The sequence below is a fragment of the Papaver somniferum genome, chromosome 7 (assembly GCF_003573695.1).
Source record: "Papaver somniferum cultivar HN1 chromosome 7, ASM357369v1, whole genome shotgun sequence".
Classification (NCBI taxonomy): Eukaryota; Viridiplantae; Streptophyta; class Magnoliopsida; order Ranunculales; family Papaveraceae; genus Papaver; species Papaver somniferum.
In genome coordinates, this window is record NC_039364.1 from 2689195 (window position 1) to 2761283 (window position 72089).

The window sequence follows — 72089 nt, forward strand, 5'->3', positions numbered from 1 at the left end:
ATAAGATCATTTTAACAAGATTGACACCAAGACTATTTGATAGTGACAACATCAAGTTACTGAAACTAGACTTGGCAAAAAAAAATCGTTTTTTTTTTTTTTACCTTTAAGACACCTTGCTGCTCTAAGACATTTTGATTGTTCTAAGACACTAAGACACTTGCTAGATTCTATCATAGATTCCATGACACTTATGTTACAATAGACCCAACCATTTACCTGTCCGTTGATTCTTTCTTGATATCTCTCTTTATCCTTTAGGATTCTAGTTGATATTGCATCAATTGATTAAAATCTTTCACATAATTTATCCTTTTGATTGTTGTTTGTCTCGGCTGACTCTGCTGCTGTCATTTCAGGTGCTAAATAGCATCTCCCAAAATGCCTGCTCGGATATCGCCTTGTACTGTGGATGTGGATGTGCATCCTCTTCTAAATCAGTCTGATTTCTTATATTTCCTGTAATTGAGCGTCTCCCCTTTGGAACTAGCTGGTGCGTAATATCATCTCCATAAGCTTAGTAACTTCTGCGAAGATCACTGTTCTTTGGATCATTCTGGCCACCTTAGCTGGAGCTGGATGTGGAAAACCTTGACGTTGGAATTTGAGAAGTGGTCGAATATAGAAGAAGAATTCTTGAAGGAAAAATCTAGGGACAATAATATTGCTTTAGGGGATAAAAACACCTCTTATTTCCACAAGAATTCTGTGAATAGGTTTAGGAGAAATAAGATAAGTAAACTCAAAGATGGTAACAGCGACTGGAATTTTTTTTGCTGGTATAGCCACTACCACGGGGTTTGTGGGTCATGGTATGCTGGAAGAAGAGGTTTGGAACCTGATCCCTCCTTGGGTTTCAGATGAAATTAACTCTTCTCTAGTTGATACTCCCTCAGGGGATGAAATTAAACAGGTTTTGAACTCCATGCACCCTTCTAAATCCCCTGGCCCAGATGGGTTTCCAGCTTGATTTTTTCAAAAAAGATGGAATATAGTCGGGACAGAAGTGATCTCTCTTGTCCAAAACTTTTTTTCTACTAGATTTCTTCTGAAAGAGTTAAACCAAACGTTTCTGACTCTCATTCCTAAGATAGATAACTCACTGGAATCTGGGGACTTTAGACCCATTAGCTTGTGTAATACAGTGTACAAAATAATTTCGAAAATCTTAGCTAATCTCGTAAAACCTCACCTAAATAAATTTAGAGCTAGGTTGAAGGGATGGAAAAAAAAAATCCCTAAATCAAACTGGCAGATTTGTTCTTATCTCCTCTACTCTTGACTCTATCCCTATTCATCAAATGACGTGTTTCCATATTCCTGATAAAATCTTAGGCAGATTAACTAATATTCAGAGGTATTTTTGGTGGGGTAAAACTGATAATAAAAAAGGGTTGTACATTAAAGCTTGGCCAGTTATTCGCAAACCAAAATGTGTAGGGGGTTGGGGTTTAAAAATCTTAAATTGGTTAATGAAGCTTTGCAAAAACCTGATGCCTTGTGGTCTAGGGTTTATCATTCAATATATTTCCCACATTCTTGTCCTATGAAAGGGAGGACAAAAAAAAACTGGTTCTGTTGTGTGGGGTGGTACTAAGAAAGGTCTTGGTAATGTTTGTAAACATGGTATTTGGGATATTTGTGCTAACTCTGATTTGAATATTTGGAATCACCTTTGAGTTCCCGGGTTGAATGACTTTTTGACGTCCAGCTCTAATCTGGTGCATGAATTAGATATAGTTTTCGTGAGTCAGTTGCTAGATGAAAACTATCAAGGATGGAATCTGGGGTTGTTGGATGCTTTATTTGATAGAAATACAGTTAAACTGATTAGATGTATTAGGGTGAGTACTGAGTCACAAGACTCTAATGCGTCTGGTTCTTTCTCTACCAAATCTATGTATAAAGATCTTAGTGATCCTATGGGAAACCAACCCCAGAATGTAGTGCTAAACAAAATTTGGACCCTTCAGGTAGCACCTAGGATTAAACATTTCCTTTGGAAGTGTATTACCCCGTGCCTCCCTGTCAGAGCTATTATAGCTACTAGTGCCTCCCTGTCAGAGCTATTATAGCTACTAGAATCCATATAGATTCCAACTTGTGTCCATTGTGAAACTATCCAGCACCTGTTGATGGAATGTTCTTGTACTAGGGAAGTTTGGTTTGGTCTATCGTATTCTTCTCGTATAATACAAGATCACAATTTATATAGTTGGATAAAAGAATGGTTCGAAAATCCGGTGGGTTGGGATGATTCTACGAATGAATAGGTTTCTATTTTTGGTATTGTAACATATAATATTTGGAACTCCAGGTGTGACTTAGAGCAACTGCAATGGACGAGTAAACCCAAATTTTCAGTCGAGTGGGCTGGCGTAGTGGGACGGACCATCGATCAAAATTTGATCAAAGAGTAAAATCCAGACCAAATTTGGTCTGGGATCAGGACCAAATCCAAATATAGTCGGGTGTTGATATAATCTCCGCTACACATCGGGCGTTGATATAATCTCCGCCATTCATCGAGCGTTGATATAATGTACGCATGAAACGGGGCGTTGATATAATGTACGCCTGAAACGGGGCGTTGATATAATGTACGCCCGATGGGGCGTTGATATAATGTACGCATGAAACGGGCGTTGATATACTTAACGCCCCACTTTCACAAATTTTCAAAACTTACATGGGGCGTTGATATACTTAACGCCCCATTTTTTTCTTTTTTCAAAACTTACATGGGGCGTTGATATACTTAACGCCCCATTTCTTTTTTTTTTTGTTTGTGAAGCGTAGAACAATACCAACGCCCCACTCGCGCGTTATCTTTACCAACGCCCCATTCGGGCGTTATCTTTACCAACGCCTGATACCAGGCGTAATGTTTATCAACGCACGACCAAATATACTCTTTTCCCACTACGCCACATGACGGACTAAACCCAAATTTGGTCTTTTTTTTTTAGTCTTTGGTCTTTGGTTATACTCGCACCACTGTGGACGCTCTTAGTATTTAGGGACCAAAAAAAATTGCCACCAGAAACAATCAAATTAATCGAAAGCGAAATAGTGGTGTTCACCAATGTTTGTAATAGAACAAAACTCACACAAACAAAGACCAAGGAAACAATCAGGAAAGATGTATGGATTCCACCGCCAAGGAAAACAGTTAAGGTTAACTTTGATGCTTCATTTATTAAAAATTATAATGATGCACGTTTGGGATATCTGTATCGTAACTGTTCAGGTACGGTGCAGGGAGCAGGTTGCAACTCAACAGTAGCAAACTCAGTAGTGATGGCAGCATTAGAGGCCACCAAATGGGCAAGACAACAAGGTCTCCAAAACATCATCCTTGAAGGGGACAATAGCAAAGTTATGGACTACATCAAAGGAACTAATTTAGATATAGATTGTCAATGCGTTCCTATTCTAAAAAAACTCTTACACATGTCAAAGAGTTTTTTCTCCTTGGAAGGAGTTCACACCCGAAAGAGAGGGACCGATCCTGCTGACGGTCCGGCAAAGCTTGGGAGAGGAGTTTCAATCCTTCGAATCTCCCACGAGATATTTTTAATGCAATTTGTAATGACAGTAACTTTAATTTCATTCAAGGGGCAAGCCATGACAATCCTACTACAGGTCATGACAGCACTTTTTTTACTTTCACCGAGCATAGTTTTACCCGTATATCAAAAAACCCGATACAATGCCAATATCACCCAATACCACGAAGAAAAATCATTTGATGTGTAGATAAGAGAACCGAAACCGCAAAGACCATACGTACAAGCCTACGTTTAGCACTTGTATATTTAAAGGCAGCGATTGCCGAAACGTGTACCACATGAATCAAGTGCAAGAAAAGCGCGTGCCGGAACGTGGAAGGATGCGTACAAGGAATGCTCCCCGCCACATCGGATTTCTCAGTCAAAATCCGAATCCTCCTAGAAAAAGAGAACAGAAATGAAGATGACGACGAATTCCGAAGAAGAAGATTTATTTCAATTCCTTTACCTCCTTAGGAATTCTTCTTCTTCAGAATTCAGAAGTTGATTTTCGGAAAGGAGAGATTTCATCAAATCAAAATCAAGGGATTGGAAATTGAAATTGGGTTTTTTTTGATTGATTGATTTCTAGAAGACAAAAAACAATCGAATCAAATGGCTTCTTCTTCTTTAGGAATCAGATGTGGAGGTTCGATTCTGAAATCATCTATTGAATCCTCATCTTCATCTTGTACTTGCCTTCATTTTCAGAATCATCATCTCAAATTCAATCAGCAGAAGCAGAAGAGACTCAGTATACAAAGATGTTCGGTTTTGAATAATCATCACAGGGGATCAGTAGTGACTAATTGCTCTGCATCTACAACAACAGCTTACTTGGATACTGTTTTTGGAACAGAAATGAAGAAGAAGGAGAATCAACAGATACAGAATAATGAAGCAGCAGAAGTTGTCAGAGAAATCAAGGTTGGAGTGTATGCAGATGAGGACGAGGATGAAGAGAAGGTACCTTCTGCTCCAATCTCTGCTGACAAGCTTGATGAGTGGATGACATTTTCAGTTCCTGAGGTATAAATTCTTTAAAGCTTCTTAATCTTGTTCTTCAGTTGATTGATGAATTTCAGTGGTTGGATTTGGATTTGTGATTTGATTGATTTGTTGTATTGAACAGATTGTGAAGAACATAGGAGAGGCTCCGCTACTGGTTCATATTTACTCATCAATAAGTAAAGGAGTTGGGGGAATTTCATCAATTGGATCTAATTCTGCGTCTACTGCTGCTGCGGAACCAGTGCTTGAGAAAACAAAAGCTGACGCGGAGAGTTGGAATGGTGTTACAAAGAGATGGGAAGAAGGGAGTCCTGTACCTGATGGTATTATCTTGGTTGAACAGCTAAAGGTTGAGGAGAATGACGGTGGCGAGGAGGATGAAAGTGACGTAATTGCCGCTTCTGATATGAGTGGCGGTGGCAGCAGTAGCACGAAGACATGGGGGGTGGTTATCCAAGGGAGAGGAGTTGAATCTGCATCATCTTGTTATATTCTGAAAACATGTAGAGTTGGGTCATCACTTGGGTTCTGCACTCACTTCTGCTTGGCTAGAGCCAAGTGTTTTGGCGAAAGCGCGGATTTGCAGCTCAAGTACTCATGGTTACTTGGTCAATGAATTCGCAATTAGAACAAGGCCGTGACGGTGGTGCTGCGCGGATTTGGGAGAAAGAAGCAGTGGGGGAATGTACATAGATATGAACAGTTTTAAAGGAGAGTAGTTGATATGATTTAATACCCTCAAATTGGGTTTGTAATTGTCTGGATGATTTCATACAGCAATACAAGATTGATGTAACAAATGCTTCATTCGAATACAAATAAAGTAGAACTTCTTAGGCAGCGTGCAATCTCGCTGTGCATCTGAGTGGAATAGATTACAGGCAGCATCATGTTATTTCCGGCAAGATTGTCCAGCAATTTTTGAGGTAAATCTAAATTGGCATTCATGTTTAACTTGGCCAGATAAAGTGCCTCTTTGTCAGACTTTCTAGGAAGCAGGTACATGGTTTAACATAGACTCCATGAACAAACCATTTCATTTTTCTGTCAGGGTCAAGTTTAAACAAAGATATAAGAAGAAACCTAATAAACTGTTTTGTTACTGCAATACGAGTTGAGAAAAGAGAACCTATGATCTGGATAGCAATTATTACAAGTAATAATCAATTTAAGAACATAAAGCATGCTAAAATATAGAATTCAGAAAACAAAAGGTCTGGTACAAATGAAATCAGAGCCTACAACTTGTATATTCATCTTGATAAAATCCATGTAGAAGTTGAATTAGATTCTACTTCTTCACCCTTGAAATACCGGCCATTATAGTCTTGACCTGTTTTAAAACGCCAACATAATCCAAGAATAAGATCACCGTCCAGGCCAACTTTGCTTTTCCTATTATTGCCACTTAAATTGTTGCAAGGGCTTCCACCTGATAATAAGATCAAACCCACACAAATCATTTATCAAAGTTTCTAGCTTGCTATTGTTTAGTTCTCGCACATCATGAATTTGAATTAAGTTTCCTCTTTGATATGTCGATTCCCACCAATTGCGGAGTATTTTTCAACATGATTCTAGAATTTCAACTGAGACAACATTTTTTTAATCTAATTCCTAAGCAATCTAAAGCAACTTCAGCACCCCCAATCCCAGAGAAAAGAGAGAGCACATTCATACCATTCAAATACATCTTTTTTAGAACTGAAGGTGATAACCAACGGTATGGACTTGAAACGAGTTACCTAGCCTCTCAAATCTTGCTGCGGCAGAGAAGAACTTGGAATCAACAAACTCAGGTTGAATATCAAATAAAAAGCTTAAAATTATGGGCCAGACATCTTTGAGAGCACTTGAGACATTCTCATAATAACAATAAGGAGGCCCAATCGATCGCAACCTGACACAAGGTCGGCGAGGAACCCCGAACCGATCATTAGGTTTGGGATGATAACTTATGTTGAGATATATGTTTTAAAAACATTAATTAATTTTCAAATGTTATTCTCACAATTAAATGGTTATAATGTGACCATTATTCTTTTCCTTAAAAGAATGAATTTATTTTGTTTTAATGCTAAAAACCGTTTTCAAATTGAGTGGGTTAATGAAGCTAATTAACATCTTAATAATGTCCTTCATTTACTCATATTTATTTCCTTGGCTATTAAAATAAAATCAATTTTTTTTTATGAAAAGTGTTAGAGGAGTTGTAGAACATTTTCTTATGAGAGATTTTTTTTTATTTATGTTTCGGTGCTAAAAAGAACTTGAAGAGTTGTTGAAACATTTTTTAGTGAGAGAGTTTATTTTATGTCTCTTGGGTTTTCAAAGAAAAAATGAATGGTTTGTGAGAAAGAAAAAAAAAGTGTGTGATCATCCTTGGTTTTTCTAAAGAGTTTCTGAGCAAAAACGAAGTGTAGAAGTTTCACATACTCTCACCGTGCAACAGTGATTGTGAAAGAGATACTGATCTCGGTTGAACTGCTTGCACAATCTTGGGCAGAGCCGCAAAACGTCTTAAAGAAAGTGACCTAGTCCGCGACTCAGCCATAATAATGTTTTGTTTGTTTTTTGTTTGATTATTTTGCAGGCATACTTCAGCAATTGTTCCAACAATTTTAAGACGTTTATTCTGTAATGGAAATCAAAAGAAAAACTATTGCTAAACGATAAGTATCATTGTTTGTTTTGTTTTGTTTTATTTTATAGAATTATAACCGGTGTAATTTTAATTTAGCGATTGAACATGATGCTTGAGATTTTAGGTAACCCGGTACCTAAAGTTAATTTTATATCTAATTTTGATGGACTAGGATTATATTATGGATGATATTTTTCATCATGAAAACCTAACATAGAAAAATGTTATTGATGATAAACAAATATTTTTGAACATGTTTTTGAGCTTTATTCTTTATCTCCTACATGAAAATGAATTCGGTCTAGAAATTTTTACTTGATATACTAAACATCATTAGGATAATCCACGCCGAAATTCAGAATTTTTGAAGCACTAAAAGTATTTTAGAATACTAAACAACGTATATGAAAAATTCTGTCGGGCAGAAATTTATTGCTAAATGAATTCGTTTTTGCTAATCTTTGTGTAGATATTTTGAAATAGCATAACATGAAGCTCATAGATCAGGAATTAATCTTCAAAATCCAATTTGAAGTTTTAAATTGAGAGATGTGGTAATTTCAAAATCGTTGTATATGTCTATCTAAAATAGGGGACATGATACTTGAGATTGGAGAAATGTAATAAATTATATTAAAAATATGTTTGGATTTTTATTTCTTTATGTTATCGTTTTCGTAATGAAAAGGAAGATTATTGATAGAAATCAAACTAATGCACCATATGTGTTTGATAATATGCTAGTAGAAAGTTATAATTATATGTACGATTTTATAACTAGATAACATTGAATTTTTGTTTGAAATTTAAGAGAAAATTGAAGTGATATGTTTCATTTGAATTTTAAGTAATTATATGAGTGCATACCTTGCATATTTTTTGGTTTCAAATGCTCACATGTACATGATTGTGACAGGTGAAAGTTCACTTATTTAATCAAGTATTTATTTCCCAATGAAATAAAAATTGTGGGAGATTAATCGATGTAAGGAGCAATGAGGCTGCTGATTTCTTTGTTGGTGCACAGAGAATGGAAAATGATTTATAACCAATTGAGCTTTAAATGAAATTGAGGTATGTTTGATGAACTATTTGTAGTAATTGTAGTGATCAAATAATCGCATTCTAAATTGATTGTTCAATCTTAGAATAAATTTTAGGGAAACAAGATATTGAGAATTATTGTGTATGACAATAAACATGTGACTCATATAAGTTTGGAACTTATGAGATGGAATTCTATACGAGCCCAAAACCGAAATATTTTGAAACCTAGTCAAAACCAATGTGAATATCAACTCTCACCAAGAAATGAACTTAATATTGATTATGAATTTATTTAGTATTGTTGCACGGTATTGCAAGGATATCAAATATTATTAACAACGCTTTTCAAGCTACGTTAATGTGAATTGTGGATACGGTGAGAGGTTGGTATATATTGGTGTTTTACACCATGTTTGTTTTGATAGGTTATGGTTCGAAATTTGAACCAACTTGTTTGAAAGAAAGTGGTGTTGAGATATACTCACATCACTAGGATTTTCGGTATTGGCATGGTTTCAAAGTTTACTTCGGGAAGAACAATTTTATTAAAATGTTCATACTTCCGAAATGAGAAACAATCTTGTTTCCTCCTATATTGAGATTATAAATTTGTTGAATTTGATCATTGCAATACTACAAATGATATGGTGTAGATAAAATGTTTGAGCATAATAGTGCAATTTTATCATAACATAAATTGAATTTTCAATATTCGAAATATGAGATGTTTTCATGCTTTTTAATAAATCAATGAGTTAGTGATGAATATGAGCATGTTATATTTTCTTATAAACTTGATGAATTCTTTGAGTAACATGTATGTAATGTTACCTAACTCATAAAAGCATGTACACTTTAAAATCTTACGCAACTTGCAATTGGATGAAATAAAATATTCGAGAATTTTATAAAACATGTTTGCTGCTTCGAATAGCTTGTGTTGATATCAAATATGATTTTTTGAGTAGTGAATTAGGAAATGTTCTCTTCAAGAAAATTGTTTGAATTTTTATCCTTTATATTGTGTAAAACGTTTTGGATTTAGATCATAAGTTCATTAGCTTTCATAATTTTTTGAACTTTGGATATTGTTTTGAAACTCTTGTTTGAGTCAAAAAATAGTGGGGATTCTATACCTTGTGTTTTACCAACTTTGGTTTAAATTAGAGAATCTAGAAAAATGAAGGTGACAAGGAATTCATTAAGAATGAACCTAGAAAATCATATTTATAGTGAGACTAAAATTTAGTCATGAATATTTTGTTGCTTATAATTTGAAAGATAACTTCTCATAGAAAGTAACTTTGATCTTTAAAAATTTAATCTTTGAAAAAATAAACTCGTGAACCTATTATCTTTAGACAAGCAAACAGAAAATTGTTGACACTTGCATTCTTGTCTCTAAATTAACTTACATGCTTGTTTTGTTGATCTTGTTTCTACGATATATGATTTTTTATAGTCATAAGCAGAAATAGATACTTTTGTGTAAGTCAAAGATGAGAATATATGTAAACCAAGCATGGAAAACGGTGTAGCTTCTACCATAAAAGAATGCATATAAGTTATATAATTTATCGTTTATATTATGAAAACAACTTTAAAACAATTTAAAATAAATAAACTGTTTACTTGATTCATTCGGATGATTTCAGAATTGATGAAAGTGAAATGCACAATACTCTTATTTTTGTATGCATAGGTGATTTGTTGAATTTTTTTTCTAACTTATAGGATGAAAATGAAATTGAGAACATGCTTAGTTTACTATTTGACATGAAAGACTTGAATGAAGATGGTGTATGTTGTTAAATATAAATTTTTTCTTTGGATATATTTCATTTCAATGAAAATAGAATTTTAAAAGAGATAAAAATATATATAGTCTGACCGTAAAATAGTTTTCACTCATTTGGTTTAGTGTTTATGCTTTTGAGATTGTGTGTGATTGCACTAGACATGAGTATGGTAGCTCAGTATGTTTCTTTGCTACGTGATTGACTATATATAAGTATTTTTCATAGCGAGGGTTTATTATATTACCTCCGTAGTGGGAGTTTTATATTCATATTTACCAATCCTAGTATGGAAAATTGGTAGAATTTTGAGAAGGTTATGAGGTGTTTCAAACACACCTTACACCTAGAAATACACTATCTAAATGTTTACTGCAATCCTTTAAGGATATTGCGAAGCTGATTGGACATCCTTTCAGTTGAATCCTTTAAGGGATGAAGTGATTCGATCGTCTATAGTGGGTAGAGGAAAAGACATATTAATCCAATGTGATAGTACCGCGGTTATTGCAAGAATTGAGAATGACAAATACAAGAGTTGATGTTATGAGAATGGATTATATAGTGTCTGGAAAGAGCTTTCATTAGCCCTTTGACGAAAGGATTGATAAGAAGATGTGAATACATCTTAGGGATGAGGTTGATTCCCATTGAGATTGAGTCATCTATGATGGATACCCAACCTAGAAATAGGTTCAAAAGGACTAGACGAAATGATAAATGATATAGAGATTTGAGAATCATGCTTTTGAAGAATTCATCCCACGGCATGACATCCTGAAGCAAGAAAAAGGTTGAGTTTAATTTTAATTTTAAAATTATAAACTCTTAATGATGTTTATATATCTTTTCAGAGTGGGGTACTTTCAGGAGTACTCTTGATAAACTCACATATATAAGTGGGGGATTGTTGAGATATATGTTTTAAAAACATTAATTAATTTCCAAATGTTATTCTCACAATTAAATGGTGTTAATGTGACCATTATTCATTTCCTAAAAGAATGAATTTATTTTGTTTTAATGCCAAAAACCATTTTCAAATTGAGTGGGATAATGAAGCTAATTAACATCTTAATAATGTCCTTCATTTACTCATATTTATTTCCTTGGATATTAAAATAAAATCAATTTTTTTTTATGAAAAGTGTTAGAGGAGTTGTAGAACATTTTCTTATGAGAGAGTTTTTCATTTATGTTTCGGTGCTAAAAAGAACTTGAATAGTTGTTGAAACTTTTTTTAGTAAGAGAGTTTCTTTTATGTCTCTTGGGTTTTCAAATAAAAATGAATGGTTTGTGAGAAAGAAAAAACAAGTGTGTGATCATCCTTGTTTTTTTTTAAAGAGTTTCTGAGCAAGAATGAAGTGTAGAAGTTTCACATCCTCTCACCGTGCAAGAGTGATTGTGAAAGAGATACTGATTTCAGCTGTTTTATCCTGGGGACGACGCGCCATTGAAGAACTGCTTGCACCATCTTGGAAAGAGCCGCGAAACGTCTTAAAGAAAGCGACCTAGTCCGTGACTCAGCCATAATAATTGTTTGTTTGTTTTTTGTTTGATTATGTTGCAGGCATACTTCAATAATTGTTCCAACAGCTTGTCTACTGTCATCAACACAAGGTCTCTTATTCTTCTTAAGCTTTTGACAATGGATGTCACTTTTTTGTTGCTACAAATAAACGGAGAGTGCTAAGGTAATAATAATACAATACTAAATTGAAGACCCTCACATAAGAAAGAAAGGTAAGGAGGGTACCTCATATGACAGAATATCTACCATACTAAATTGAAGATCCTCACATAAAAAAGTAAGGTAAGGAGGGTACCTCATATGAAAGAATATCGGCTGTGTTTTCTTTTTGAGCAGCACAAATTAAGTCCGTTATGACCCCAATGGAGGCCCCGCAACCTGTATGTAAACCATACCTCGTGAAGTTTAGTTTTTTATGAGAAAGTTATTCAACAATCAGAACGGTGTTTAACAATGACCTTGTGAAAAGGAATTTTATACAAAGAAAAAATGGATATAGAGTATGCGGTTGAAAGAGGAGAAACAAAAGGATGAATATATGCAGTAGTTATTTTCGAGCAAATATAAGATGAAAAATACATAGCATCTCAAAATGATGGTGATTCGTGGTATGTATGATCTCTCTACCTTGGTGATTATTTTTAGAATAATAATAGACGAATAACTATAAAACAAAAAACACCATAAACCAAATTCGAAGAAATTATCTTCCTTAGATTATGAACAAGAAAATTATTACAATTTTCTCTTTGTTACACTTACAATCTCTCTAAATAGTGGATAACCTTAAAGTGTTTGTTAACTGTTTGCTAAGCTTGTTTCGACAATAACATATGTGTTTTAGCTATAAGCGAATCCTCCCTATATATAGCTTTCCATCGTACTTAGCCGACAAGGAAAACCAAACCTCTTAGGAATTTATTTCCTAAACTAAGAATACTACCCAATTCATACTTATCCCTAAATTAGAATTTCTTCCTACATAGAGACTCCTTCCTAATATATGATTCTACCCTCAACTTAGATTGAGGTTTACTAAGTTCCCTAAAGGAGTAGGGATGCACCTGTATCATGGGACCTCCCTTTAAGAACTTGAACTCCTGTGAAAGTTGAAAATGAAGGTTAGAGAACTCGAGACTTCCTTTTTCCTTGTTGAACCACTTGGCCTTGCTGGGACTTTGGCCTATACATTCGATTAGAAAAAGCTTCTTTCTCCCCTTGTCGTGTTTTGGTCACTCTTCGCTCTAATACGCAGTATTTCTTAAGTGTTTTATCCTTATAAAATTATAAGTCCTCCACACGTGGTAAGATGATAGAGTCCTCTCCATCATCATCTAGTAATGGTGGCTCAAACAACTTCAAGTATTCTACATTAATAACCAAGTACATTCCTAGATAAGGTGGGAAATCCAGAAGAAAGGCGTTGTCACCAATCAGATCGAGAATACGAAACGATACATATATCAATGGATTCAATTTCTTACCCTCCCCCTTCAATCGTTCTTTACATAATTTAACCTTACCAAGTCACCAACACCGAAATTACAAGGCACTAGATGTTTGTCATGTTAATTTTGCTTTGTATTTGGAACGTGACTTATTTAATTGTGCTTCAACAATCGCGTGAATCTGAAATAAGTTTTCCAAGAAATACGGTGCCTACCCCCCCCCCCCCCCCCCACACACACACACACACATATACACACACACTATCCCAACCTCAATGAGGTGTCGCTAGAAAATACTAGGTCGAAAGGGCCAGGTGGTAAGTAACCATAACACGTATGGAAGGAAAATTTCCCCAAATATCTGTGAACTAATATATTGAAAGAAAATTGAAGATATGTCAGACTCTCATCCCAAGTTTTTGGATGCTTGGAATATATCCCATTAACATGTGAACCATAGTACGGTTTGACCATTTCAGTCTATCTCTTTGTTTGAGTATGAAAAGTTGTACTCTTCTTCAACCTAGTGCCCATCATCTTCCATAAAGAATCCCAAAAATGACTAAGGAACTGACTATCCTTATCAGAAATAATTGAAGTAGGTAAACCAAAATGCTTCCACACATGCTCAAAGAAGAACTGTTACACGAAGTAGGTAAGCTGTTTCATTACTACTTCCTTGAATCTTTTCCACGACAGTGATCCCTTACCTAGGTTTTGTCTTTGATAAGCTTTTCACCATATTAGAGCATGCTTTTGTAGCTTCAATACCGCGAAGGCAACCTTTTCCTTTGATCCATCCTCAAAGAAAGAAAAATAAGCCTCCATACTTTCTACCCAATGATCCAATTTTTCAACATCGACACTCCCATCGTAAAGTGGAATATCAACACGCAAATCAATTTTTCATATTTTTAATATGAAGTTTGATTGATATAGAATTTTTAACACTACAAGAAAACATGGCTTTGATAGTTTTTGCGACAAAGAAAATTTCATTGCTGAAGCTTAGTTATTGTGACCAAGATAAATTTTGTCGCTGTTGTTAGATTTTCTGCGACGAGACTTGGGTTTCGTCACTCATAAGCTTTTAGTGACCTCGTTTAGAGACAAAATAATGTCTAGTCACTAATAAATTTTTTGTGATTATATATTTTTGTCACCATTTAATTCTATTGTGATGATGATGAAAAATTGACATAAAATCTTTTACGTGATAATCTATAAATTTCGTTACAAAAGAAAAATTTATATTGACAAAATTAATTTGTCACTAACTAATTTTATAGTGACGAAACTAACAGCTTGACACTATATTTATTTTTAGTGACCATCAGCTTGTTTGGTTGCAAATATTTTTTATAGTAACAACTTATAAACATCACAAGAAATAACATTTGTAACGAACTAAATTTTGTCGCTTTAGTCATTTCGTTGACACTATAACTTCACCGCAGTTCATGATTTCAGTGATTACTGAAATATTGACGCAAAAAATTCTTTATGGTGACAAAAAAAATACACAACGCGTAATTTAGAATGTATTTTTGGTAACAATACTTTTTATCATGTAAAATATAATATTATAACAAACTCCCGAACCCGTTGGACTGTCTGGTTGAACTATGTGAACCAGACGGTTCGACTAGCTAACCTGTATAGAGTGAGTATATTCATTCATGGTAACTATTTATAAATTTAGATAAAATTATGCAAAACTGAATACAACTGGATAGGATTTATTGATAACCAGTCATGACCAATACATAGATAAATCAATTATGGTGATTATATTCAGTCATCATGACTATGATTTAGCGACTTTGATGAAATTATGTGAAGTTAAATTCAATTAGATCATATTTTTTGATAATTTGTCAAGATGAGTATGATCTAGTAATGTTGGATGAAAATTGAGCACAATTGGATTGAACTAGATGAAAATCAATGGATAAAACAATCATATATATGGAGTATATTTGACTATTATTTGGAGATTTTGATGAAATTATATAGAATTGAGTACAGATGGATTGATTTGTTGATTATCAATCATTGCGAGTATGATCCAGTAATGTTGACTAATCTAGTTGTATTGATAGAATTAAGTAAAACAGAGTTAAATTGTATTGAGTTTATTTGATAATTAGTCAAGGAAAGTGTGATCTACTAACTTTATTGACTATGATTAAAATAAATTAGATGATTTTAGTCATCTAATCAGTCATATCGAGCATTACCTAATTATTTTGACGGAATGAAATAAAATTGTATTAAATTTTATTGAGTTTATGATAATCGGTCAAGGTAAGTATGATATACAAATGGTAGCAGAAAATTGAGTACAATTGAAATCTTTAAATTATATCATTGGAAGGATAACTACTCTAAAGTACATGTTTAACTATATAGATCAATTTTATTTGTGCTTCTCAATTCCTAAGAGAAGTCTATAAACCCCACCCTAAGTTAAAGAAAGAACCAGGTATCGAAGGCTCAACTTATACACAACTACTACTCAGAGAGTAAGAGATGAACTATAGATACACGTAAGGTTCTCCTCGTACATGGATGCCAGGGCTTTGGTTAGATCTCACGCAAGTCGTTTCCATAGATATCGAATTCATTGTTCTAATTCGTATATATAGTTCTCGATTTCAGTTTCTCGTTAGATTCTTTCTGATTTTATTTTAATATTTAGATTATTAGATCAGTAACAATTACTAGATTCATTATCATTATTTGGATTTGTTTTCATTAGTTGGATTCTTCCTCATTATTTTGATTAATTTTCATTATTCGAATTAATTCTCATTCTTATAATTTCTTTGGTTATTTCTGGATCGATAATAATTATAGATTATTCTCACTGTTTATTATATAATATATCATAGTTATTGGGATGAAGGTCCATAATGATTCTTCATTTTCATTTGATCTTATTGAAATATTGAATAAGGATTCCAAATTCATCGATTCAAATTCATCCGACTCCAAGATACATCAAATCTCATTCTATATGCTTAGTTTGCTCTCTTTGGAACCTACTGCTCTTAATCCGTATGACAATTCGAAGACAAATATCCACCGTTCAATAAATTATTGAATTTTATAATCCGTATGACTACCGCATAGAGTGAGATCATCCGTCAATAACCTTTACCAAAAACCCTTTTGTTTTCTCTCACTTCATTTTTCCTCTCTCGTATCTCTTTCTCATTCTCAAATCCCAAGCTCTCCCGAGTCCCTCCATCACTCACCTTGGAAAGAAAAAACAAAAAAACAATAACAAACAACTCACAGGAACAACCATCCTCTATCACTCCCTCAATACCACCATTGTAGTCTTTTCTCTATCTCACTCTGAAACGTCGTCCGATTCTTCTCCAGCCAGCAAAGTCCGTCTTCACCAATCGACCGACTTCAAGCCCAATCGCAACAATAATTTGACTAATTCAGGACAGATGTAGGTAAGTTTTCTACAAATTTCAGGTTTCAATTTTTTTTTTTTTTTACTAATTAGGGGTTTGATTTCTAAATTTTGTCTCATCTTCTGTTAAGTTCTTCCTTAGGGTTTTGATTTCTACTTTTTGTTTACTCTTCTGCCGATTTCTTCCTTAGGGTTTTGATTTCTTATTAGGATGCTGATTTCTTCCTTAGGGTCTTGATTTCTAATTAGGATGTCGATTTCTAAGAAAGGTTTTGATTTCTCTATGACACCTGTATGTAGAATTAAAATTATCTATGTTTGACAAGATAAGAAAGTAAAGATACTGAGAAAAAATGCTTCTTCAAAGGTTTTAGGGTAGAGATAGAGAGAGAGACAGAGTTTCACTCAGAACCGGAGGAAGAAGACACATCTAAATCGAGGAGCCTTTGCAGTTCCTTTGCTTACCAAGAAGATTATCAAGAAGCGGGTCAAGGCTTTCAAGAGGCCACACAGTGACAGATACCATCGTGTCGGGGAAAGCTGGAGACGTCCTAAGGGTATTGATTCTCGTGTGAGGCGAAAGTTCAAGGGTGTTACTTTGATGCCCAACATTTGTTACGGTTCATACAAGAAGACCCGTCACTTCCTACATGGTTTCAAGAAATTTATTGTGCACAATGTCAAGGAGATCGAATTGTTGATGATGCACAACAGGGCTTAGTGTGCTGAGATTGCATACAACATTTCTACAAGAAAGATGAAGGATATCGTTGAGCGTGCAGCACAGTTGGATGTCTGTGTTATCAACAAGACATCTACGTTACGCAGCCAGGAAGACGAGTAAATGTGATCAAAGTTGTTTAATAGTGACCTTGTTTACTTCCTCGGGCCTTGTTTAGCTGAACTCCAGCTTTGTTCAATTTAAGAATAGTATTGTTGCTTTAGTATTTTAGTTCTTAAAACTTCAGTATACTTTATTTTGTGATTTCTGGATTGGAAGACTTAGTGATATCTTATCTATTAAAAAAAATATACTGGGAAAAATTTATGGTTGAAGCCGGGTTTAGCACACTCATTGCACAAGCAGTTCAACTAACATAGATGACTTGAAGTACTTGTATGAATTCCTTCCCTGATTGAGTATGAGCTTTACTGAAATTTACATTTGTGGATGATTGTTCTTGTCTGTTCAGGTTCAAATCAAGGAAACAACAATTTGACTTTGAAAGGATGGCCACTCACAATAAGTTTTCTGTCGTTTAATTTTTCTTTTCCTACACTTGATTGTTGAACACATATAAATTTAGCTTATTCTCTGAATCATCCATATTCTTAGTTTTTGATGACTAACGCACTTCCAGTTGTACCAAAATGTTCTGAATAGTGACTAAAAAAAGCGATCCATATTTCAATACTAGATATGTTAGTCAACAAACACAATAACTGCGAGAGATATTGGTAACATTCAGTTTGTTTGTTTTATTGGGTTTTTTTAACTGATTTTGTGTAAAAAAAAATTAATTCAGTCCCCAAAAATGGTGAAAGCTCCACCTTCAAAGCCAGCTAAATCTGGTGGTGGTAAACAAAAGAAGGTCTATCGCTGGTACCTATCACTATCATCTTCTGCTAAATGATTGGTTTCTTCTGCTAGTTATTTCTGTTGTGTATGTTTAACATACACTGTAGTATGTGAATTCACTAGTAACTAGATAAGAAAAAGTTATATTAGATAGAGCTGTGATTTATAAGTTCATACCCCCCCATCTGGCAAGAAGGGCGAGGAGCCAATTCCTTTGCCCGTAGATTAGTGTATTAAAACTTAAAGTTGAACATTGATTTGGTTTCCATTTTCAGAACGAGTTCATCTGGAAACTTCTCAACAGATGTTAACTGAAGTTCTTTGAGGAATCAATTGGTATGTATACAATACTGATGTTTTATTTATGTTTGTTAGTTGTCGTGGGCACGATTAAGCGCAAACTCGACATTCTATATTACCTAATTTATACACGAATTTGATTGTTATTTTCATTAATGACCACACCCTCGTGAATTTTAAGCTCATCGTCTGTCTGTGTTCCAGTAACTCTCGTGCTTGTTTAAAGACCAACCATTAGTTTTGCACCTTCATGTGATGTTGTGATCACTAGTTTTACTCTTGCTTACCATACATGAAAAACTTTAATTTAGTTCCTTCAACACATTGATGTACTCACTAGTTTCACTCCTTGCTTATATGTACTACTTTTATTTACATTAATTATAGGATAAAATCAATGAGCTATTACAGCATGGCATTGAAGAGGGATATACACCGCCCACTTAGGCAGAAGTATGTGCTGAAGTTTTGAAGAGAAAGCGAAGATGCTGACGTATTACAACCCTTGCTGATTCTGACGGTGAAGCACTTCATGATATGATACAAAAACATGCTGACAGAATTCTATTTCAGAATAAGATGATCAAGAAATTACAAGAAGAAAATGAAAGATTGACACTAAGCATGATCCGTGAACAACAAAATCTGGTAGAGTTGGTCCAAGCAACATTATCTCTGATAGAACAACAAAAATCCTAATGCAAGAGCAACAGTAAAATTTTCACTTGTCAAATGTTTTAGACTTGGCATCATTTTTTCTTATTGGAAGTGTTTATCTATCAGATGTTTTTCGGTTTGGATATTGTTTTAATAGTTTTTAATCAAACTAGTACTGTTAACAATGTTTATTTATTTACATTTGCGCTATGTGTAATAAGTCTCTTGACGACGATGGGATAATCAAGGCTAGTCACTAGAGAAAATTTGGTGACGAATTTGGCATGTTTATATTTTGTTTGGAAATAGTTATGGGGAGGGTAGGGTTGTGCTTGTAATAATTTCTTGAGACGGGTGATTTCGTCGGTGAAATTGTTTTGGAGATAATGATATTCGTTATTGAAATCACCATATAGAGACAATTCTAATTGGTCGTTAAACGATTTTTTAGAGACAACTTATTTTTGTCATTCATTTTTTATTCTGAGACAAAAATTATTTCGCTGCTAAACAATAATTTTTTAGAGACAAAACAAATTTCGCTGCTAAAACTTTTTATGTGAGTAATTTTTTTGCTCGCTATAAATGTATTCTGAGACGAAAAAATTTTGTTGCTATATTATTTTTAAGTGATAAAATAATTTCCTCACCAAAAATACATAGAGTGACAAAAAATTTAATCACAAAATTAGTAAATAGTGTCAATTTTATTTGCTAACCAAAAGATATTTTTGGTGACAAATAAACTAAAGTCGCTAATTAAAAAATTCGGTGACGATTTCTTAAGGTCGTCACAGAACAATTTCAACGACTCGCTATAGGTGACGAAACTTTTTGTGCTGCTGAATTCTTTTGGCAACGAAGAAATTGGTTTTTGTGACACAATGTTTTGCCATTAAAAGCGACTTTTCTTGTAGTGTAATAAACTGACCTTTTATTTCCTCTTCGTCCTCATCTTCTTCTTCCTCGTCCTCATCTTCCGAAACACTAGTTGAAGAGGTTGTTCTTTTCTTCTTCTTCGACTTGGATGTATGAGAACGAATATATTTAATCAATTCGTTAAGGGTAGTTTGAATAGGTTTCATGTTTGATTATAGTGTAGCCGCCTTTTCTTCCATAATTTGTGGTTCACTATGCTTAAGATCATCATCTGACTTAGTCATCCTTGTTCTCGTAACGTCTTCTTGCTTCTTGAGTAACTCACCAACATCTTTGTAGAGAGATCTAGTGAAAACCATAAACCACAGGAATCCTCCCTAAAGAAACTAACCTCGTTCTAAATTCCAACTTGGTACGTGTGATCTCTTTACCTTGGTTACTTTTCTTATACAGGTGGAATTCAAAATAATAATAGACGAATAACTAGAAAACAGAAAACATGAGAAACCATATTTGAAGAAATTATCTTCTCTAGATTATGAACAATAAAACCATTACAATTTTCTCTCTGTTACGCTCATAATCTCTCTAAAGGGTGGATAACCTTAAACTGTTTGCAAAGCTTTTCTTGACGATAACATAGGTATTCCTTTTTCGCAAGCAAGAGATTCTCTTTCTGAAGGAAATTTCTCTAGGTTTGTGTTTTATCTATAAGCCAAACCTCCTTATATATTGCCTTCCACCGTACTTAGCCGACAAGGAAAACAAAACCTCTTAGGAATCTATTTCTTCCTACATAGAGACTCCTTCCTGACATAAGATTCTACCCTCAACTGAGCTTGAGGTTTAGTAAATTCTCTAGAAGAGTAAGAATACACCTTATTAATTTGACCTTAAATTAAATTTCAAATAACATGTATGAACTATCACATATTGCACTTATATTAACTAGGTGACACAAAAATATGGATTCTGGACTGCAGGAAGTGAATCTTTTCCATGACAATGATCTCCTACCTAGGTTTTGTCTTTGATAAGCTTTTCCCCATGTTAGAGCATACTTTTGTAGCTTCAATACCACAAAATCAACCTTTTCATTTGAACCATCCTCAAAGAAAGAAAAATACATCTCTAGCCTTTCTACCCAATGATCCAATTTTTCAACATTGATACTCCCATCGTAAAGTGGAAATCAACACGTAAATCAATGTTTTAGATTTTTACCATGAAGTTTGGTTTATGTAGAATTTTTAAGAAACTCACATTTTCCTCCTCTTCGTCCTAATATTCTTTTTCTTCCTCGTCCCTATCTTCCGAAACCCTAGCTGAAGACGTAGTCCTTTTCTTCGTCTTCGACTTGGGTGTATGAGAATGAATACATTTAGTCAATTCGTTAAGGGTAGTTTGAATCTACTTCATGTTTGTTTGTAGCGTAGCCACCTTTTCTTCCATAATTTGTGGTTCACTATGATTAAGATCATCATCTGAATTAGTCATCCTTGTTCTCCTAACATTTTCTTGCTTCTTGAGTACCTTACCAACATTTTTGTAGAGAGATCTAGTGAAAACCATAAACCAACGGAATCCTCTCTAAAGAAACTAACCTCGTTCTTGATGCCAACTTGGTACGTGTGATCTCTTTACCTTGGTTACTTTTCTTATAGAGGCGGAATTCAGAATAATAATAGACGAATAACTAGAAAACAGAAAACATCAGAAACCATATTTGAAGAAATTATCTTCTCTAGATTATGAACAATAAAACCATTACAATTTTCTCTTTGTTACGCTCATAATCTCTCTAAAGGATGGATAACGTTAAACTGTTTGCGAAGCTTTTCTTGACGATAACATACGTATTTCTTGTTCGCAAGCAAGAGATTCTCTTTGTGAAGGAAATTTCTCAATGTTCTGCAGCGAAATGAAATTATTTTATATACCAAGGAAATATTCTTTCGAGGAAGAGCATAGTTTCGATAACTGAATTGGAAAAAACTATATTTTGAATAGTTCAATGGAAGCACACGCTAACTTACTTGGTATGTCAACAAGGTCTCCAATATTGCTTCTGAATTTTTTTCTCCTGCATCAATTAAGATAAAGTTGTGAGTGTAAAGTCCATACTTAGAATTGCACAGGTTGTTATTGCAGGCACTGTGCACTTATTTCAGTGACAATCTGTACTTACTTGAGAGGCAATACTCATTATACGTATTCAAAGGCATTCTGACCAAGTTGCAGGCAATCGTAGTGTTTGTAAAAATTATCATCATAGTTTTTCACTTGCAAATTTCATATCGGTATATCACAGAGTGATAATCTTTCAATTGCAAGTTCCATATCACAGGCTAAATATGGTCTTTTCTGAAAGTTCTGTATCATAGAAGCATTTTCTTTCTTAACTGATTTGACGCTCCACCTAATAGTACCATAGCCAACCCAACATTACACAAGCTAGCCTCCTATTTCGTCTATTCAGAATCACTGAAAGCAAAACATAAACAAGATACTAATTCGAATTTTTTTTACCGTTTAAATCAATTGGCCTCAAAACCATCTCTCTAGAAAAGCCGATCCTGATGAAGCCTGAAATCAATTGGGAGGAAGGCCCCGCAGATGAACTTGCCTAAGACAAGATCAAAACACAATTAATGTTAGACAAGGTCACAAGATTAAATATGTATATTCTATAAACCTGAACCGAACAATCAACCAGTTGATCATACCCCTGGTACCAAGCCATAACGATCAAAGTCGAAGCGCGAGCCTATTAATGGAGAAAATTCAAAAAAGCAACAAATGGTACCATATAGATGCGGCCATAAATTGGAGAGTGTTGACCAATTATGAATTTCTGTATTGAATAGATTCATTCTTTACTTCAAAATAAGCATATTTCAAGAAGCAATTATACACATGGGACAATTCTATCTCGACAGCCTTGTGATGCAACGAGGTTGCGTCGAAATCTATGCAAGGGTGGATCTAAGACAACTTCTGAGGCCCGTATACATATTATGAATTGGCCTAAAAGGTTGATTTTTTATACCTCTCCTAAATCACCACTATATTGGTGTCTCCTTGGACCTGCAGCTGAACATCCTCCACCAGTATTTCCCCAGTCAAAACCATCTGGATCTGAATCAGAATCCTGCGATAAAATTAAGACAAAAAAACAAACATTTGATTTATAAATGAAGTCATGAAACAATTGCAGGAAACCAATTTCACATATATGACGAGTTTTTAGACCCGCACAAGGCAAATCTGATAGCCTATGTTGTCAAAGGCGAGATAGTCGCGCTAGGGGTGCCTAGATAATAAAACGCACAACGCGCAAAATTCTGAGCAATTCTCTTGCTCTTTTCTGGGCAGGCGTGCCTAGGCGAAAGGTGAGGTGAGGCGAAGAGCATGGCACCTCACCTAGCACCTGACACATCATAGTGACAACCAATTGGAAATTTGATTTCAAAAGAAGCCCTTTAATCGAGTACCAAATTTACTCATTTTGCTGACTTACTTCACCCAATTGGTGCTTCTCCTGCAACTATGAACCTTCTACATGACACAAGAAAATGGCCGTTCCCGTTTGATAATTCAGTCTAAGTGTCTGTATGCAGCTTAAATTGTTCATGTGGTGCTCTACCACTCTCTCGAATCGGTATACTTCAACCGTTTAAGGTATAACCCCTGTAAATAATTCGAGCATCCTCTGAGGTAATGATGTTTGAAACCTTAAATCAGTTGCTACTCCGAACTGCAATTGGGGATGGGTTCATCCTAAATCTACTATTTAGTTAAATCATTAGTCTTAGCTTGGTAGATGTCTACGGCAACAGCGTTGGTTTTAAACTTTGTCCATTTGGAGAAAGATTGACATTAAAAGATGCATTTTTGATTGTTAAAGTACAAACAGCTTTAGGGAAAAAACCAGAGGTTGCTTGTACAAGCCTGCTCACATTTAACGTTAAGCTCTTTATAGAACATTGACTTCGGTCAAAACTGGTTGACTGGTCTTTCCCGGATCGGACTCGGATTATATACCCAAGGGCAATATAGTATATCTACTCCCTTACTCTCCAAAATCACAATTTCAGTATATCTTCTTCCTTCACGCCACATAAAAAGAACACGAACCCTAAATTTCTTTCGTAATCATCAAAAAAAAGTTTAAGAAGAGGATTCCGATTCCAATCAGAACAAGGTTGCAGTATTTAAGGTAATAATCAATCTGCTCTTTCAATTCGGTACTCTATAAATAGATTCTATTGGTTCTTCTTTAGGGTTTTGATTTTTTCTAATAAATAGATCATGAAATTGAGCATCTTGTATTATTGTACAAACTGTACAGAGATTGAATTCATCTTTCGTGAATTGAGATTTTTGTTTTGGGGGTTTTGTTTTTTAGGGTATAATATAGTTCGATTGAAATTGATCAAGTCGGAGTAGTGGTTAATTTGTTCGTCTCTAGTTTACGTTGATTGAGGTGAATTTATGATTAGTTTTTCAGTGGTTTTTTCATTAGTTTGTGTGGATTGTTGGATTTGTGATTGAGTAGTTGCTGTTGTTGTAGGTGGATTGATGCTGGATGGCAACATTTGAGGGGAAGAAGGGTGTTACATTGTCGAATATGGATAAAGGAAATAAGAAGTTTCAGTTTACTGAGGATGATGATGGAGATGGTGGTTTGAATGATTTTTGGAAAATTAGGTATGAAGAAGAATGGAAGATTTCTAGTCCGGTTAGGACTACAAGTTCTGCTACTGCGAAACAAAACTATGAGTATGCGGATGATGAGCCTGCTGAAAAAGTTGTAGAAGAAGAAGATTTTGTTGATACAGGGTATGATAATGCGAAAGATGATCGGTATCGTTATAACTCATTGCAGATGCAGACAACCCAACCAGATGTGAATTTGAAGAATGTGTTTGGTGGGATAGTTGCGATATTGACTGGTCAGAATAAGGGTCAGAGTACAAATAATGGTGATGATTTTGTTGAAGTTGGAGATCAGTTGGATAGCAGTTTGCCTATAAAGTATCCTATTGTTAAGGATATTTGTGGTAGTGTTTACCAGAATGTATTCTCTCCAAGTGCTCCTCCACTTCTTAATCCATTAGCTGCTTGTAAAGAAGTGTTGGATGCGGAACCACCAGAGTGGGTTCCAGATAGTGCTGCTACTAAATGCATGAAGTGTGATTGTTCCTTTACAGCGCTTACTCGTGGCAGGCATCATTGTCGTTTTTGTGGAGGAATATTTTGTAGAGCATGCTCCAAGGGGAGGTGCTTGTTGCCTATTAAGTTCAGGGAGAGGAGTCCCCAGAGGGTGTGTGACACTTGCTTTGACAAACTCGAACCTCTACAATTCTTTTGGGTAAACACCATAAGCAACGCGTCCCAGATCGCTAAGCATGACGTGACGGACTGGACTTGCACAAGAGGGTGGTTGAATATGCCCATTGGTCTTTCCATGAAATATGAGATTTACAAGTCCTGCAATACTCTGAAGAGTTAGTGCCAGGTACCCATCTCAACTTCCTATTTACGTCTGATATTTTATTTCATAGTTCCAATGTGACTTTTCCTGTTCATGGGAACGCCTTGATTTAGGAATTAAGTTAGCAGCACCTTCACTGTACCACCATGATGAAGTGTTTACTTTACATTGAAGTAGTGAGACAACTTTGTGTTGTCTGGAAACCGTATGCATCTGCTTAACACTTTTTTGTAACTATTTTCTTAGACATATCTAGTTTCATCCATGCAATTCAAACCTTACGTGGCCATTTGAGTTTATTGAGTTACTCTTGAAATGGACAGGATGCTAGATTGAAACCTGAGAGATCCATGCCTTCAGCAGTCCTTAAAGGTGCTAAAGACTTGGCCATTTAGAAATTAAGCTCGCAGCGACTTCACTATACCGCCATATTGAGATGTTTTATCACAATAATTATGTTTTCTGAAGTAGGGAGATAATGTTATGTTTTCGGAATGCATATGCATATCACTATTTTAACAATTCTTGGAAATAGTTCAAGTTGCATCCACACAATGCAAAACTTATCTGGCAATTTAAGTTTACTAAATTACTCTTAAATGGACAGGCTGCTAGATTGAAACCTGAGAGATCAATGCCTTCAGCAGTCCTTAAAGGTGCTAAAGGCTTAGCCATTTTAACTGTTGCAAAAGCTGGAATGCTTCTTACGTACAAAATTGGTACCGGTTTGGTAGTTGCTCGGAGAGTGGATGGATCGTGGTCTGCACCTTCTGCTATAGCATCTGTTGGTTTGGGGTGGGGTGTTCAGGTAACAAACTTTTGTCGCGTATTTGTGGTTTGTCTAATCCAAGGTTCCGTTAACCTGCACGTTTTCTGGTTGCCAAGTAAACATATACCACACATCTACTCAGGGTAAGGGTTCAAAACCCAAATGTTTGAGGGACAGGGACCTGTGATGGTTTTGAACCTATGAGCCTTGAGTGGTTGTGGGTGTGATATTGTCAAATTGTGTATTCATATTTCTTAGGCCCACTAAGATTCTTGGAACTCCAAACATCCTAGATTATTGACTTTTAACCTTCGATGTGAAACAGGCCGGTGGTGAGCTCACAGATTTTATTATCGTTCTCCATGATCACAAGGCTGTAAATGTGTTTTGTAGCCGAATGCATTTTGCTTTGGGAGCTGGTCGTAGTGCTGCAGCAGGACCTGTAGGGAGAGTGCTTGAAGCTGATCTTCGAGCTGGAGATAGAGGATCTGGCATGTGCTATACTTATAGTTGCAGCAAGGGTAAGACCCAATCTTACTAAGTTTCATTTTCTTGCCAGATGAATTGATTGGTTTTTCCAAAGTGATATGTCATTTTTATCTGATACTGTGTTGTAAAACAAAACAGGTGCTTTCTTAGGAGTTTCACTTGAAGGGAATATAATCACGACAAGAATGGATACCAACCTAGAGTTTTACGGTGATCCCTATCTCACCACGACTGATATTCTTCATGGGACAGTAGAAAGACCCAGGGCTGCAGACCCTCTGTACTCTGCCCTCGACAATCTCTTCTCGAAGCTATGGTAGCTGCATTGAAATACACTTTTAAATAGAACATAAATTTTTTCTGGTCTTCTCTTAATGTACATATTTTAGTCTTTCCTCCAAACTTGACTCTATGTTTATGTAGTTCTCCCAGTAACTGTAAATACCATCATGTCCAAATTGTGGGTGATGGCCTTCCCGACCATCCCTGCTGCCTACTTAAAAATGCTCTTCCTCAAAATGTCTGTACAGTGTATTAGTTAATCCAAGGATTTATTTTTTATTTTATTTGTCATGGGTGGTTGAAAACGCATGTAGTGAATTCTGTAAAAACTAGTAGCTTGGTGCACATTTATTAACCTAACCATCTGCAAGTCATTTATAGCCTGTTTGGTAGAAGTAGTTTTCACAATTCAGAGATTACTTTTTTGCCCTTAGAATTTATCTTTTGAAATTTAGAAAGGCGGTTTGAGAACGTAATTTCAAAATGACTTTAAAAGTAAAAAAAATAAACTTTTCGTAAAGCAAAGTGTTATTACTTTGACTTATTCTGCTTCTGGTATCCAAACCTAATTTCTGTTTCTTGTATAACTTTCGATTTTTAGACTCATCAAGTTCATTACTTCTCAATATCATCACTTCATCAAAGCATGTCGACAAAGTTTTCATCTAGAATCTATAGGGGTTATGCCAGGTGTAACAAAACTGTGAAACAAAAACACTCTGTAATGCACTCAAGAGTGTGGAGATATGAGACTGATAGCTGATTATTCTGTGGGAACATTGGTGGAGTGGTTGGGACCAAACAATTGGCTTTTGACATGACACTGATCAGCCTATTTGTCTGCCAAGTGTTGCGTTATTATGCAGGATTTGTGAACATTAAGAAAGAAAAATTGTAAGAGAAGAGTCAAATCAAAGTACCACCATTGGTCCATGAGATTTGATGAAATGAAGTCAAAAAGTATTGGGAATTTCTTCTTTTTCAAAATGCAGACAACCACTAAAACAATCCCACCAGTACTTCCACCCATCAATGGCAAAATCCCACTGACATGGTCCATGGGAAAAGTGAAGTTGCACATTTGCTAGTTTTTGAATCTGGATTCTAGAATGATCTCATATAGAATTGTTGGTGAGGTTTCTAAAGTTATATAAACCCTGCCCATTGCATTGCTTTTAGTCCATATCTCAAAGTCTCATCATATACTGAATAAACACATTCCTCTGAACCCTGAATTTTGAATTCTTTTGTTAGCAATGGCGAGATCGAGATTGGTAGCGGTTGTGTTTATTGTATTGCTATGTATGGAACTTACTTTTGCTGCAAGATCATATGTTAAGAATAAAGGTCCTAATTCTCATGGTAGTCATGGTGGTGGAGGTGGTGGAGGAAGTGGAGGTGGAGGTGGTAGTGGTAGTGGGGTAGGAGATGGTGGTGCATCAGGGTATGGTTCTGGTTATGGAAAAGGAGGTGGAGAAGGTTATGGTGGTGGTGGGGAAGGAGGAGAAGGTTATGGAAGAGGTGGAGGTGGGGGTGGGGGAAGTGGAGGTGGTGGTGGTAGTGCGGTGGGAGGTGGTGCATCAGGGTATGGTTCTGGTTATGGAAAAGGTGGTGGAGAAGGTTATGGTGGTGGTGGTGAAGGAGGAGAGGGTTATGGAAGTGGTGGAGGTGGAGGAGGAGGTAGTGGGTCTGGATATGGAACTGGGGCTTCTGGCAGAGGATCGGGATACGGTTCTGGTAGTGGTTACGGGTCAGGTTACGGGTCTGGAGGAGGATCTGCTGGTGGTGGCGGTGGAGGTAGTGGAGGGGGCGGTGGTGGTGGTAGTGGAGGAGGTTCCGGAGGTGGGAATGGAAGCGGCTACGGATCTGGATATGGGTCTGGCAGTGGAGGTGGGTCTGGATACGGGAAAGGAGGCGGTGGCGGCGGTGGTGGTGGCGGCGGCGGCGGTGGTGGTGGAGGATCTGGCAGTGGTTCGGGTTATGGAAGTGGATCAGGCTATGGATCGGGACATGGTCGTGGGGGACATCATGAATCCCCTTAAGTGACATTATAGTAATTAGTTAATAAGCACCTATACTCGACTTATTGAGCTTACTCTTATTCCAGTGTCGTCTTATTTTTGTCTCTAAATTCTCTACATTTTACTCTACACATATTGTATTTGAAATCAAAGCTCAGCTTGCCTTGTACTCATATATGCTTAGTTGCAATTAGAATAAAACTTGATAGTCTACTAGTACATGCATTGTTATGGGAGGATATTTGGACTGAATGTTTCAACCTGAATGTACTCCACCCAACATTCAGTTGGAAACTATACCAAGAAGCCGATAACGTGTTTTATTTTAAGAATCTAGGGAAAATAATGTATCAATGGTCAGTTTCGTTGAGTAAACATATCTTATTATAGATTTATACGATTAAGCGGAAGCGGGTATCGGTAAATACCTTGTTGTTGAACTCCGATTAGCAAGAACAAGGAACACAAATAACAGCAGCAGCAACAACGTTTTCAACTCGACGATCAGCAGGTGCTACAATCACCAAAAATGACCACAAACTTGATTCACAGGCTACGAACTTGAAACCTTTATCTTCTTATGGTAACTCTTTTTATGGTTAGAGTTACCACTTTTCTAATGGTAAAACTTTTATGTGATATTGGTGGGATCACGTAACATCTACACATATGTTAGAGATTCTTATATAGGGTCCAAAACCTAAAGGTATATGGAACGCTATCGGACTTGCCACATACATATGGGCGACCATATTCGGGTCCAGCCCGAATATCTAACATCTCCCACTCGTACATAGTGTGTGTGCATTGTACTAGAAGAAAGAAAAGTTCATATTAGTAAATAGCCCGTGCGACTGTCGAGATACCTGCATTTTGGGAGCTCCAGACTAGCAGCTCGATATGAGTCAGCATAGAGACATCAACCCTTTAACAAAAATGTTTGTATCTCGTAGTATCCTAGGTCCATAAAAATCTCATTGGTCTAGACTACTCTAATCCCTCGTAGAGCTAGTCTCACCCTCATGCTAGTTTCTTGTAAATACATTCACACTTGTGTTGCAAATCCAACAAGGCAACTCAAGTTGTCGACTGTGAATATAAAAAATTTATGAGTTTGATGACCTTCCTCTCTCCCTATTGTCATGAAGTTTCAGAATCAGCTGCTTTCCTAGATATGTACCTTTTTAAGCCGGATCATCCATGGCCATAAGACACATACTAAGGTAGCAATCATCGAATCTTTACTTAATAACAAAGTCAAAAGTCATAAGGTTACTTGTGTATATTCTAATTATCATAGGACTCACATGGTGAGAAAAGCATGGAACCATTTTCACGCCTCCGTAGTGGTCACAAGCATGCATAATATAAAAATGCGCTAGAGCAGAGTTTTACTTGTCTATACAAGTATATGTCACAAACTATTACACTCTACAAATCTTGACTTAGTCGCAACTCTTGCGCCTAATACGAAATTTCTAACTGCTCGCTTTCAACAAGCGTCATGAAAGAGATTTCTCATTTGGCTATCCTTTAAGGTATGATGAACAGTAGGTACATTCATCATCGATCTTCACTATAGAGATCTCATCTTGGTATTTCCAAGGCGATGCTTCATCTCATCTTTGCTCGCTCTCCTTAGCGCCAAAAGGTGACTGCTTATGTGAGTAAGCCAGTCCATACCTGGTGACATATCAATCAAGTTTTGACATAATGCATTCTTTATGCACCAATGTCAGCGTGTATATCCTTGTCCATAAGTAAATAATTAATCACAACAATGATTCATTATCAAATTGTATTGATTATTAATAAATATCCATAAAACATATGCATATAAGATCATCATGTCTTAAAAATAAAATGAAATAAATATAGAGACATCCATTACCACCTACGTAAACCTAACACTCTAACATAAGACAAGAAAACATTTCTTGGTATAGGTTTAGTAAGGGGATCAACTATCATCAACTCTGTAGGAATGTACTCCAAAACTATTTCTTTCTTCGCAAGAGCAGCTCTAATAAAGCAACACCTCCTATCAATGTGCTTAGTCTTTCCATGGTACTTTGGGTCTTTTTCATAAGCAATCATTGATGTGCTATCAGTGTGAATTTTCAACGCATCAGTAGCGTGAGTGACAAATTCAAATCTCTCAAAGAACCTCCTTAACCAATTAGATTATTGTACTGCAGTTTGGAAAGCTATAAACTCAGATTTCATTGATGACATAGCGACAATTGACTGTTTCTTACTACTCCATGTGATGGCCCCGCCATTTAGCAACAAAGCATACCCTGATGTGCATTTTTTCTCTCCTATTTCGCCATTTCAGTTAGCATCACATAACCACTAAGACGTAGATATGAATCCTTATAGCATAGCAGGAGGTCGCTCGTCCCTTTGAGATACCTCAGTATCCTCTTGATTGCTTTCCAGTGCTCAAAACCGGGATTCGACTGGTACCGACTAACTAATCCAATAACATAGCATATATCAGGCCGAGTACACATCATAGCATACATCAGGCTCCCAATTGCGTTGGAATAGGGTACCTGCGACATTCTTTCTTTCTATTCAGGGGTATCAGGGCACATCTCAAGGCTTAAGTTATGAACTTTAGCAACTGGTGTGTCTATGGGCTTGTTATCTTTCATGTGAAATCGCTCAATCTCAAGAACTCTTTTAATGTATGTCTCTTGTGACATACCCAAAAGTCTTTTTGAACGATCTCTAAGGATCTTAATCCCGAGCACATAACTTGCTTCTCCCATGTCCTTCATCTCAAAAGTTGAGGACAACCACTCTTTTGTGGTGACAAAAATTTCCATGTTACTTCCAGCTATAAGGATATCATCAACATATAAGGACAGGATAAGGAAACCCTTATCGGACCGTTTAACGTACACACAATGGTCTTCCTCTATCATCGTAAACCCATTGGAAACAATGGCTCGATCAAATATTAAATACCATCGTCTAGATGATTGTTTTAGGGCATAAATAGATTTTTGGATCTTGCAAACTTTGAGCTCTTGACCTTTAATCACGAAGCCCTCTGGTTTCTCCATGTAAATTTCCTCATTTAATTCTCCATTAAGAAATGTAGTCTTAACATCCATTTGATGAAGTTCCAAATCCATATGTGCGACAATATCTAGCATAAGGTGTATCGAGGCCATTCTCACCACCGGGGAGAAAGTTTCCTCGTACTCAACACCCTCCTGTTGGGTGTAGCCTTTCGCCACAAGGCGAGCCCTATATCTTTCATCTAAACCATCCGCATTGCGTTTGACTTTGAAAACCGATTTGTTTTCAATAGCGTTGCGCCCTCCCGGGAGGCCAACGTATTGCCACACACCATTAATCCTCATTGATTTTATCTCTTCTTTCGATGCAATAATCCATTTTTCCCTTTTAGAAGATGACATAGCCTCTTTGAAATTCTTAGGCTCTGCGTCATCATGTGAGCAAACCATGAAACTTTCTCCATCAATCTGAAAACGACGACGATGGAATTTTCCAAGTTCGCTTCTCCGAGATTGGGGATCCTGATTCGATGGAGCCAATCCACTATCAGGTGGAAAACTCCCACTTTCCCTAGGAGAACGAGGAATTTCTTCGCTATTCTCAACTAGACGAATTTGTGTGTCTTCTATTGACTCTTCCACTTTCGAGAGACTAAGATCTCCCCCTACCTCGTTCCTTCTAGGAAATCCTATTCTAGGAAATCTTCATCACGTGACTCAATCTCAGTTACACTTCCATCAGGCTGCTCACCAATGAACACATGGCTTTTTAAGTGATCAGAATATCTGATAAAGATATACTTTTTCGCTCGAGGGCCCAGCTTCCCATACCGATGAGAACTGTTGTGTACATAAGCAGCTGAACCCCATGGTCTCAAATTACCCAATTCGAGTTTTCTGCCGGTCCATAATTCATATGGGGTGGAAGGTACTGACTTCGAAGGCACACGATTAAGGACATAGGCAGCATTCATTAACGTATCTCCCCAAAAATAAATTGGAAGATGAGCTTGCGCCATCCTTGACCTAACCATGTCTAACAAAGTACGATTCCTTCTCTCTGCTACATCATTTTGTTGCGGAGTACCAGAAATAGTCAATTGTCTCAGGATCCCTTTTTCCTCACAATACCCTTTGAATAGGTCAGATAAATACTCGTGGCCACGGTCAGTTCTGAGAGCCTTAATGGTCTTAATTATATGATTTTCCACTTCAGATACATAGCGTCTGAAGCAGTCCAATGCTTCTGACTTGTGGGATATCAAGTAAATATGAGCATATCGCGTAAATTCATCTATGAAAGTGATGAAATAAGAGGCTCCATGTCTTTCCTTAACGTTCATTGGGCCACATATATCAGAATGAATTAATTGCAAAGGCTCAGAGTCCCTTTTGGCTGTCCCAAACGGTTTTCTAATGGCTTTACCTGCAATAAAATGTTCACAGGTAGGCAAGGAAACTTTAGCGATGGGCCTAAAAGACCTTCTCTATCTAACCTAATCATCCTTTCTTGCCCTATATGACCTAATCTAGCATTCCAAATCACTGAATCATTATTAACATCTGAGGAAGACGCAATTAATGAAATAGATTTATCATCATCATAACAACTAGAATTGTCAATATCCAAAACCATAAAACCATCCGACATAAAACCAAAACCATAAAACTCAGTTGCCAAGAAAATCTTAACAGAATTACCCTCAAAAAGAAAACTAAAGCCTAGACGCAACATACTATTAACTGAAACTAAATTTCGTCGAATATCTGGAGCATAAAGTACATCATGGAGGATAAAGTGCGCCCTTGTCGCAGTTTTAGCATATAAGTACCGATGCCAAGTACTTCTATGCTAGTTGTGTTCCCCATATAAAATCTCATGCTCCCAGCAGGAACTCGACGATAATCTAGGAACCCATCTCGGTCCCTTGCTACATGGTCGGTTGCTCCCGAATCTTCTTTGGCTCAGTGCATTCACGAGCAAAGTTTCCTTTCTTATCACAGTTAAAGCATTTCAGCTCTCTTTGTCTTTCATACCAGCACGCTTGCCTCTTTTTCGCTTAGGAGCACTGGTAGTGGATGACCCAGATCCATCACGAGAATTCTTAGCAGAAGAACCCTCACCCCTCTTGCGCTTAGACCCATTGGTCTTATGCGAAACAGATTGAGCAGCGAAACCAGAACTGTCAGTCTTAGCATCTTCCAAGCGCTCGACTTCTAGTTCCACATGACGAGAAATATCCTCAAAAGTGCGGACATTGTCATTGTGTGTCATGTTTTGCTTCATCTGATCCCAAGAGTTAGGTAACGAATGAATAAAAGCTTTTACCTGTTGTTCATCTGTCAAGTGATGACCTGCAGCCTCAAGTTTGCGTATCATTGATGAGATTGTCCTTAAATTTTGCTTCATTGTAACATTCGGCTTCTTTTGACAAGTGTCAAACTTCATAGTTAATGCGCGCAACTTAGGCACAAAGATAATTCCAAATTTCTGCCTGACTGCCTCTAGCATGTCATGAGAAAACTGGTGGTTCTCAAACTTGCCAATGAGATCATTGTGCATTGAGTTCAGGATCATATGACGAGCACTGCGACCCTTCTTAATCCATTCCTGGTAATCCTCGAGGTTGCAACGGTGTTGAGCCTTCCTACCCTCCTCAGTCCGAGGCATTCACATGCTCAGTTATTTCCTGCAACCCATAATCATGCAAGAGAAAAACGATCTTTCGTCGCCAGATGTTATAGTTGTCGCCATCAAGTTTTTCTCTCTTGTTCAAATCAGCAATGATGTTCTTGGAAGCCATATAGTCTAACATAGCAGGCGAAAAATAAAAGAAAGGATATTAAACTTATGGCACTATACACATATTCAAAAATAACTTTGTAACATTAATCTAAATAAATAGCAAAACAACATTACAAGTCGCAAGATCGAAAAATCGTCAAACTCCTAATCATATCTCGCGCCACAAGTAATATTTTCCACATCTATTTAATATATGCGCAAGTTAATGGTTTTTGGGAGTTAAACAAACTCAACCAAACAACCTCCCACTCGTTTGTTTTAACATGTTATTCAATCAAAATAATAATTCAGTCAAGCATGTTCTCAAACCAAGAAGATTATCTAACCAATCAACATGTTATCTAGACGCACAACTCAGTAATATATGAATTCAATCCAGTACTATACATGTTGTATATTAAAGAAATTAGACAATCACAACATATAACCATTCACATGTTATCATGGATAAAACAATTAACCATATAATTTCAAAGAAACTCTATCATGTGAGTCTAATTAGGTTCTGAAAATAGTTTTATTGAATCTGGAACGTCGAAAAACCTTAGGGTACCGAAATTGGAGTAGATCCGACAATCACAAATAGAGAAACAAAAGAAGAAAAAAAAAATAACTCGGTCTGAACCGTGAACCGACCGCCGGTCTGAACCGCGAACCGAACCGAGTCGGCGGTCTTAACCGCGAACTGAACCGCCTATCTGAACCGCGAGCTGACCCGCCGGTCTGGGATGGACCGCAATCTAACCCGCTGGTCTGGACCGCGGGTTGAATCGCCGATCTGGACTGGGTTGACTCGCCGATATGGACTGGGTTGGCTCGGTTACTGTTCATCATCTTCTCCAAATTTCCAGCAGCGCACAGACGCGCATGACCAACTTTGGGAGACGACATCTCACTCATACAAGCTCCGATTCAAGCAAATAATATGTCAAATGAAATCTCTTAGAGAGCACTATCTATCTATATTAATTTTAATTAACATGGATCGACATATATACATCAAAAAAATCATCAAACATGATATAAAATTAGAGTTTTACCTATATATTTCAAACCACACCTTCAAACGATACAAAACTTTCCAGGAGATCATTTTAATGAATAATGAACATACCCAATTAAATATTTCAAAAAAAATACCCTTATCAAGATCCGAAATATTTATACATTCATTAATGTTTTTTTTTTTAACCCAACATGATACTATCATGTTATCAGCAACTTTCAAGCACACAAAGCATGTTATTTCAAGCACGAAAGCGCATCAAACCATATCTCATGATACCAATATTATAGATTAATTAAGCGGAAGCGGGTATCGATAAATACCTTGTTGTTGAACTCCGATTAGCAAGAACAAGGAATACAAGTAGCAAAAACAACAACAATGTTTTCAACTCGACGATCAACAGGTGCTACAATCACCAAAGATGAGCACAAACTTGATTCACAGGCTAAGAACTTGAAACCTTTATCTTCTTATGGTAACTCTCTTTATGGTTAGAGTTACCACTTTTCTAATGGTAAAACTTCTGTGTGATATTGGTGGAATCACGTAACATCTACACATATGTTAGAGATGCTTATATAGGGTCCAAACCCTAAAGGTATATGGAACCCTATCGAACTTGCCACATACATATGGGCGACAATATTCGGGTCCAACCCGAATATCTTACATATCTATTTAACCAAATTCTAAATCTTAGATAAACTTTTCCTCCGTTTCATAAAAAGTGATACTTTCATTTTCCGTAAAATGGATGGAGTACGTATAGGATATAACCAATATGTACCTGCACCAGGAACTAACAAACGACATACTTACGGTTGAGCTTATAACAACTCAGAGCATTCTTTTTCTTTATTTTGAAAGCCAAACTCTAGTGTGCGGACTCGAACCTCTGACCTCAAGTATAAAAGTATAAAAGTGTTTCCCAGCCCCTTGCCAGACTGGGCTAACCCTAGTCGGTTAGTTCTGCCTTATTAGCTCGAAGTATGCAAGAAACTACCGCACCACAGTCCATATGTGTGCAGATTCCCTGCTAATAGTCTAGCCGGCTGAAAAATTGAACAAAACGCCAAAACAAAGAAACCCTAACTTCATCCAGAAGATAATGAAGAAAAGAAGGTGACTTCAAAAAAGCTATTCTCTAGTCCAAACACAGTATCCTAACTCCTCAGCTTCGAGACCATCCCCTCTCGCCGGAAGTTTGATTCTAGTTATGGAAAAGGAGGTGGAGAAGGTTATGGTGGTGGTGGTGAAGGAGGAGAGGGTTATTGAAGTGGGGGAGGTGGAGGAGGAGGTAGTGGGTCTGGATATGGGACCGGGGTTTCTGGTAGAGGATATGGATACGGTTCTGGTAGTGGTTACGGGTCAGGTTATGGGTCTGGAGAAGGATCTGGAGGTGGTGGAGGTGGTGGAGGTGGTGGAGGTAGTGGAGGCGGTGGCGGAGGAGGTAGTGGAGGCAGTGGCGAAGGAGGTAATATATAAAATTAATCATAAAAGTTATACGTCTCAGACCTTTGTGATTCCGAAATAACTTGTCATGTTAATCAGTTGGGTTATTGTGAGGTGACTGATATTACTAAGTTGTTCTTCGGGAGTATAAGTCCGGGGTATCGTTGGTTCCTGTTCAACTTGGTTTATCATAAGACGGAACAAACAGAATAAAGGATAGGCATTTCTGTGGGAAACGGATTTGTTTATAAGTCTTCGACTTTGGGTCATAGCAACTCTTAGTTGTGGGTGATATCATCTAAGGGAATTAAGTGCGTAGAATCCGGCGTGGTTTTGGAGGCGTAAGGAACACGACTGTACCTTAATCGGTGTCAGACTTGTTTAGGGGATCAACTACATTCCATTCCGAAGTTAACCAGTAGTATCCTAGTGTCTGTAGAGGATTAATACAGTGTGGTGTTAAAACTAGACTAGGTCGCGAGATTTTTCTGCATTTGCGGTTTCCTCGTTAATAAAATTTTGGTGTCTGTGTTATTTCTTTTCGGCATTATATTTGTTTATATAATTGAAATATCACAGGTTATGCGTATTTCAATCAATTGTTAAATCCGACCTATTTTTTGGATAAGAATTGATTGACACTTGGATATTGGTCCCGTTCAAGTTATTTCTCTTCAATCAGATTCCAGATTTCTATCTGTTTGATTTGACTAATTCAATTGAGAAAACATATAAAGCTCTTTGATATTATTCTTGATTGAGCTCGCTTTATAAGTTGGTATTATCGCAATTATATTGGAGTTTTAGTCCATATAATTATCGAACGAATTATTGGGTGTGGTTGTTATACACCCATTATTTTATGAAGTAACGAAGAATTCAAGGAAGTTGAAGAACCATGGAAATCAAGTATGATGAATTATGAGCTACAAAGTTTATTTATTTTGTAATTCATATGTATTGATAGTTTTGTCATTAAATTGACAAAGTAGGATATTGTTAGAGCACTTTTCGGTCAAACTCGCAAGCGTTGGTATCTCAAGCTTGTTGTCAAATTTAGTTGATCAAACCTATCTACTTGATTTCTATCCTACTTATAGATATGTCTCGGATTAGGATAGAAACTTTAGTTGAGCATTAGACTTCACGACATTCACCGATTGAATAAGAAGATCAATTGAAGAGCTTGGAGGAACTTCATCAACAAAAGGTATGTGGAGACTAAAACTTATTTATCATTCAAAATTATATTTTATTATATATACTAATGATACTAAGTCGTATAGATATATAGACTTTGTGTTATACACATTTGAAATTTCGAGCCGAATTTATATCGTTTATATATTTCTCGAAATACAAGTTGGAAGCTTTTTTTAGTTGTAGACAATTTAATTGTTGGAAAATAAATATGAAGTCAAGATTATCATGTGAAAATTTCCTTGAACACTTTACATGATTTGTGTGAGACAGTCATTTGATGTTAACTTGGGAAGTTTCGTATTGATCAATTAATCACTAGAAAATTACTTGAAGCTAGTGGTATGTGTAAGATTACCATTGTTGTCTTCTAAGGATGTTTCAATGATTAAGCGATATTTTTATAAATACTACCAATGACTTGTTACATACAATATGCGTACCTAGTATGTGAATGGTGAAAATCTAGTTCAAGTCCGGAACTCTTTTTTGCGTACCTAGTATGCGAACGATGAAGAGTTAGTTCAGGTACGAAACTTTTATTTGCGTACCTAGCATGCGAACGGATTTACATGTGATAGGTCCGGAACTCTTGTTTGCGTACCCAGTATGCAAACGGGTTTACCTGTCTTATGTACGAAACTGTGGTTTGCGTACCCAGTTTGCGAACACAGTGTGTGGTTTCTAAAATCGGTAAGTATGACAACTCATACTCATGAACTCAGGATCGTTTGTAAAATTAGTTTGTGAATTAAATTCCCTAAAGCGATTAATGATTTAAGGTATACAACTTGCTATGTAAACCGTGGAATTATGTTCATGAATTGGTTTTTGTATATGTACTTGTACTATTACAAACCAAACTGATTATGTTTCAAATGGTTCATATATATATATTTCTATGAAATGATGAACATTTGAACAACTCTCTTGAAACACATTTAGATTCATTTGATTAGCTATCATGATTGATTCATTACCATATATGATCTATAAGTGTAAGATGAATATGGCTAAACCATAAATGTTTATAAGGCTAATTTCAGTTAACTATTATTGAGCCAACTTGGTATACACGTTTAGGTGCGGTCCATCCATATATAAATATAGGTATATTTCATTTGTGTATATAAATCTAAACCATCTAATGGTGGAGATTGGTTGCTTATTTTTTAAGCAGGCTTAGCTTGAATCTCAAGTCAGGTGTTTATATAACAATGAATATTAATTGCTTTGTTAAAAAGCTATCTTAGCTTTGATTGTAAGCAACCCTGATTTGAAAGACTATATAAGGGAGAACTCTAGCATCTTGGAAACTTAATCCAGCTACTCTCGTGTGTCCTATTTGCGATTAGAGTCGATTCTCCTTTAAGTTAGGTTCTCCAAAATCATTATTAGCTTAACGACTTGAAGACTTCATTTGGGATTCGTGAAGCCAGATCCAAATATTTTCTCTGTAGTTGCGTATTCTGATATTACTTGTTCTATCGTATTGAGTTTTATCTTCTCTAAGATTTACTCAAGATTTATCTCCGATGGGTAAAATATAAAAAGTAATCACAACAATTATTCGTCTCAGACTCTTGTGATTCCGCAATAACGTTTACTGTAAATCAGTTGAGTTATTGTGAGGTGACTAATATTAAAAGGCTTCCCTTTGGGAGTATAATACCGGCGTATTAGTTGAATTTCCTGTTCAACTTAATTTATCTAAAGAAGGAAAGATAAATCAGAATAGACTTATATGTGGGAGACATATTTGTTTATAAGTCTTCGACTTTAGGTCGTAACAACTCTTAGACTGTGGGTAAGATCAGCTAAGGGAATCAAGTGTTTCGAATCCGGCATGGTTCTAGAGGCGTAAGAAACACGACTGTACCTTAATAGGTGTGAGACTTGGTTAGGGCTCAAGTACATTCCAGTACGAATTTATCTTGTATTAGGCTAGTGTCTATAGCGTCTTAATACAATGTGGTATTCAAGGATGGACTAGGTCCCAGGGTTTTTCTACATTTGCGGTTTTCCTCGTTAACAAAATTTATAGTGTCTGTGTTATTTCTTTTCCACATCATATTTTTTATATAATTGAAATATCATAGGTTGTGCGTAGTTCAATTATAGTTGATAAATCCGACCTTGATTGTCGGATAGAACTTGATTGACACTCAGAGAATTGGTTTGTGGTACCATCCGAATTATTCTCATATTAATCAATCTCACGGATTTCTATCTTATTAATTTATTCATTATATTGAGAAAGAGATAAGCTCTTTAATATTATACTTGATTGAGATCACTTTTAAGGTGGTGCTCTCAGAATTATATTGGATTTTAGTCCATACAGATTAGCGAAACGAAATATTGGAGGTGGTGTTTATTCCCCCGTGTTTTCACTAATAAGATAATCAGAGTTGAATGGTTAAATTTGGAAGAAGCTTTGACTCTATTTCAACAAACAGTCAAGCAAGAACCGCTCAGTTTCCATCCAGATATACCATATCTTGGACGAAAACTGGCGAAATAATTTCTTGGTATACCTCTTTCTCTAATCGGTGTTAGTCGATCCATGGATAAAAAAAACACTGTCCGAGAATGGCAAGACGCTCTTGTTATTCTACAAAAAAATATTCAGCAGATTTTCATGTATATATTTTTCTACTCAGTTGTCATATCCATTACAATATAATCAGTTTTTAACTCTCATAATAACACCAGATGAATACCAAATATTTATTTTTCTGGGATGATAGATGAAGTATTAGTAGTTTTGAAGTTGATTTATGATAACTTACAAAATGAAAAATTGAAGACATGATTCTTGTATTGTTGTTTATACCCAGAGGACTATTAAATTGATAAAGAAAGACTAATAAATGAAGTGTTCTTAGATGAAGTTGATGATATAGAAGAAGCTCGTGGCGAAGGTCATGTTGTAAAGTAGAACCTCTCCGTAAGAATACTCCATATAGGAATAAACTCTATATAAGAATAAATATTTCTGGTCTGACTTAGGCTAATTATATTTAAGAATAAACTCCACATTGGAATAAGTTATAATTTTTTCTGGTCCCATCTTAAGGAACTTACCTCCATATATAAGAATAATTGAAATTATAATATGAATAATATAATTCTCGTCATACATTAAAGTTTGAGAAGAAGAGATTTTTATAATCCTTTTACAAGATCATTTTGCTTCAAAGTGGAATCTTTTCTCTTTTTGCACAACCTATTAAAAAAATATATCAATCATATCATTTCATTTGTCAATTTTCAGTGTCACAGTTGAGTTTTATGCGAATTGTGCTATAACAAATTTCATATATTGATGCATGCACAATAAATTCATATATAAATAGTGTTTATATTTACTTAGGTACATTTTATGATGTTTGTGATTTTTGGGTGCATATATTTTCCCTAAGTATACCAAAAAAAAAAAAAATTATCTGTTCAAGGTAGACCTCTATATAAAGAATATTTTTTTGTGGTCTAAAGGATATTCTTTTACAGAGATTTTACTGTAGTTGGATGTCTTATAGATGCATGTCTGCTAGAAAGTGGTGACAAAATGGAGAAGGCGGTGAAATGCACGATGTAGTTCGTGATTTAGCAATTTGGGTAGAATGTGGTTGTTGAAAAAACAAAGGCAAATACCTAACAGTTCAAGCACAAAACAAATTAAATCTCAATGAATGAAATAAATCTGAGAGGATATATTTAATAGACAGTCGAGCGGATAATGAACTAATAGGAGCACCAAATTGCGAGAATCCCCCACCGTGTTGTTTCAACCGAGTAAGGTCTCCTCTACTATACTTAATAACATTTTTCAATCTATGCCGATGCTTAAAGTGCTAGATATGTCATATAGGAAGAACTCTTGTAAGTATAAAATTACTGACAAAGTTACGGTATCTTAATATGTCGCATTCTTCTTATCCTCGAGTGCATACGCTCTATTGGTTGAAAAGTTTAGTAGAATTGAAGTACTTGATTTTGGATCATTCTCATAACATTGTTATCTTAAACCAGGGATATTAGTTCATCTTACAAAATTGCAGATGCTGGACTTATTTGGATCAAACTTGTCATGTAATTTGGATTGCGAGAATGGTCCAGGGCTCGACGAACTGGAAAGCTTACAACATCTATATTACAGTAAAACCTCTGTAAAAGAATATCCTATGGACCATAAAATAATATTCTTTGATGGAGGTTATTCTTATATAGAGGTCTACCTTGAACAGATAATTCTTTTTTTTTTCTTGGGTATACTTAGGAAATATATATGCACAAAAAAAATCACAAACATCACAAAAATGTACTTAGGTAAATATAAATACTATTTAAGTATGAATTTATTGTACATACATCAATATATGAAATTTTTTATAACACAATTCACACAAAACTCAACTATGACAGCGAAAATTGACAAATGAAATCATATGATTGAAATATATTTGTATTAGGTTGTGTAAAAAAAGCAAAGATTCAAATATAAAGCAAAATGATCTTGTAAAATGGTTATAAAAATCTCTTCTTCGTAAACTTTAATGTATGATGAGAATTATATTATCTATATTATAATGTCAATTATTCTTATATATGGAGGTAAGTTCCTTAGGGTAACTCCTATGGTATAGATGTTAAATCATCCATATCTCATGGAAAATCCATATAAATAGGTATGGTCATGATTATATGGAGATTTATTCCACTATGGAGATCTAGATAAATATCCATTAATTGAGACCCGCATATCTTTTTTCTTGTTTTTATTACATTAAAATACTAAAAAAAAAGGAAAAAAAATACACATCCGATCACTAAGAGACCGGATGAGAAAAAAATAAACAAAAAAAAAAATACATCCGGTCACTAAGAGACCGGATGAGAAAAAGAAAACCAAAAAAATATATCCATCTGGACATTAGGTGTCCGGATGGGATATCCGGTTATTCTATGATCGGATGGACTCTCCATATGTACATTTGAGGAGATCCCTCCGGACTTCACAAACATATGGATGTTAAAATCATCCATAGTAGCACTTTTTGGTCCACAAAATATGGATCATCACAAGGATGTGGATGATTTTTGCTTCCATAGGAGTTGCCCTTAAGATGAGACCAAAAAAATTCTAACTTATTTTAATGTGAAGTTTATTCATAAATATATTTAGCCTAAGTCGGGACCCGAATTTTTTATTCTATAATAGAGTTTATTCCTATATGGAGTGTTATTACGGAGAGGTTTTACTGTATTAGTGGTGTATTGTGATAGTTAATAAGCAGGTGGAAATTTTTATCTTGGATCAGAGTTGATGAAGAGTGAAGACTTTTATTTTTGTTTTCATGATTTTTTTCTTGGATCAGATATTTTGGATTTTCTTTTATGTTTAGTTTGTATAATGCTTAAGTGAGATAACTCGTGGCATCTTGTACTCTTTTAAAGTTTTTATATAGTTCTTCTTGAACAAAAAACGTTTAAGCATGAAATAAACACTCCAAATATCTAAAATTTGTGGAGAACAGTGTTAAACATGCATAAAGATCAACTACTTTTATGGAATGGTGAGGTTGAGTTTCTCGTCAATGGAATGGGAGAAGATGATAAGTTTCGGAGATGATGTTCAATTTGTAAGCAGTCATACAACAACAGGTTGTTGCTCAACAGCAGAGTCGGGATACACAAGTGGTTTTTTATATTACTTGTTTTATGAAAATCCAAGTCCGAAGAAATTGGGATGCAAAGATGTAAAAATGGCTTCTGAACGGCACTATCCGTATGTAAATCGTGCCGGCCCAGCACATCCCATCCCACAAATTCTCGTGTTTATCGTGTTGTGTGCCGGAAATTAAGGTGTACCGTGTTAGATGATGTGTTTTGCTGTGTTGTGCCGGAAAAATAAACGTGATGTGTCGTGTACTGCTGGGTCGGGCACATGTATCTTTTTTTTTTTCAAAGTAACTATTTTCCAGATATTTAGGTAATCTATGATTTTTTTATAAAAATAAGTTAATATAACAATGGTAAAATGTAAAAAATTGGCTAGAATAAAGATTTTCTTGTAAAATATAAACAAAATGTGATGTATTTTGTAGTGTCTTATGTATATTATGACATGTTTTCTTAACGTTTATTGTGTTGTGCTGTGCCACATGCTTATACGTACCGCGTGCGGTGCTGTGCCACTGCGCTGATTAGGCTAGCCCAACAAAGCCCACAAAACTAACCTGTTGTGCCATGCTGGACTAAGTCACGTGATGTGCTGGGATAAGATCAAATTTTAACGTGTTGTGCTGGGTTGTGCTCCTGTTGGCACGACCCAATCTACACCACTAATATGCACTACAAATCAAAACAACTACTAGCAGTGTAGTTCTCATTGATGAGAAAAAATGCAATGCAAGAGAAGTGAAAGATGCAAGCCACTGGAATAATCGAGATGAAGACATTTTGGGGGTGATAGAAAATCATCTTCATGGATCAGATTATAAGCATATTGTTCAGTGTGTAAAGTAAACATAGCGATAAGGCCTAAAGTACAAGCGACATAATATTTATCTCCATGGCTGGTGTTCTCCACACACAAGGTGTACACTAGCTACAATGGGGTAAACAAGGTGTATAATGTTGATAACTGCACCGACAACCTCTCTAATCTAGCAGGCTCTACAATTTTCTTTCAGAATGTTGGCTACTAATATGGAAGCCACCATTTCTCTTTTTTTTAGAAGAAAAACAAAGAATAGATCCCAGAATCCAACTGCAACTCCCAAGGCAACAATATCATACAATAAAAACTTCATCCACTTCAATCCTAGGATTCGCATCAATGATACTAATATTGTTATCACCCTTACAGTGTTTCTTGGTAGGATATCCACACAATACCTTATTCCCAACGAATGCTATACCTTATGAATTCAATGTATCGAAGTGATTTCCTTTAAATATTCTGTCACTCAACTTATTCTAAGATAAATTTATTACCTCAAGAGAATAGATTGTTACAAAAAGATTGTGGAATTCTTCCATTCAACTTATTGGAACTTAAATCCAAAGACTCTAGGGAAGACATGTTTCTTATACTTTCTTGATATCACTGGAAAAATGATTATGGGACAAATTAAGCGAAGAAACTACTAACACAAGAAAAGTAAGTACTAGACTACTAGTAAAGAAAACATAAAAGAAGAAAAATTGATTTATTACCTTCCTCATCTTCAGAATTATCATCATTATTTTACAGATTGATACTTTCCATATTTAAACATTCGATTTCTCTCGAAATATCGCCTGATAATTTGTTATCATATAATCCCACATAGATTATGTGCTTCAACAAAAATAAATTTTCTAGAATTTTCCTGCTCAATTTGTTTCCCCCAAGTTCTAGATGATTAATACTTCAATCCAGAATTTCTCTATTCACATCGCAAAAATTTGCAATTTCATCAATTTAATAAGTTCATTAGGAATTTTTGACGGAAAAAGATAATTATACCCCATATCAAGAACTTCAAGACTTGATAAGTTCCCAATTGCACGTGGGAAACTACCATTAAATTGATTTTTAAGAAAATCTAAACACCATAGAACTGTAAATTTCCAACTGAAGAAGGAATATCACCCGAGAAATTATTATATCTCAGATTAAGTAGCCAAAGATTCGAAAGACCATCGATATCACTTGGAATTTTACCGATAAAGTAATTCATATAAATATTAAAGTTTACAACCATTCAAGATAGGAATAGGAAATTCCCCAGGAATGTAATTAACAAATAAACCAATTTCTGTTAAGATTTTTAAATCACAAATGAAACTTTGAACTCTCTTTGTAATATTCATTTCTCTAAGCAAAATTCTAGAAAAAGAATCATGGGAATCACAGTGTATACCTTCCCAAATGTGATGAGAATCGTATGAATTCCATGGTTTTAAGAATGTTGGACCACTTCAAAATTCTTGCTTGAGTTTAAGAAGAATACTTCTTTCTTCTTCTTCTTCATCTTCATATTCTTGAATGTTCAGTGAGTGACACTAAAGAGAAGGGGAAGACAAAAAATGAGATGGAAAATGATATGTGTTCTATTAAACATGTTTGAGTAGAAATTCAATTATTATCTTAAAAGTTACAACTCCAAGTTGTTGAGTTTATACAGATAAATAGATACACAGATTGAACTTTCAAAAATGAAGTTGTTTTCGTCCAAGTTGTTGAATTATTCGATATCTGAATTTTACTAAATCAAAAATTAAAATTTCTCGCCTAATATTGGTCAAAGCTAAAGGATGATGTGGTTTGTATAGTTTCGATGAATTTAATATTGCGTATGTGAAGGACTCGAAAATCTCTCCTTTGGCGTGTTGCCTCGGAGGCAGTAATCTCCCCGATGCACCATTATCAAGCTACTAACCGGGCCTCAAAACTAGGAAAATTAACGTTCATTTTCCCTTGCAATCATGCATAGCGAGCATGTTGCGGTTTCCACACCGTTCCAACTTACCCCCTGAACAAGAGATTAAAGCATTAAAGACTAAGGCCTGCACATCTTGCATGCATCCCTAGCTTCCGCACACTGTCCATACATAGGACATGCTTTGGACTTGCACATAGGCCATTGAAGGCCAAATTCTATCATCCCTATTTAAGTTAGGCTTATGCAAGCTCCGCTACTTTCATATTGGTATAGATTACTTTCCTTTCCATGCCCAATGCTCCATTGGTGCATGCCTACGTCGAGCGCCTTGACAGGAAGTATGAGCATCCAAACAAATGGTATGCAACTTGCCTCATCAAGTTTGACCACAATCATCTCTTCCAATGGAATACAGAGTCACTTAATATAAGAGTCCAATGTGCCGCAATAATCTCGCAATTAGATGATATGAGCGACAAAGTGCTGGACCGGAAATGTTGCAGCTTATTGCAGCTTTCTACGTATCCCTTCCTATTCTAAAAGGATCAAGCATGACCGTTGTTCATGCGCGAAGGGACAAGTAACTAAAACCAACTCATGTTACAAGGTCGTGGCCAAATGATTATTTGCTAATGATGGGCAAAGAACATGCATCATTGGCCTTGGCCCGGTCTATATAGGCCATTTCGTCAAAATGCACAAAAATTATGTATTACTTAGTCCGCAACATGACATAGTGATGCCTTCGCATCATATTCTCCTCTGGCAAGGCCACACTGTATACCCAACCGTTTTTGTCTATCTATAATTACACTTTTAAGGTGCTAGGGAGGCCCTTAGAAATCTTAGTATTTTATTTATCCTTGTCCTAGGAGTTTAAAATACGGGGTGTTATAGCGCTAAATCTTGGTAAGTGTTAATTGATCGTTTGTTTGTCATGGTTTAACCAAATCTGGATTTAATTATAAGATGGTTCTCTTGTTTGATCTTCCGTAGGTCTTGATCAGTGAAAAACGATTCTACATAAGTGGAGAAGAATTTCTGCTGGGCTGAGGCAAGTTTGCTTTTGTCTTTGTGTTAAGGCATATTTGAGATTTAAAATTGGGTAATCTAGATTAATTGAATTTAAAGAGTTTAAGATAGATATCTATTTATGATCAGGTGCTTAACGTCATCGTTGTCTCGTGAATATATATATATATATGAATCTCGTAAATTTATCATGGCTGACTACTGATAGGTAATTCAATTATTGCATCTCGTCCTTTTATTGTATTTGTCTTTTATCGATCTGCCTAACCTAACTACGTCAGCGAATCCTCTCTCTGAAGTACGTTTTGTTGTGGGAATCATGGTACGTTGATTTAAGAATTATCTTTAGGAATTAGTGTACAACTTATAATATATAAGCATATGTATGTGATGTGATGTTATGGCCATGCTAGGTGTGATGTTATAAGCATATGTATGTGGTGTGATGTTCAGACTTAAATATTTTACTTTGATAATGTATATGAGGTTAGTCCTGTTATATCATTTAAGTTGTTTTCCAAAAGAAATGGGAAGCTTGATTCAATGTTGAATGGTTGATGTAAATCCTAATGGTATACGAGGTGAGTCCTATTATATCATTTAAGTTGTATTCCAAAATTAGGAAACCGGATTCGATGTTAAGTGGTTGATGTATGGGGGTATTTCCTGTTACATTATTCCTAAGCGTACGTTGCTAAAATGAAGGTTTGAGTTTGTCTCTTTGTCACTAATGTATGTGATCAGTTCAACTGCATCATTATTAGTGTATCTAGGAATGCTTAACGTAGTTGATATCAATTCAACTGCATCATTATCAGTGTATCTAGGAATGCTAAACGTAGTTGGTTGATATTTCAGTGGTGAGTCAGCTTTGATGGTTTGGAAATCCAAATCTGATGGGTAATAGATAAAATGTTATTGTGCTATGTCTTGTTAAAGTTCTGCTGCGATAATTTTGATGGGAATTAATTACGATAACTTGGTTTAAATCTCGTCGTGGCCGGAGATTTTAGTGAATTTGCTTGGAGTTAAACTTCCGTTGATAAATTTTTCAGGTGTTATAAAAGATTGAGAAGGAAATTATTGACACAAAATTTGGGTGTATAATTGGAGATATCTGGCTGAGGATAGATACCTGCTCTTATTATTTTGTTATATATGATATTTTTTCCGGACGTTAGTGAGGCACTGAGATGTTTTAACTTGGGTAGTCTCAATTTTTGAAATATGGAGTTAGATTAAATTCTTTCCACCGTTAATTATTTTCTTTTCGAACTTTGTATTAACGAAAACTGAGATAGTTGTAAAACTTTAATTTTGTAATCCATATTCCTTGATTTTTTTCTCTAGTTTTAGTAGGATTTAACGATATATTTTTTTATGTAATGATCGGTCGGGGTTATGTGAAAAGTAGGGTTGTTACATACACAACCATAAATGAAGCCTAAGCATCATTTTTATTGTCTTTCTAAGGTATGAAGCTTACTTTTTGCATAATCCGCGTATTCACCTTCAACCAACTATCCCTCCATATATATGTTAAAAAGGAATGTCCACAACTAGAAAAAAAGGAGATAATTGAAATGCTTGCTTCGCTATTCATGGTCGTTTCCATGTATTTTTGAATAACCTGCAATGATTGTTGTGTTTCTGTTCTGGATCATATGCAAATTTCAATATTGCACAATGATTGCGCAACATTCACTCGGCCAGCTCTCTCTGACATAACTTTTGTGTAATTTCAATAATGCGCTAAGGTAGCGCTACAAATCTCAAGGCCATCCATCCAACTGGCCTAATGCATCATTTGATGCGATATTGACTTTTGGCCAATATGTGCAACATAATGTTCCACTTTCTTGTCGGCCAATATGCCTCTTACTACGCAACATAATCTTTGGATAAGTATTCATCTCATGCCATGACGCATCTTTGAGCATGCGCCATGCTAAAAATACGGGGTGTTATAGAGCTAAATCATGCGGAAGCTTTAGGTATGCATAGCTACAAAGCTACATCAGTATCGCCAAGAACACAATCAGAAAGACACACACCCACATAAATACACAAGAAGAACAATTACTTAACGAGGTTGAATCCTATGGAAGGAATAATTTTTTTATAAATCAGCATATATGAGGGAGAAATACACAAAGGCTAAGTACAGAAGAAGAGAACTCTGTTAGTTCTGGTGTAATTTCTATTAGTTGTCTTGATGGTTATTTATACATATCAATAGGACTGGACACATTCATTTACAAGGATTACTTCTTCTAGAAGTAAAGGGTTTCCTAACTTAACTCTAATATATAGGTATTTTGAGTTGCTATACTTAAGACACGAGCAATAGTTTCCTAAACCAACTAAGTTTCCCGAATTGAGCCTTAGTAACCACAACCACCTGTATTTCCGGAACCTTCTTGAACTTAGCCTTGTTTACCGAACTTAATTAGACGTCTCATTGACCTACCAACAATTTTATACCTTGTATCATGCATTCATGCATAATACAATCAATTGACAAAATCACCTTCATGTTCTAACGTTGATTGAACCATCACTGGCTTCCTAGGTATCCTCACTAGGAAGAAAACCCGACCGTAGTTCTCTTAAATGGTCTTGATACATGGTCCTCACCAGGTTCCTAAGAACCACTACCACAACAAAATGGTATTTTACCAAACGGGAAGGATGTGGATCAATTTCGAGAAATGTCGAAACTTGACCCCAGATCCTACTTTAGTCAACATATCAGCTGGATTGTCTTTGGTATCGATCTTCACAAGTGAAATGTCTTCTTCTTCAAGAATTTCTCTCACAAAATAAAATTATACGTCTATACGTTTGGTTCTAGCATGATGCACTTGATTCTTAGGTATCGTTGTCGTATGCGTCAAAAATAAATTACTTTCTCACTACTCAAAATGTATAATATAGCAAGGGCAAGAAAGGATCGTTCCCACAAAGAGGTCTTGGATTGTCAATATGTTTCGGTTTCTTATGTAAAACAATGGGGGCATTTTCTATTTTTTATGTAGCTAAACTAATATAAAAGCAAAACAAGAAAGCAAGGCACGCAAATCAATAAGATGAGAATATTGGATAAAGGTTTCATCTTCAATTGTAAACAAGTATTGAATGTATGATTACAATTCATATTTAATCTCGCTATCATCAAGAGCCTTAGAGTATCAATAGAAGTTACTCCGTTAATTTTCTAAAATCATCACACTTCCATGTAAAGTGATGCAAGTATGAATACTATCCAAAGGATAACCCAACAACTTACGCTAATCAAGTTCAATTCCCAAAAGTACATTAAGATTGGTGAAATAGGCCAATCAATGCAATTTAAATACATTGCGCAAACAATTGGAACAAAGGAAAATTTCTACATATGATTACAAGAAAGTGTCGCTAATATCCGTAATCATATCATGCTCTTCGCATTCAAGGTTATCGCTTGACGATAAACCCTAAATTATCTATATATATGGATGTGAGTTCAATCAATTCTAGACATAAACAAACAAACACTCAAATCATATTGCAATACATCAATCATGCAATTATTATAAACCGTAGAAAGTGAATGATCATTTTGAGAGAAAACTAATTCTTAAATCAAATAACTTGGTTGCAAAATCCAACTACATATTTAACCAATAAAAATAAATCAACCAAATATATTAATGGAGTTCATAATAAAAGTTGAAGAAGAAGACTATCATGCAAAGTTGGAGATATCTCCAGGTTTAGAAAATATAATGGACTTGATAAAACCAACAAGAAAGTAGAAACTGATGCAAAATCATCAAACTATACACCATTTCGTCAGAACCCATTCTGCCAGATCTTCATAGCACCATCATTTCTCTTCATCTCAAAGCCATTTTCTGCAGCTCAGCTCTATCTCAAACATCTTGAACTCCAATTCTCAGCAACCCATTCTTCCTTCTGTTCACAGCTTCAGCATCAAACCGGGCCATCTCTGTCTGCAGCTCAGACCTACAATTCCAATTAATCTGTATTCCTATAATTGGTAGCCAACAATTCAAAGTCTTGCCTTCTGATTCTACCAGTCCCATTTCCTACAGCAGGTTCATTTCTTTTCTTGTAATCTCGGCCAGAGCTTCATATTCTTTTTCTACAGCTCTAGAAAGCCACCATTTACCAATTGCATCTCCAACTCCATTTTCTAGCTCAAATACCATCAACAACACACCCAACTCTAAGTACCAGCAGTCAGCACCAGCTACCACCATTTGCTTCATCTCAAGAGCCATTGTAAACAATGCCAACCAAAAAAATAGTATCAACCCATATGATTAATTCAGTTTAACTGCTCCAAATCCATCTAAAACCTAACCATCAGTTCCACCACAACTTCTGTTTCAAACCCAAATTCTCATTTCACTGTTTAATATCAAACCATAGATTCAATTTCGACAGCAACCTCTCAAATCGAGCCAATAAACCCAATCTTCAGTTCGTAATCCACTACCAATTTCTTTTTTCACTGATTCAAGCTCATATCATTTCTCAGACCCAGACTCTGTGATTTTCAGACAACATCTTCATAGCAGCAGCATGAATTGAAAAAGAGATAAAGTGCGGAGAGTAACAAGGAAGAAACTAAGAGTGGGTTTTGGTGTAGGTCGTGGAACAATCCTTCCACAAGATCTTCAGTCAAAACGTTTTTTCAATTGAAGCAAAGTTGTTTGAAGTGTGGGATTCCAACTATGGTTTTTCTTTGTGTTTGCCCATATCCTCAAAGATTCCCTTAAAGATTATTCCTTCTGTCTCTTCTTTTATTCCTAGTGGTCCTCCACCCATTAATGCTTGGACTCAGCAGCAAAAATGAAGCCAAAAGTCAGAAATTTCAATTAATTTACCTCAAATAGAGAAGGAAAATTATATTGGAAACTGGAACTTAGCTATTACCTTGGATGTATCTGAATTCGCTATCGATTGGGATGAGTACGGTGTGTTGTTGAGAAACTCTTTGGGGATTAAAGAGGCTTTAATGCTGTGGCCTACTTCTAAGAATCAGGTATTTTTCTTTGCCTCTTCAAGTTCAGAGAAAAGAGAATTTGTGAGATCAATATGTTGCTCCTTCTTGATAAACAAATAAGAATATCTGCCTGCTCAGAATCACCATCGTTGCAAGGTGATTGTGATGCTCATCATGCATCCTGGGTTTCTTTTCATGGGATTCCGGTTAATCTATGGGGGAATGAAATGTTTTCAACTTTGGATGATCTATATGGAGGACTGGTTAAGGTCAGTAATGAAACGTTAAGTGGTGTAATCATCACAGAGATTAGATTAATGGTGAAGGGTCCTACTCCGGATAAAAATTGGGGATTCACTTTCAAGTATAAAGGTCATCGCATTCATGCTTCTGCTTCCAGAGACTTAGCTCAATCGGAATCATCATTCTCTCCTCTCCGGCGGATGTGCTTCAGTGATAATGTTATTTCCGGTAACGTTTCAGCCCCTACTTCAAAAGCTACGACCTCGGGGGAAATGCACCACCTGGAAGCCGCCACGTTTCTAAGTCATTTATTGCCCATCAGAAGCCAACTACTTCTCCGTATCCGTATGGTATTAATGGCGCTGCAACGGGAGGGAAATCTAATTCAAATCCAGTCTCAGAGTCACGTGGTCTAGCAAAGACCATAGAAACTCGTGGGCCTCTTTTGGTGTCTAAGAAAACGGGCCTTTTTCCCAAAGGCACGTTAAATACCCACATTGCATCCACTATTTTGGAGTCTCCGGCTGGCAGTGTGGGGCCTATTTCTTCTCGTTCTAGTTCCGATAATCTCAAGGAAAATTGTAGTGGAACTTCTGTTTCATCACGTTTTTCTCCTGGTCTCGGGCATGAGGGTCAAGAATTGGATCAAATGGAAGAAAGTGAAATAAATATCTCTTGCAGTTATCATTCAGTTCAGATGGACAATTTTATTCCAAATCAAACCAGTAACACTTCAACTCTCCCTCCTAGTGATCTCTCGGATGGTGAAGTTGCTCCAGATACGTATGATGATGGTAACACTAGCTGCAGCGATGGTAATACTGTGAGTAATGGTGGGGTAACTTGGTTTGATCAAGATTCTGAAGCGGCAACTGCATAACGTATTAATGTGTTGGTGCAAGAATTTATTAAATTTGGTCCGACGGCGGGTTTCTCTTTCAGGCAATGCGAAGCTCAATTAAAAGGTATGTTTACTGGTGCTCTAAAAGGGAAAAATAAGGAATTTTTAGTTGGGTTAAGGGAGGTTTTGGATAATCAATAATTGGTTTGGTGCTAGTGGGTCAATTTTGGGTTTTGTTTTAAAATGTCGATTAAACTCATTTCCTGGAATGTTTGGGGTCTCAGTAACATAGACCGTAGGAGTGAAACTAAATCTCTTATCAGAAGATGGAAACCAGATATTTGTTGTTTGCAAGAAACAAAAATGGCGTCTTGGACTGACAGAAATGTGAGAGAGGTGTGGGTGGTACAGCTGTGACGCCATTGGGCGTTCTGGTGGAATCCTAATTATCTGGAATACGAAAACTATTGAGGCTAGTGATTTCCTTGTGGGTGCTTTTTCTTTATCAATTACTTGTAAATTGAGGGCAGAAGATTTTGGTTGGGTCTTAACCTCGGTGTATGGTTCGAACATTGATGCTTTTAGAGATCAATTATGGGATGAACTATCTTCTGTGAAAGGTTTATGGGATATGCCTTGGGTTTTATGTGGTGATTTCAACGTCACAAGATTCTCTTATGAGCGTCTTAACGATGATTCGATTACTGCTCCTATGCGAGATTTTAATAAGTTCATTTCAGACTACCAGCTAATGGATTTACCTTTAAATGGCATTAAATATACTTGGAGCAATGGAACTAGCATGAGTAAGCTGGACAGATTCTTCATTTCAATTGATTGGGAAGATCACTTCTTACGGTTAAGTCAAAATCCTCTTGTTAAACCTTTCTCTGACCATTGGCCTATCTCCTTGGTATGTCACGGCGTCGCCGTTTAGATTTGAATTGATGTGGCTGGAGGATCCAACTCTTATTGAACTGATGAAACAGTGGTGGGAGTCTTTTCATTTCGTCGGCAATCGCTGGTTTTGTAATTGCAAAAAAGCTTCAAGCTCTAAAAGAGAAGCTTAAAGTCTGGAGTAGAGAAGTTTTTGGTAACACATTGATTTTCTTCTTGATCAAAATTTGGCTGAGATTAGACATCTTGATTTATTAGTGGGTCATGTAACCCTTTCTACAGACCATATCGCCGCATCTTTGAAGGCAAAAGAAGATTTTTTCATTCATTATCCAAGAAGAAGGAAATTTATTGGAGGGAGAGAGCTTGCGTCAATTGGATTGACAAATCAGAACGTAACACGGCTTACTTTCATAAAGAAGCCTCTTCTCGAAACAGAGGTAATTCTTTTACTCACTTGAATGTAAACAATGTGCTTACAAATGATAAACATTAATCAAAAGTCATATTATAGATTTTTATTCAAAGTTATATAAAGATACCGACATCTCTAGACCTGAACTGGATGGATTAGTTGGATTCCACTGCATCTTCAAACTGTGTTCACTATAGAAGAGGTTTTTAAGGCCATAAATGATTTAAGGTCCGGATGGTTTTCCGCTAACGATTATTGCTAGATGTTGGAGCTTTATGCTGGTTGACATTATGAATGTGATGATGGAGCTGTACTTCTCAAATTTTCTCGACTAGAGGTTAAAGTCTACCTTATTGTTCTTAATCCCTAAAGTGCAGGACATTGTTGAAGTAACAGACTTTCGTCCAATTAGTTTAATGGGCTGCGTCAATAAGATTGTCTCGAAGGATTTGGCTACAAGGCTTAAAGTGGTAATAGGCGACATAATTTCTCCGCATCAATCAGCTTTTGTGAAAGGTCGTCAAATTCTTGACAGTTCTCTAATTGCAAATGAATGTATTGATACTTATAACAAGGCTAAGAAAAACAGAGTGATATGTAAGCTGGATTTCAAAAAAACGTTCGATAATGTAAGCTGGAGTTTTCTCGATTATGTTCTTCGTCGGATGGGCTTTGGCATGAAATGGCGAAGATGGTTAAAAGCCTGTGTTACTGATGTTCACTTTTCAGTTTTAATTAACGGATCAGTGAATGGCAGATTTAAAAACTCTAAAGGGTTACATCAAGGAGATCCCTTGTCTCTGTTTCTATTTATTACTGTGGTTGAGGCTCTTAATTTAATTTTTCATAAAGCAAGTTATGAAGCCTGGATTAGAGGGTTTGAAGTGACTCCAGGGGGGTCTTCAATCAGTCATCTGCAGTTCGCCGACGACACAATTGTTTCTTTTCAAGATGAAGTTGTTCAAACTAGAAACCTTCGAAATATCCTGCTTTGGTTTGATCTAGCTTCAAGCTTATAAGTGAACTTCCATAAGACCTCCCTTCTTCCAATTGGGGCTCCGTTGGATATTGTTACGATGTCGAATATTCTGGGTTGTCGAACTGAATCGCTCCCTCTCACTTACTTGGGTCTTCCGCTTGGTGATAAGTATAATACCAAAATCAAGTGGGACATCATAATAGAACGGTTTGAAGCAAGATTAGCTTCTTGGATTGCTATCCAAGAGAAGGCATTAACACAAGATAAGCTTATGAGAAGAGGTTGGTCGTGGGCTAATAGATGTTACTTATGTTTCAAGGAGGAAGAAACAAACTGTCATCTTCAGGTTCATTGTGACTTTACTTGGCGCATTTGGAACAATTTCATTGGTGAGTTTAGGATCAAATGGGTAACTCCTCAAAACATATGTAGTTTAATGAACTCTTGGAGCAAAATGGGTAAGAGGCAGAACGGCTCTAGTTTGGAAAGTTGTTCCAGCAACAATAATTTGGGTCATTTGGGGGGAAAGAAATTAAGAGCTTTTCAAAACACAAACTTAACTAAAGCTCAAATTATAGCCAGTGTCAAAGTGTTGTTAGGCTTATGGTTAAGTCACAATGAGGTTTTCAATGGTGTCTCTCTTGAAAACTTCATAAGCAGATGGGGGAGGGTTATTCTCGATAAACATTAATTAGGGTTATTTGGTCTTTTTTGTAACATTTTTAGTTCGCTATTTATGTTGCTAGTTGGTTGTTGTTCTAGTTTGATACAATCTCTGGTTTTCCGGGTCCTCTCTGGTTCTTTCCTTGGTCGTTTGTAAGCAGGGGCATCTCGCCCTTGTTTTTCTCCTTATTAATTCATAGTTCTCTTTTTGCCGATCAAAAAAAAATGAAAAAGAGAGATGCATTGATTTCTTCTCGACTCAATTCTAGGTCAGAATATATGGGACGTTGATTGGCACCTCATGAGTTAGGATAAGGTATACCTCCATTCAACTCTTGTACTGTCATTTTTAGGGAACCGACATGTGTAATCTATGATTTTTCTCATAACTTCCTCATAGAATGTCGACATGACCTCATTCTTTTATCGTTGTCTTCGTCTTTTCGTCTACTGCAAGATGACGAGAAGAAATCCTGGATTTTAACAAGTTGCACTTCCTTTTTTTCCAATAAATCCAGGGCACCTATAAATCTCAAAAGCAATCATAAGATATATGTTTTACAAGAAAAATAGGAAAGAAAGTATAAACAATAGATAATAATTAAGGTGTTTATGACACCTATCACTTAGCTAAGTAAATTGCACTTAGACTATCACAATGTACATACAATTGGTCTTGCAAAACTTTTAAGTTATATGACAAATCTTATAACCATATAGCCTTTTTAAATGCCCCCGTAGTAGAGTGTAAAATTGATCTCTAACTAAATGGTGCCCCCGCTACAGAAAGCAGTTGTTTAATGGAGAATGTTCTTGCAGTTTTGTCAAAGACGGAAATTATGACCCGGACCGTGAACGGTCTGAGGTGAAGAAGTTGAGGAAACAGTTGAAACGAGTGGAGAAATGAGCTGCTAGTGAAGGAAGGACAATTAAATCCTAGTCGAGGCGAAAATGAAAGCTACGGCAGTGGAGAAAGAAAGAGCTGAGAAAGTAAGAAAGAGTATGAATTTCCTTCAAGAACAACAACATGCGTTCAACTCTGGAGCGTTAGGTGGAAAAAGGAAGCGACGGAGATGAATCTAAACAATGCTGCAGGAGAGCGCCGGTGTGTTTTGAATTCGGAATGTTTACATATGTAACTCTTTACACTGCAAGAGGCAAATGATCATTACTAAACATGACTTGAAAACTTTTGATCTCATTACAAGTTAATGTCATCCTCGAAATCAAGCTAACATTTCTGTCAGTAGGTTGTTCACTGAACCTACTGAGGATACGAACGGATTCTAGCTATATATCCTTGGCATGCTTTGAGGATATGAACTTGTCAGCAGTACAGGTGATCCCTTGATTTAATCAGAAATTAGGAGTTATTTTTGACTAATAGTAATTGTGTTTACAATCAGGCGATACTTTGATTAATTTATTAATCGTTTGTATTTTGTAATTGCCAGCGGATCTAAGAAAAGAGGAAGAAAGTTTGTTCGTTTATTGTGAAAAAAAAAAAGAGGAAGAAATTTGTTTGTCTGTTCGCCTTTTCTAGAAAATAGGGAAGTTTCGTTTTGTGGGGAACATGAAGGAAACCCGTTCGTCCCTATTCGTCTTCTCCCCTCTCAGAAAATCTATCTCGTTCGGTCGCTGCAGCTCAGGATATCAGACGAGTTGAACCGGTCTTGTTCCAGACGAGTTAACCGGTCTTGTTCCAGACGGGTTTTAGGTTCCAGGTTGTGCGCGTGCAAGGATGTTCCAGTTCTGGATGTATTTGGTGGGAACCAAAACTCGAGTTCGAAGTATGTAATTAATGGAACATTTATTGGGCTTATTTATTTGTTTTTAGATTTTTTTTCTTTTTTTTTATGTGTGTGTTAGATAAGTCCATTTTATATAAAGGGTCATTTTCAATCTTGAATATTATATTGGTTATAATTGATGATATTTTTTCAATTGGTTGTACCAACTCGATCTCAATGTATTTATTTGGGATTTAAAAGTACTTGAGAACCATTGTTGCATAAATGATATTTTCTCCCTAAATTTGAATGTTCCGTGGGATGTAATCCACTTGCTTGACTATTAACGAGTCCATATTTTCTGAAGATACATTGTAAATAAAATCACATGTATTCCAATTTTTTTGTGGAAGAACTCACAATTTTTTTTTATTTGAGTCAGAAAATTTCTATTTCTCCACCTCATCCATGATACTGACGAAATAGGATATGTTGAAGTGTGACAACAAGAGAATTACCTTTAGTAAAATTCTCAACCTAAAGTAAGTGGTTGACATAAATTCTCTTGGCCTATTGAGATAAAGAAATTTCTCAAACTAAGCTAAATGTAGCAAAATTGAAAATGGAAAGAACCCCAAAGTAATGAGGGTTAGACGTACCGACTGATATAAAGCATGGGAAAAGGGACATATATATTATGAGACAAAAATATTTATTATTTTTTTCCCAGCAGTAATGACACCAAAGTATAGGTATCAATTGAACATGGGATCAGTTAAAATGTAATTCTAGCTCCCATCATAAATAAAAGAGTTGGAAATGCACCTGGTCATAGGTGTTGGTATATATAATGTAATATGTACGTGTATCATAGTAACAACCAATTTTCACATCAATTTTAATGGAAACAAGAACTTTGTCTGGCTAATAGACTATCTTATCGAGCGCAAGACTGCTTATTTTTTTTCAAGATAGAACAAAGACGTCGCAAAATCTCTAGATGTACCAAGAGATAATCACACCTTGTTAAATTCCCAAGTAACCCTTGCAAATGGATATAATGTGGAACATCACACTGATGAAAATGTAATTGATTGCATCTTTTATAGTTTCTAATATATTTGGAAGGAAATATTTCTTAGAGAAACTAATGAGTCAATCTAGTGAAATGTAAATCACTAAAGTATTTGGATTACTGAATACATATTGTATCCGACGATGAAATGTTGGGAATTGAATCATTTAGGCTTTGACATAACCATAAAAGCACCTTGGTTGTGACATGATGTTTCATTTTGAATGGAATCATACGTACATCACTGTGTTTGAGTGGACAAGACAATGGTAAAAATATTGATAGAATGCGAAGTAACGGTATATCTCTCAATAAGTGTTCTCTAAAGTGTTAGATGCACAACCCTCCCTCTCATTATGCTTTTAAGTAAGAGAGAATATCACCCATTTTACAAAGTCTTCAGTAAAACAGGATCGAGACCATCCTAAGATGCAAATGGTAAACAATCCATATTACAAAGATAACAAGGTGAAATTTAAAAAAGTATTCATGCAGAATGCGGACCATTAAAGTGACTTATGTCTCTGATGAATGTTTTGACATTTTGGACTAGTTAGAGTTCCCAAGAAATTTGCTTTTGAAAACTCTTAGCACATATTACACAATATAAAGTACAAAGGCTCACCACCCTTATTAATGCTAGAGAATTTACATCAAAAGGACTTGATGAATATTGCATGTTTAATAGGATCAATATAGAGTACCTTATACCCAATGGTCTTGCAGAGGCTACCATTAAAGGTTACAAATGGTGACTAAGGAATAGGTTATGCGTACCAACCTATCTTTTATTGCTTTAGGGATATGCAATATTACACGCATCTTACTTAATTCGTTTTTAGAACCCAATATTAGTCAACCATTTCTGCGTACCAATTGGTTACTGGATTTAAGCTTGACATTCGTGTTCTTACGCATTTTTGGTTGAACTATATATTTCCCATTACGACTCCACATCGTACTATGATAGGTCTTCAAAACTGTTAAGTAGTTATGTTGGAAATGAATTCCCAAAAATTATCCGCATTTTAAAACCTTTGGCAGGAGATCTCTTATTGCTAGATTTGCAGGTTATCACTTTAGTGGGACAGTCTTCCCGTTGTTAGGGGGAGATAAGAAAAAGTATTTTCTAAGGGAACGACATGAATTATCGTGGTTTATTCCCACTGTGTCTCATATTGATTCTTGTACTCCACAAATGCAAATGTGAAGTGACAAAGAATAATTAATTTTCAGAATGTACACTGATGTCGCTAAAGTGATAGGATCACACATACCAGCTGCAAATACTCCTGCAAGGTTATAAATCCTCTGTATGGGTACATCATAGACTAAGGTGTTGCAACTACACTTGGTGGAAGTGTAGCTGAGGCCGTGGCTCCATAAAGGAAGACGCAGAGACCACCATGTTCGATTAATACTCACCTAGAAATTACGTATATGAGTAAGGCACAACCTTATTTGTATCATTAATGAAATCATCTCATTTGATTTTCTATGACTACGTCCATGAATCAATACTGGAGGAATCTCCGAAGTTTTAAATGATTATAGAGAACAATGAAATCCTAACGGATTATGAGAATGCACATGAGTCAATGGAAGGATCATGCGTGCACAATGATGATATAATCTATAAATAGTTGCTCCAGAAGTAGAGCACAATGAGATCGAACAATGCTTTATTTTGATCAATTTCAAATAAATAACATATTTGGCATACACAATCCAGGTAGAACTTAGTTCTTTGGAAAATATACGGGTATTTGGTGTGGCAATGCTAACCAACCAAGTGTAAAGCCTATTGGACATACATAATTAATTTGTCATAAAACATAATGAGAAGAAAGTAGTCTTGAAGTACAAAGACTCGCCTTGTGGCGCGAGGTTTCTCACAAAACCCTGGAATTATTCTCTTGTAATGAACGTTATAGAGTTCCGCTACTTAGTTAGCTTGGTAATTTCAAAATCACTTGAAATGCAGCATATGTATGTGGTTGTTACGTATCTCTAAAAGAATCAAGAGATAAAAGATATTTACAAAAGTACTTGATAGACTTTTATTGCCGAAATCAAATGACTCTAAACCACAGAGTGCATTTACAGTTACATAGAACGCTCACCTATAGATTCAAGCAATCAGGCGGATGTGGTATACCCGCCTAAGTGGCTATTTCATTTGGAGGGGATAAACAAGTAAGTTATTTTTCCTTGCGTATTCATAAGAAAGTTCCCGATTCAGAATTATAGCTATCTATGTTAATGGTACATACATGATGTGCACTCTTGATGTAATAAGAGACCTTAAAAGATATTTAAAATCCGAATTTGAGATGAAAAATCTAGAAAAAGTTCGATCGAATACCGAGCTTGTGGTATATTATTCCACCAGTTTTCATGTGTCTAAAGTTGTCAGGCAATTTAACATAGACATGCATCCTGATAGCACTCCATAATTAGTCGAGGTTCAAATGTAAGTAAGTAACCATTTCGTCCAAAAGGATATGACGAAAATGTGTTGGGAGATGAAATTCTCATATCTAAGTACAATAGACGCATTGTTGTACTTAGTATAATAATGTACTCGATTAAATTTTACATCCTCAGGGAACTTGTTATCTAGATATATCTCAGCGCCAACGCAACGTCATTGGAATGGTATAATGCAAGTAATCATATACTTAAAAGTAACCATCGACATGAGTTTTTTTTATCCCTACAAAGAAATTAAAAGGAATGCTAATGAAAGTGCAATCCAAAAGTTGTTGATTATGAAGGAACAATAATCTCTTCTCCTACTAAAGTAATCAGAGGGAGATATGGTAGATTATTTTCTCAGTCATTACCAATATTCAGTTTCGAAAAATATATGACTAAAGGAACTGTCTGGAACAATTCTGAAAGTAATCAGGGGATATGCCGACATCAGGGAGAGGATCCAAGGATATGATGTAGACATATTTTACTTCGAAATTGAAGCCGTGTTGTAATATTTTTTCCTTCGATCGAGAATATTTTTTCCCAAAGGGTTTTGTTACTCGACAAGGTTTTTAGCGAGACAACACTAAAAACATCAAGTATGTTGAACGCTGAAGACATATAGATCGTCGTTGATATTACTGAAAATATATGAATCAAAGAAACGAAACGCGATAGTCTGTTAAGCAATGTAACTTCCAGAATCAACAACATGGTCTTATAAACATTCAAGTCACCAAAGTAAAATGTGATAAACTCCTTTTGACTGCATGAGACTAATGCAAATTGTCTGACATCAGGGGGAGCATCTAATGGTGTGTTGAACTCTTTTCCTTCACCGGGGTTACTTTTTCCCGCAGGGTTTTGTTACTCGATAAGATTTTCAATGAGACAACAACAAACACGGGGAATGTAATTTCCCAGCTAAGGCTATTGTCTTTTCACGAGGTTTTTCTTCCTTAGGAGTTGTGAAGCAATTAGTCAACTTCAACAAAGCAAAGTGATCATCTGCAACAGATCACCTTTACTTGCATCTTCCACGTTGTACTCTTTTCCCTTCTTCAAGGTTATGTCCCACTGGGTTTTTCCTTGTCAAGGTTTTAATGAGGCAACGTATACACATCTAACTATGTTCTAAGTTTTCTTAATATTGTACTATTTTTCTTTAGTTTAGGTGTTTTCCCTCTGGGTTAGCCTAACAAAGTCTTAACGAGGAAATTAACTTAGACTAGTCGATCTTTGAGGATCGTATTGCATGTGATGAACTACATGTAAAATGCGAGACAACATGTGAAGTATTACATGTGAAGAGTTGTACCAAGGTTTTGCTCCACTGAGTTTTTTCCTTATCAAATTTTTAATGAGGCAATGGAATCCGACACAAGTCATCAAGGAGAACGACATTTGAAGAACTATATGTAAATCACTATGTATAAAGTTTTGTTATTGAACCACACAAAGGGGAGTGTTACAGGGCCTACGGCCCATGGATGTGCAGTCCAACTAGATTCGTAGGGTTGTATATAAGGGAAACTATGTAACTATTCTACAAGACTTTTAATAATATTGTTCTTCTTCTTGCTCTTATCTCTCCATGTTTCACCTCTAATTCTCCTTAAACAGACAAATTTTTGTTTCCCAATTAGGTATGCTATTAATTACAATTAACGAGCAAGTATTTTTAATTATTGAAAGTTTGATATTTAAGAAGAAAGAAATCATAGATGATATCCCGACTGCTATATTAAGAACGCTTTCTATATATGTAGATACCCACGTTACCAAATATATTAATTTTGGTTCTCGACCTATAAATCTATAAATAGACGTCTTGTAATTGCTCAAGCACATCTCATTAACTCATTAAGGAAGTCATGGCTGGTTCTATCACCGTAAGATTGGTTCTTCTCTTTCTCGTTGTCACTGCTATGTTCTCCCTTCCCCGAGGTATGCATGCAGATAAAGAAAGAAAAACTAGTACTCATGGATTTGGAATTTTCTTTTTTTCTTTTTTTTTCTTTTTTTGTTTTAATGGTTTTAAAATTTGACAACAGGAAGCAGCAGCGTCATGGCAGCAGATGCATCAGCTCCCGAGGTTGTAGGCAGTGCCATTACTGGGGATCGAAAGTTAAAAATTAGTCCATGCATAAGGTGTCCTAGTCATATAATTTACAGAGATTGTTGGTGTTGTCAGACCAGACCATCCAAAGACGTCTATTGTTATGAAAACCATGCAGACTGTCTTGCTGTATGCAAATGGAATTAACTGATTCAGCGGATCAAGAATATTATTATTAAGCTCAATAGTATTACAATAGTTTTATCTAGTTAATTCTTTTAAGTTTAGTTTATTAGCATAAGCTGTTATGTTATTTTTCTTTCAATTATTTATTGTGCAAATTTTATATCTGAAGTTTATTTACTTTTCTTTTGTGATGATGAAAACGTTTGAGCATTTACATCTACGTTCTATATATCATCAAAACTCCCAAGCTGCCTAGCTACTTGATCATACACCAGGTGTGATTCTGAGACCTTTTCTGAATATCTCGCATATTTGCACGAATAAAATTACAAATAAAGCAAAAAGAAAAAATAAGTGGAATCCCTTCCAGCGCATCTAGAAAACCAGTTTAAGGTTAAGAACTCCAAACTGGCGCTTCCTTTGTGCAGTAGCCATGTTACATATCAACATCCATGGGAAGTAATATGATTGTAGCAGCAGCAGAATAATCTTTAAAGAAACCCAGGATAACAAGAAGCCGAACATGAGCACGACTGGTATCATTCCAAAACCCACATATGACTAGAGCTGGCAACCGGGCGGGCCGGGGCTTGCCCGTTACGGGTTCTACGGGTCCGGGTTAATACGGGTCGAAACCCGCGGGTGGAAATTCTTCGCGGGTTAGCATTTCTTCAACCCGTACCCGTAACGGGCTGAACTTGCGGGCTCAGGGGTTAGCCCGCCCGTATGTCAGATCTGACTTGTCCGACAGAGTATTCACTGTTTTCTGGGCAAGACTGTTGCAACCTAACATAACATTCACATAACTCATTTCATATTTAGATTCATTTCAAATTTTCAATCAACAACAGATTCACTAGTGACACTATCAAAATTTAAAAATCTAGTGAAACAAAATGATAAAATTGAAAATCTTAAGATTCTTAACAAGTAACAACTGTTTAATAGTAATACTAATACCATTATACCAGTTACACAGTCAGTCAATCACAGTTACAATTACACAGTTCAACAAAGAAAAATACCCTTTGAGAATCGATACCGTAGTAACTAGTAATACCATTTTACCATACCATAGATCCTGCACAAAATATATATTGTGGTTAAACCAAAAACTGATAACTGTCAAAAAAAAACATCTTCAATCTCTTTTCTATACAAAATTTGGAGACACTGTGATAACTGTCTGTCCAAAAAACAATTTGTCCAAAAAACATTCTCATTTTCCATGTCTATCTTTGAGTTGCTCCAACTAATCATTATTATGAATCTGTAATTCCAAGCAAAAATAAATCAAACAAAAGAAAAGAAACAAGTCAGAATTTGCATATTTACCCCGCTTTATATTGAAGAAGTATGCAACTACGCATACTAATTAGACGCATAAGAACTTACTTCGCCATCCTCCAATGCCTCATCCTCCAATACACCAAGTTCAAATCCTAATACATCTTCTCCAATAAGCCCATTTTCCTCATCCAAATCTTCTTTTCCTACATGGATAAAAACCATCGAAGTTAAATATGAAATTTAGATATTCAACTAAATGCAATATAGGCACTTACCAACTCCAAGGTCCCAATCACGAGTTGTTATCACCGCCTCAGCATTTTCAGGTAATAAGGAACTCCGAAATCGATCAATTACCCTTCCGCCAATACTAAATGCAGATTCTGAAGCGACGGTTGAAATAGGAATTGACAAGATGTCCCCAGCCATTCTTGAAAGAACTGGAAATCGTTGCTCCTGGCCTTTCCAATACATTAGGATGTCGAATGATGGATTCCGTTGACAAGGATGTTTCTCACTAAGATATAGATCTAACTCTGACAAGTCAGATTGCAGATCACCACCACCATTTTCCTGTGCTGCAGCGTATTCCTGCATAAAATAAGAAAGAAGTTAGAAATGAGAACAAAGTACTAGTTATCTTCTATGAGAACATAAAGTACAAGAACTTCACAAACACACACACATAAAACACAAAATAATACAAGACCACATGTACGTAATAAATAAGCTTCAAAATTACCTCGTACCACTCACTTCCTTGATGGGACAGATATTAGAAAAGCATCTATCTTCCAATTCATGTAGGTTAGGTCATGTAGTTATCCTACCAAGCTAATATAGGAGTTCCAGCGTGATGCATCAAGTAGTGAGTTAAACCACCGTGATCATTGCAATCGTTAGGTCATGTAGTCGTATTCTATCACCACATCACTGGAATGCTAATTAAGCATTTCTTTTTACCAGATGAATTAAAAGAGAAGATTACTGATGTAACTAATTTGATTGAAACGAAGGCGGCAGAGTACCACTCGATCGCTGCGGCAACCACTTCAGTTGCGGAAGAAAAGGCTTGAGCCGACCAAAATGCTTAATCCCAAATTTGAGGACAAGTATGTAACGAATCCCACGCCTTTGTTTTGCCAAGGGCAGAGATTCTAATCCACGCCTTTACTTAAACCGCTGTTCACATCTCAATTCATGGTAGACATTTCCTAATCAAAAATTCTAAACATACCGTGAAAGAAAAACAGAACTAAAACCGCGGCTATAATTTTCATTTAGTTTTTAAGGGCAATCCATGTAGATCTACTGTTAGCAGTTAACGCTACCTCATCTCAAGAAAAGTGGTAGTAGTACTTTAATAAAAAAAATTCCTTCCATTTCTACCTAAAAATAGTCTAAAATGAAACAGCATTGCAAAAATCGACCATGTTTCCCAATTAGATAGGCTATTAATTACGAGCACGTATTTTAGTTATTGAAAGTTGATATTTAAAGAAAGAAAGAAATTATAGATGACATTTTAATGGAAAATCTTTTATTTTCTGCTATATTAAGAACACTTTCTATGTATAATATACTGTTAAGGATCGAGCAAGAGAGAGGAGAGCATAAAGGCGGAAGCATAAAAGATTACATTGATAATAATTTTGGTGTGTCTTTCTCATTAGATCTTCAATCTATTTATACAATAACAAGACTTGGTTATCAAGACACAAGACTTGGTTCTCAAGATATTCAATTCCTAATATAACTCTCACAACTTAATATACCTATCTCCTAAATATAGAATCTTCTATATTATTTCCTAATACCCTCCCTCAAGATGGAGCATGGAGATCACGAATGCCCATCTTGGACAAAATAAATTTAAACTGATCTTTCCTTAGCACTTTTCGATCCTCAACGTAGTTTAGGGACATTTTGGTCCTCTTCGTAATTTTAGGACGATTTCGGTCCCTTCATAGTTTTAGGACATTACGGTCCTCTTCGTAGTTTTAGGACGTTTTCGGTCCTATTCGTAGTTTAAGGACGTTTCGGTCCTCTTCGTAGTTTTAGGACATTTCGGTCCCCTTCTTCGTATTTTAAAGACATTTTGGTCCTCTTCGTAGTTTAAAGACATTACAGTCCCATCATCTTCGTAGTTTAAGGACATTACGGTCCTCTTCGTAGTTTAAGGACATTACGGTCCCCTTCTTAGTTTAGGGACGTTGCGGTCCTCTTCGTTTTCTTCGGTAAAATATTTCTTGTATTCTTGGTTTCTTCAATAAAATACTTTTTGTACTCTCTTGACAACTCATAGGTTTTTAACCTATTATTATTGTTCTCTACAACTCATAGGATTTTAACCTACTATTGTTGTTCTTTTTCTCATCACCTCTTGGTGATTGCTTTTTTTTTTTCTTCACAACCTTTCTAGTTTTTTTTTTTTTCTTCTCTTCTTCTCTTGTTCCAGTCACGCTTTTGTTGCGAAATCCATCACAATTTTTTTTTTCCAAGATTCTCTCACAATCTTTCATTTCTTCGAGCTTCTGCCACAAGCTCTAACTATTCTTCTTCTTTATTTTTCTGTTACAAATTTGTCACGCTATTCAGATTTGCCACATTTCTGAATTCGTAACAGATTTGCAACGCTGTGACACTATTGTCACATTTTTGTTTGCAAGCATTTAAACAAACGTCTTCTCTTCTTCTTACTTTCTCTTCTCCTCTCAAGGTTGTTGTAACAATGACAACAACAGTTTTTTTTTTTTTTTATTCATCTCGACAACCAGCAGAACCCATAAATCCTCAATCAAGAATCTTAACCTCAATTCCATCCACAACTGGATACCGATGCCAGTCACAGCCCCCTTGGTTGTTTCTCGGTCAACAAATACACACAGCGACCACTTCTTTCTCTTCTTCAAACAGATTTATCTCGAGCTTCTTCGAATCCACTTTGGTTTCTTCACGGATTTGCTCGATAAAACTCCAAATAAGTAGTAAAAATCTTTCTTTGCTGCTCGAGTTCCATCCTTGATATGGCAGCAACCGTCAAGTTCTTTTCGCAGCGACTGGTGCTCCTTTCTCGAACTTCAAATCTCTTTACCGCAACTCTATCAACAAACCACCGTTTTATAGTCATCGTCACTGCCAAGCTCTGTCTCCTCTCTTTCTGATCTCTAATTAACTCTGTTCACCGCTCAACTTATCGTCACTTCCAACCCATACAGCTTCCTCCATTCTTCGCTGCTAACAACCAACTTTTCTTTCAACAGCCACACGAACAAACCCACACGAACGGAGGAGGTGCAGCACACTTCTTCGCTACCGGAACCCATCCGTCAGTTCTCGCTCCAACAATGATCTTCCTCGTCTACTGCCGATACTAGCAGCAACCCGTTACAGCACTCTTCATCTTCTAAAATCAGTTCTAATACTTCTTCCGATAACAACAAAATGTTTTGTTGTTAACTTCACACCAAGTTCCGACTTGTTTAAATAGAAGTGCACGACCACACACATCCCTTCATAAATAAACTCACTATGGTTCTTCTGTACGTTCTCAAAACAGATTCGAATCCATGAATCACCATTAGGCGTCATTAATCTATTTATATCACACAGCAGCAACAGTTCTTCATGGGTTTGATTAAAAAAATTCCACAGCTCCAACTTCATCGTCGTTCTTTCCACAACCACCAATCATCATCATAACCTCATCGTTTCTCACAACATCTCCCTGAACTTCGTACGCAGCAGCAACTTTCCTTCCGTATTCCCCATCACCATTACTGCCTTTTGAGTTCCACCAGGAACCCTACGTTCCACCACAGATCACGATGATATGGAAGCAAACTCCAATCTTCCAGGAACCCTACGTACCACCACCACGGGATCCCTGGTTTTATTCTTCCATCGCCCAACGGCCCCATCTGACTCATGTGAGGCGTTAACCTTGTCAGCAACCTAGCTTTATTCCTTGTGCTTGCTCACAACAACAAACTCATCTTACCAAGGTTTTGTTCCCCTGATTTGGTGAACAACATGATTTTGAACACGGTTCAGCAGCAACATAAGACCAAGAGTTACGCCTTCTTCTTCATCCTCAAACTTAACACGATTCTCTTCCTCTTTTGATGTCTCTCTTATTCAATTTTTTTTTTAACTCATTACCTAAACCCTAGAATTAAAGGACAATAGTCCCACATCGCTAGAATTAATTGATTAACTTAAAATATAATATAAAAGGATTGTTCCACTCATTGTCAATTGGTTTTGAGTTGGATGTCCCCGGATTTTAACATAGTATGAAGACTTGGCAATACGGGATGGCCAAGAAAACGGATACTGGTCGGATGACGAGGGGATCTTAAGAAAATGGTATCAGAGCTAAGCCCCAGACCCAGACTTGCGTACGACGGGTGTAGGCCGAGTTACTGGCCGAAGTGTTTAATGTACACCCGGGGTGTAGGCAAGTGCCGATACTGACCGAGGTGTTACCTCCCTTGATTTAGTCACTCACCTGTGTACACTTGTTTACCGATGGACTGATAAACTCGTACGTAGGTCCACGTGTGAGGTCCCAGTGACTGGCCTTACACGTGAGAGGACGTGTGAAAGGACAATAGTCCCACATCGCTAGAATTAATTGATTAACTTAAAATATAATATAAAACGATCGCTCCACTCATTCCCAATTGGTTTTGAGTTGGATGTCCCAGGACTTTAACATATACACACATTTCCAAATATATTAATTTTGGTTCTCCACCTAAACATATACTATAAATAAGTAGACATCCTATGATACGATGGCTCAACCAAATCAAGCACATCTCTTCTCCAACAAGTAATTAGGCTATGCAGTAGTTGGAGGAAGTCATGGCTGGTTCTAACGCCACAAGATTGGTTCTTCTCGTTCTCATTTTCACTAGTATGTTCTCCCTCCACCAAGGTACGAAGAAATATTACTAGTCATTTATGGATTTTTTTTGTTTTGTGTAATGACTAGTTGTTTTTTTATGTTTATAAATTTGACAACAGGAAGCAGCATCATGGCAAATGCATCAGCACCGGCTCCAGCACTAGCTGCAGATGTTGTAAGTACTGCAATAGCTGGAGATCGGAATTTAAAAATCACTCCATGCATAAAGTGTTTTAGTTATCGCAAATTTTACAGAGATTGTTGGTGTTGTCAGACTAAATCGGATGATTTTTGTTATAAACACCAGGAGGGGTGTCTTGAGAATTGCCAATGAAATTAACTGATTGATTCTGAACAAGACAACTTATTATTTATTCCTAGACAAGCCAAGCTAAATAGTACAATGGCTTATTATTTCCTTCAAATCTTGATTAGTTTATTCACACAAAATAGTTTGTTATGTTACTTTCCTTTCAATAACCAAAAATTAATTTGGCATAATTTATTATCTGAAATTTATTTTGTGATGACATCTATTAAGCAATGACATCTACATTCCTCAACCAATGGTTAGACCTGTAGTTACTTCCTCAATAAGGTCGATAGGTTTTCGGTAAATCCTTCTAAGAAGGCTTATGTGTTTTGCCAGCAAGGTTAAAATTCATTAACAGAAAATAGAAAGAACAATAAATAGACGCACATAATAGGTTTACTTCAAGTAAGAAGTAAGCACGATTTTCATCCATGCATTTTTTCTTAGATGTAGCTTGGCTTCTGCATTTTTGCTTGTGGATCAAATTTTTCTCGACTTGTCTTCTTATTTATTAGCATTCTAGATAAATTATATGTCATGAAGATAGCATTTGTAACTTATCGCATGTTTCTTTCTTTACCGGTTAAAATAAATAAATATGTCTACTGTTTTCTTTTCTATTATCTGGCTATCCCAGACCTGTATTTGCATTGACAAGTAGAATTACCTTTGAAAAAACTATGATATTGATGTAACCTGCTTATGACAACTCTAACAGCAGGACTCCAGCCCCTTAAAGCTTACTGAAACAGGGGAGAAGGTAACAAACCCCGAAAGTAACAACATCACACATTGGACGGAAGCTCTCAATATCAGCGGCAAAAGCTTCATCAGACTGTGACAACACTAAAAAAATTTGTAATGTCGTGCCATCATTGGAAAATCTAATTTTTACAATTTCATTACGGCTCCTTAAATAGGATCCGACGCTGGCTCGAGGAAGAGCGTCAACTAGCAACACGAAAAGGATATTTATGATTGAAATTTTATTTTAAATGAAATTTTTTTGAGTTTAATTTAATTACTTTTTGCAGATTTTCTTGAAATGAGTTTTCACCATTTGGTGTTGATCATTGACTTTGACCATTGGCCAAGTG

The 72089-nt window shown here is 36.1% G+C and overlaps 2 protein-coding genes and 2 pseudogenes across 3 annotated transcripts; all 4 read left to right on the top strand.

Annotated features, from left to right (window-relative positions):
- Positions 1-3946: 3946 nt before the first annotated feature.
- LOC113294501 lies at positions 3947-5417 on the top strand. Its single transcript, XM_026542897.1, has 2 exons — positions 3947-4580; positions 4684-5417. The coding sequence occupies exons 1-2, from the start codon at positions 4167-4169 to the stop codon at positions 5176-5178; spliced, it is 909 nt and encodes a 302-aa protein (XP_026398682.1). The 5' UTR covers positions 3947-4166; the 3' UTR covers positions 5179-5417.
- An 11291-nt stretch (positions 5418-16708) lies between these two features.
- On the top strand, positions 16709-17302 carry LOC113293896 (annotated as a pseudogene).
- Positions 17303-23959: 6657 nt separating this feature from the next.
- LOC113294504 lies at positions 23960-27201 on the top strand (annotated as a pseudogene).
- Positions 27202-27949: 748 nt separating this feature from the next.
- Positions 27950-29263, top strand: LOC113294505 (glycine-rich cell wall structural protein 2-like). Of its 2 annotated transcripts, XM_026542900.1 has the most exons (2): positions 27950-28389; positions 28420-29263. In XM_026542900.1, exons 1-2 carry the CDS (start codon positions 28167-28169, stop codon positions 28950-28952), a joined length of 756 nt encoding a protein of 251 aa, XP_026398685.1. In that variant the 5' UTR covers positions 27950-28166; the 3' UTR covers positions 28953-29263. The 2 variants fall into 2 exon arrangements, with proteins under 2 accessions (XP_026398685.1, XP_026398684.1); XM_026542899.1 differs by having other exon boundaries at positions 27950-29263.
- Positions 29264-72089: the final 42826 nt, after the last annotated feature.

Bases quoted from the DNA above. Each gene is read 5' to 3' on its own strand.
- LOC113294501 (XM_026542897.1), top strand. From the start codon at position 4,167: ATGGCTTCTTCTTCTTTAGGAATCAGATGTGGAGGTTCGATTCTGAAA. The intron at 4,581-4,683 runs GTATAAATTCTT...TGTATTGAACAG, and splicing joins TGACATTTTCAGTTCCTGAG to ATTGTGAAGAACATAGGAGA.
- LOC113294505 (XM_026542899.1), top strand. From the start codon at position 28,167: ATGGCGAGATCGAGATTGGTAGCGGTTGTGTTTATTGTATTGCTATGT.